This window comes from Balaenoptera acutorostrata, chromosome 3 (assembly GCF_949987535.1).
Source record: "Balaenoptera acutorostrata chromosome 3, mBalAcu1.1, whole genome shotgun sequence".
NCBI classification, from domain to species: Eukaryota; Metazoa; Chordata; class Mammalia; order Artiodactyla; family Balaenopteridae; genus Balaenoptera; species Balaenoptera acutorostrata.
This window is the reverse complement of record NC_080066.1, coordinates 39,615,972-39,686,714: the sequence shown is the minus strand read 5'-3', so window position 1 is coordinate 39,686,714 and position 70,743 is coordinate 39,615,972. Positions and strand designations below refer to the sequence as shown.

At 47.3% G+C, this 70,743-nt stretch overlaps 2 protein-coding genes and 1 long non-coding RNA gene across 5 annotated transcripts; 2 read left to right on the top strand and 1 right to left on the bottom strand.

Annotated features, from left to right (window-relative positions):
• The first annotated feature begins 40,606 nt into the window (after positions 1-40,606).
• On the top strand, positions 40,607-52,485 carry AEN (apoptosis enhancing nuclease). The gene is made up of 4 exons (XM_057543205.1): positions 40,607-40,732; positions 45,905-46,481; positions 48,895-49,095; positions 49,685-52,485. Exons 2-4 carry the CDS (start codon positions 45,969-45,971, stop codon positions 49,919-49,921), a joined length of 951 nt encoding a protein of 316 aa, XP_057399188.1. The 5' UTR covers positions 40,607-40,732; positions 45,905-45,968; the 3' UTR covers positions 49,922-52,485.
• Positions 52,486-52,625: 140 nt separating this feature from the next.
• On the top strand, positions 52,626-69,517 carry ISG20 (interferon stimulated exonuclease gene 20). 3 transcript variants are annotated; one of them, XM_057543206.1, is made up of 4 exons: positions 52,626-55,264; positions 56,586-56,837; positions 67,549-67,749; positions 69,301-69,517. In XM_057543206.1, the coding sequence occupies exons 2-4, from the start codon at positions 56,610-56,612 to the stop codon at positions 69,385-69,387; spliced, it is 516 nt and encodes a 171-aa protein (XP_057399189.1). In that variant the 5' UTR covers positions 52,626-55,264; positions 56,586-56,609; the 3' UTR covers positions 69,388-69,517. The 3 variants fall into 3 exon arrangements, with proteins under 3 accessions (XP_057399189.1, XP_057399190.1, XP_007194419.1); XM_057543207.1 differs by lacking the exon at positions 69,301-69,517 and adding an exon at positions 68,164-69,280; XM_007194357.2 differs by lacking the exon at positions 52,626-55,264 and adding an exon at positions 56,014-56,290.
• Positions 62,651-64,886, bottom strand: LOC130707611 (uncharacterized). The gene is made up of 2 exons (XR_009007531.1): positions 64,650-64,886; positions 62,651-62,942 (listed from the first exon to the last, which is right to left on the bottom strand). It is a non-coding gene; the product is annotated as an uncharacterized LOC130707611 (long non-coding RNA).
• Positions 69,518-70,743: the final 1,226 nt, after the last annotated feature.

The following is a 70,743-nucleotide window of genomic DNA, read 5'->3' as shown; positions in this document are numbered from 1 at the left end:
AACAAACAGTCCTTCCTGGCCCCGCACCGGCGCTGTCCTGTAATGGGGGCAGCTGGGACAGGTGGAGGACATAGGTGGCCTGGCCACCCACAAGGCACGAGCCTCCCCCCCAGCCACCACCCCATGCCTGGGGTCTGGGAGCCCATGAATCGTGAGCTGGGACCTGCTTGGGGGCAGAAGGCTAACAGGGGTGGCTAAGCCAGGACTGACCTTCTGTCAAATTGTAGACCACAGGCCACCGGAGGGGCTGGGAGGAGCCAGGGAGCAATCTGTGGGGGAGGATCAGGCATCCCGTCCCTCCCTTTCCCTCTCTTGTCCTCCCTTTCACCCACTGAGCATCTGGGTGAGTAACTCACACAGTAAAACTGAAAATGGGGTGCGGAAAGCGCTGGTTAGGGAAGCACTGGGCCATGAGGATACACACAGCAGGCAACAGTTAGTCGTTAGTCCCGCTGTCCCTTAGTTAGGCAAGAAGTGATCTCTAACTAGGTCTGGTGCACGGCTGTCGGGGAGAAGGCAGCAGAAGGGGACAGTAGGTGAGAAAGCACAAGGCAAGAGATACCTTCTATTATTTTTATGATTTACATTTTTCACTGTATTTTCACAAACTGAAAACATTATAGGTAAGGTTGAGAACAACATAACCAGCTACCAAGAGGAGGCCGGTTAAACAAAGAACGGTGGAATATCAAGCAGTGATTAAAAGGTCTGGGATGAGTGTTGGCCAGAAAGAATACTCGTGACTGTCGTTAAGCGAGGAAAGCAGTATGTAGATGCTTTCCCCCATTTAAGGGGGAAAAGTTTACATAGATAATAAAAAGTTAGCAAGTTTATACACCTATCTGCTGACAATGGTTATTCCTGGGAGGCATAATGGGGAGAGATTCACTTTCTACTTTATACACATCTTTGTTTTTGATTTATACTGAGCATGTTTTGTTTTAATAATCAGCAAAATCAGTACAGATGTTTATACTTAGGTATTTAAAGTAAAACATAAATAACAGCAAAAAAAAAAAGGTAGGTTGAGAAAAATGCTGGGTTTTCAAGCTGCTTATAATCCCCCCTTTTACCCTCAGAACAATGCCATCTGTGGCCAGAGCATCTCAGAGAGGACAAATTATGTTTCCTTCATTCTACAGCCCAGAGACACTGCCTTCTGCTAAGCTCAATTCAGCTTGGAGGAGGGGATAAATCAGGAGTTTGGGATTAAAACATACACAGTACTATATATAAAATAGATAATCAACAAGGACCTACTGTATATAGTACAGGGAACTATACTCAGTATCTTTTAATTACCTATAATGAAAAAGAATCTGAAAAGGTATATATATATATATATATATATATATATATATATATATATATGAATTACTTTGCTGTACACCTGAAAATAACACAACATTGTAAATCAACTATATTTCAATAAAATTTTTTTAAAAAATTCAGCTTGATGAGCTCTTTACATGAGCATCTTTCTGTACGGTGCCTGGCTAGGCACTGAGGGTGGGGGGCATGGGAAGCCAACAAGAAGAACAAGATGAGCCCCTGTCCTCACTGTGACTAGAGTATAGGGCTGGGGGAGGAAATTCGGTTAGAAAGAAAAGCATGGAGGTCTTTGGAGGGTCTCCACTGCCTGGACTTGGTCTGCAGAGAGAAGGGAAAGGGGGTGACAGGATTAGCATTGATCCTTAAGAAGATCATTCAGGGAGCTGTGGGAGGACAGACAGGGAGGGTAGGGACAGGGACCTGAGTGATGGAAGAGGCTGGGCCATCCTTCCAGGTGATGAGAGCCCAGGCCAAGGGGTGTATCCAGGGAGCCCCCCTTATTGACCAGTGGGCTTCTCTTTAGGATTGCAGGCAGGGAACAAGCTGAATCACCCCCTCCCCAGTGCCCAAAAGAAGAGTGTCCTCTAGACCAGCAGTTCTCAACCATGGCTGCCCGATGAACACAACTGGGGAGCTTTAGAAATGCTGAGTCCTGGGTCCCATCCCCAAGTATTCTGATTTAACTGATCCGGGGATATTTCAGAGCTTTCAGAGGATATTAAAGTGCAGTGGAGTTTGAGAGCCACTGTTCCAGAGCATCATCCAACACAGCAGGAGCCTCACGGGTCTGTCCCCAGACAAGTTCTCCCACCTCCTCCTAGAATAGATGCCAAGCAACAGACCACTCTCTTTATCAGACTCTGGATTTGGAGGTTTTCTGGGGAAGTGACAACTGTGTCCTCAGCGGCGTTGAGAATATTCAGCTACTTTTGCTCAGTATTACCCATGACTTTCTGCCTTCCAGAAATTTGTTCGTCACTTAACCCACTGTTGATCCCTCTTCCTGTTTTCCTCATCGTTATGCATCTACTTCCTTCTGTCCATCACTGCCTTCACCACGGGATTTAGAGGAGGCAGGAGGAAAGCACACGTGTGCAGGGAGCCACTCTGGCCTGGAGGCTCCTTTTGTCTTATGGGAGCAGACGTGCGGGGAAGGATTGTGGCCCTGGGGACATCCAGCCTCCCTGGTCCACAGTGGTTGAATACAGGAAAAGGACACCACTTTAAATATATTCATAAAGAAGCTGGGTTCTGTTCCAAGATGCTGGGGTGTGCATTTGGAACTGGAAACGGACATTTGCAATCTATAACCAATAACCACAGTAGTTGGATGTGAAGTTGGTCACCCCATCCATGGGTGAGGCCACCCAGAGTTGCTCTCTTCTTCCCTCCACCCCATCGACAAAACTAAAGGCTGGAAGCCCAGTCCCAGCTCAGGAGGGCAGAGCAGTTAGAGTATGACATCTGGCGATGCCCAAGCTTACCGGCGTGACCAGAGTAAGATCAGTCACCCTCTACTCCAACAGGAATCTCCTCACATAGCCAGCCAGGGAGGGATTTTTGCAGCCCATCCCCCTGCCAGTCCATAAATAGTGAGTTTGAGAGACAGCCAAAGTCATTCTAAGGACCTAGCCAGCAGCCTTTGCAGGGATCTGGTACAATGCGGACAGAGTGACAGCCAGCAGCTAAGGACCACTGGATGGCCTTCTGACCAAATGGGGCAGGTTGAAGAGATGGGAGGAGGGGAGGGAGGAGTGGGGACACTTTTCCCTGCCACCTTCACAAAACATTACTGTCTGCTGGGGCTGGGCCCCTCGGAGCATCTGATAAGGTTGTTAAGTCAGCTGGAACACCTGGCCCGCCATCTGGCACTTTCATCCTCCAGACAGGGCCACTCGGGCGTCCTTGCTCACCTTCTCGAGGCCAGTGGGCTGCAGGGGTCCCAAACACCTGCCAGGGAGAATGAGACCCCCAAAGCCCCGAGGGCTGTAAGGCAGCGTTCTGGGTTCTCAGGTAACACTTCAGGAATACTTCTTTAACTTCGTTAAGAGATGGGGTTTTTTAGCAATGATGCGCCCTCTCTGAGGCTCCTGGTAGTTTAAACACAGGTTAATTGTGACCTTGCTGAGATAACAGAGCAGCGTGGTTACAGCGTCTGGAACAGGGAGAATTTAAACAAGGCTGCCTTCTCTCCATATCAGACTAAACGGGAGCTGCAGCTCAGGGACCATTAATCATCTCAAATGCTGGGCTTCAGGATCTTATCTGCTGTACAATCGCCTCATTCCCACCTCTCCTGGGCTCTGGAAACCATAGCATTTGGGGAGAAAACACAGTACCTATGTTAGCAAATCTTGTTAGGCTCTAGCTAGTGGCACATGACCCATTAATGTATATACTTAGCTGTTCCAATAGAGTTCTGATATGTGTTAAGAAAAACACAATTGGAGCTGCTGGAAATATTCTGTATGCTGCTTGGGTGATGATTATACAGATGTATACATATGTAAAGTGTCATCCAGCTGTATGCCTAAATGCCCTTTATTCATGTACTCTCTCTATATTATCCCTCTACTTAAAAATTTAAAAGAAAAAAATCTCTTTAAAAAAAAGGAACGCACAACTGAATGATGCTAAACTCTTAGGTTTAATACCCCCACCCCACAGCCAAGGAGCCCAGGCTGTGCGTGCACAACTGGAGCCTCAGTGCTTGGATCTCTGCCTGCTGGTGAGGGGTGGGTGGTGGGGGGCAGGGTGGTCAGCAGCAGGGTAGAAAGAGGTGAAATTTGGAGGGGGCATATCCGTATTTGCGCCTTGACTCCGCTGTTTCATAAGTCACTCTGGACAAGTCACTTGGCCCCTCTGTGCCTCAGTTTCCTCGCCTGTAAAGTGGGGATAACATTGCCTGCATTACCAGTTGTTGTGATGTTCAAAGACCATTAAATGGAAAGCACCTGGCACACGGCAGATGCGCGCTCAATGGTAGCGCTAGTCACAGTGTAACAGCTGGTCCCTCAGGAGCCTGCTTCTCCCGCTTACCTGTTCTTAGGTTGACACACCCAACATCTGAAAGGAACTTTTTTTTTTTTTTTTTTGGGCTGTGTTGGGTCTTCATTGCTGTGCGCGGGCTTTCTCTAGTTGCGGCGAGTGGGGCTACTCTTGTTGCGGTGTGCGGGCTTCTCATTGTGGTGGCTTCTGTTGTTGCAGAGCACGGGCTCTAGGCACGCGGGCTCGGTAGTTGTGGCACGTGGGCTCAGTAGTTGTGACTTGAGGGCTTAGTTGCTCCACGGCATGTGGGATCTTCCCGGACCAGGTCTCAAACCCATGTCCCCCTCACTGACAGGCGGATTCTTAACCACTACACCACCAGGGAAGTCCTGAAAGGAACTTTGATGTCAGTTGGCACCAACTTCTCTGTCTCCACCTCCTCTCATGCACTCCATGACTTTCCGGTCCCTATTCCAACTGTAGAAGTCCTGCTTATAACCCTTGACCCATCCCCTGCTCATACTGCCACCTGCTCCATCAAGAGTGGGTTAATCTTTTCTACTGTCCATCCGAGAGACCACCCAAACTCTACTGCTGTGCTCAGTGTCCCCAGCAGCAGCCCTGGCCACATGAGCTGTGGCTCCAACCCTACCTGTGGCTTCAAGAGACCTTGGGCTGGGATTCCCGTGGTGGATGAGGAGGAGCTCAACAGCATACCCAGCACTTGCCAATGGAGACCAGAGGGTGCCCGGTTCTTAGGACCCAGGGTGTGGGTGGGACAGAATCAGTGCCCACACACTGAGCTACTTGTAGCCACTCAGGAGTGCAGACCTCTCCAAAGTGAGGTGTCGTGGATGTGCATGGACACATCGAGGGCATCACGGTCCATCTGTGCACATCCGTCCCCAGCAAGCACGCCTATGCTGCAGGGGAGTCATTGCCTCCCCAAGACTAACCTCTTCCTCTACAAACCACGTGATTTTCAAAACCACTCCCCCATAATGGACTTACATTTGTTTCCCTTTCATGCCCCCTAGAACCAGACTAATCCCTTTTTTGCACTCTCAGATTCCAGACATTTAAAGACAACCAGGTCTCCAATTCTCGAAAGGAATCTCCAGATTAAACATGCCCTATTCCTTCAACAATAGCTCAGACATGAGCCTTGCTATGAACCCCCTTGCTATGCCCTGCCCAGGTTCCATCATGGAGGCAGTAAGGGGTAAAATTAAGAAATGATGCCTATTTTCACTCCAGCTCCCAAGTGCCCATCACAGACCCTCCTGTGTGCTCTTTACACCCTTTTTACCATCCTGCACCGCCCCCCCTCCCCAACCTCCTCTATGATTGATTCCCGGTTCACACTAATTAGGCCTTGCTCGGACTGTGACAGGAATGAGTGCTTTACCATTTTCTTTAAGGGAACCATGTGATAGGCCGACCGGCTGTGGTTGCCAGGCAACCTTGATGCTCCTACCGAAAGACAAACTCGAGAGCGACAGGGCCAGAGAGCCTAGTTAGCAGCTATTGAACATGAGCCTCTGCTCCACTGAGAGGTGCAAGAAAGGCCTGGCTGGCATTGGCTCCCATTGCTCCAGCTGTCTTTTTATATGGAGTGTGTGTGTGTGTGTGTGTGTGTGTGTGTGTGTGTGTGTGTTGGGGGTGCATATGCAAAGGGAGCTGGGAAAGAATAAAGGAGTGTTAGTCTTTAAGATGGAATCACAATAAAGGATACCATGGCAGGATAATTTATGAAATATCACACTTTATCTGTGTACGCTTTAATTTTCCTTCCTGCCTCCTCAATTCTAGTAACTGAGCAGGACTTGCAATTACTTAATCAGAACAGGACAGAAAGCAGAAACAGCCGATAGGCAAAGGCCTTTCCCCTCTGGTAAAATATTAACCCACAGAACAAGGGATAATGTGATGAGTCTCAGAAGGGGCGGGGGGGGGGTGGAGGGGGCGGGTGGTAGTGTCTGTCCCTGGGAAGGCCCAGCAGGGTCCTGTTTGGTTTCAATTTCAGGTGAGTCTGGGCACCTGAGATCCCAACCGCACCGAAGGTTCCTTAACCCACGTGTAGCTCAGCACCTCCTGATGAGAAGTAACCACATGGGCGGCCGGCAATGCATGGCTTCAGGGAAACCCGTGTGAGCTGGAGAGCCGCAGAGCGGCCACTTCAATGCCTTAGCATCCACAGTGACCCAGAACCTTTGCACAACCCTGATGGTGGGAGAGGAAACAATGACTTAGATTGCATTTCCCTCACACTGAGGCCAGATGTGGACTCAGCAGAGTGGGTTTGATGTAGAGCAATTAAAGCTTTTTAGGTGGGCAACTTGGTGGTATCACACCCAGTAATTTCACTTGTAATAAGAGGTCACATTCATTGTACCTTTAACACATGCCAGGCAATGCTCTAAGGACTCTCCTAGTTACACTCTCACCAGCAATACATGAGACTATGTATGTGTCCCACACACTTGCCATCAGAGAACGTTACTAATCTTTAATAGTTTTGTCAATCTATTTGCCAACCTATTACTGGGAAAATGGCATCTCATTGTTGTTGGGGTTTTTTTTTGTTTGTTTTTATTTTTTTATTATTTTTTTTGAATTTTTGAATCTTATTTTATTTATTTTTTTATATAGCAGGTTCTTATTAGTTATCCATTTTATACATATTAGTGTATACATGTCAATCCCAATCTTTAATATATGTTAACACTGAGTAGTGATCTTTCACTTCTATTTCTGTATTGTTTTCATTTTAACAACGAGGATGCATTCGTGTACTAACTTGTGTGTAAAATTAAAGTAAATAAAAATCATGATTCCTTATGCACTTACAAGCATGACTTTGAAATACATAGTGCAAAAATGGATAGAAAAATAAAGTGAAATCAATAAATCCACATGGTGGAAGGTTTTGACTGTATTTATCAGATACTAGGTAAAAATAAGAGATTTGATAACATAATTAAATTTGATCATATATAAATGTATTATACATGTATGTATGTACATAGGTATACACAAAATTCAATAAAAACACACACAATACACAGCATATAGGGAACAGTCTCAAAAAATTGACTCTGCCTTAGGCTACAAAGGAAAACTGGACAAATTCTAAAAATCAAAAATCATAAAGAGTACACAATCTCTGAACACAATGAAATAATATTCAAGATTAAGAATTCTAAAGGGATAACCAAAATATTAATCTGCCTAGAAAAATTATTTAAATATTCTCCTAAATAATTCTTAGGTTAAGAAAAAGAAAAAAATCAAATTATAATTTATTTAGAAATGAAATACAACCAATTAGTTTGAAGATTTAAATGTAAACAAAAACTAGACAAACTATGGGTAATTAAAAAAATAATCTTGGCATAGGAAAGGTCTTTCTAAATATGACACAAACTTCAGATACCCCAAAAGACTAATATATTCAGCCACTGTAGAATTAAAAAAAAATTCTATGTGGCAAAAGCCACCATAGGCAAAAGCAAATGATAAACCGGGAAAAAATATTTGCAACCTATATCGCAGACAAAGGAATAGTTTCCTTATATGTAAAGGTCTCCTATAAACTGTTCAGAATAAAAACTAACATAAATCAAGTATACCTCAATTAAAAAAAAAAAAGAATAAAGACTAATAGCCCAAGAGAAATATGGCCAAAAGATATGTACCAAGAGTTCACAGAAAAGGGAATTTAAGAAATGACTCTTAGGGACTTCCCTGGTGGGACAGTGGTTAAGAATCTGCCTGCCAATGCAGGGGACACGTGTTTGAGCCCTGGCCCGGGAAGATCCCACGTGCCACGGAGCCACTAAGCCCGTGCCCCACAACTACTGAGCCCGCGTGCCACAACTACTGGAGCCCGTGCACCTAGAACCCGTGCTCTGCAACAAGAGAAGCCACTGCCATGAGAAGCCTGTGCACCGCATTGAAGAGTAGCCCCCCCTCGCCACAAGTAGAGAAAGCCCACGCGCAGCAACGAAGATCCAACGCAGCCAAAAATAAATAAATAAAAATTTTTTAAAAAAGAAATGACTCTTAAACCATGTGATGTGGTATTTCATTCCACTTACAATAAAATTAATTGCAGAATCAGACTACATCAAGGTATTGAGTTAAAGGAGAAGACGTACTGGATAATTACATTTATATAAAATTCAAAAACAGGCAAAACTAATCAAAGATGTTAAAAATTAGGGTAGTGGTTATCTTGAGGGGTATGGAGCCAGGGATTTGAAAGGGCTCGTGAAATTCTACTTGTTGATCTGGGTGCTATTTTGCAGATGAATTCACTTTGTGAAAATTGGTGGAGCTGATTTGTACACATTTCTGCATGTAAGTTAAATGTCAATAAAATTCATTTTAAAATACCACATTGATATAATTTTTCACCTGTGAGGTTGGCAAAGATCAAATCATTTGATCTCTGTGTTAATAAGAGTGTGGAAAAGGGAACTCCCTCATATATTGCTAACGGAAGTGCAAATTGATAGCATCTTGATAGGGAGATGACTTATTATTAGTATCCGTGGAAATTATTAATGCACATGCCCTCTACCTAGCATTTCCACCTCCAGAAATTTACCTTACAAATAATACTTGCACCTACATGAAGATATAATGCATTGCCATGTCATTGAGAGATGAAAAGATCGAAAGCTACCTAAACATCCATCATTAGGGGATTAATTAAATAGTCCTTATAATGGAAAACTTACAATGAAATGCTCTGCCACCATTAGCTCTAATGAGGAGACACCTTATGTACTAAGATGGAATGATCTCTGAGGTGTATATTAGGTAAAAATATAAATTAAGGTGCAGAACTGTATGGAAGGTATACTACCATTTGGGTAAAAAATGGGGGAAGGATATAAACAGTGCTCATATATACATAAATATCCCTGGACGGATAGTCAAGGAACTGATAACATTTGTTGCCTTCAGAGAGCATTTGATGGCTGAGGAACAGGAACAGGATGGAGATTTTTCTTGATATACATAGAAAAAGGCCTGGACAAACACCATTGAACAGACATTCCCTCTGGGTTGGAAGTGGTTCTGAGTGGCAACGATAAAGGGGAACTTTTAAAGTTATACTCTGTAAACTGAATATATTCATGCATTAAAAGTATAATTTTTAAAAGGTTGTTTTAAGAAATAATGTGCCTGCAGTAATATTTGTTGCAGACAAGATAGAGGCTAAAATCAGAGGACAAAAGTTTGAGGAGAAACAGATATTAGCATCATCTCAAAGGATTGCTCTAAAGATATTTATCAATTACAAAGGGAAAAATAACTTGATAGTAGAGAAACCTGGCAGACACCACTTTAATGAAGTGATCAAGGTTAACATCGCCAGTAACAAGATAACACCACCTTGTACCCCCTGATATGACACACTGAGAAGAACACAGTATCTCTTCTGTCTTGATAGTCACAGAAGGAGTCCTCACTTCTTTTTGTAAGCCAACTAGGAGGGTGTGTGTGTGTGTTTGACATAAATTGCAAACCTTCAGTTCACCCCTGCATCTCCTGGAGTCAGAAACTCACAAAGGTCATTGAGCCACCAAGCCTGGAGTAACAAGACATTTTTTACCAAGAGGAAATGTTATTTTAGAATGAAATCCTAGCCAAGGCTGCCAGGGGCTATGGAACACAAACCGATAAAACCAAGGTCCTTGGAGCACTTAACAAGATTTGATTTCTACCTGATGATAGGAAAACAATGATCTTATTGAGATTTCCCCCGGAAACTGGTTTCTCCGCATCCAGCTGAAAGGCTGAGATCATTTTAGTAATAATCGTGAGGATCAGCTGCAGTCAGTCAGCCAGCTCTGGCATCCCCTGTGCATGTTAGTTAACTCATCAATTTCCTTCCCAAGGGCAGGAGAAGATGAGCGGCTCGGAGGCAAGTCTTATAGACCTTCCTATCGCAAGAATGCTAAGAACTCACTGGCATCCTCTCTCAAATGATTTGCCTCCTAGACGAGCTAACTGATCACTTCTACATGCTGCTTTCGGTTGCCGCCTCTGGCATTTTCCACTAACAGGCTCCCCTGATGGATAGCCCAGGAGACTGCCAAAGGAGTGATTTATGCTCACCGTTAAACCCAGGACCTTCTCACCCACCTCCCTGGGCAAAACGCCTTTATCGGCACTACTTAGAACACCCTGGGGAAACATGAAGGGGAAATTGAGTACCATCTCTTCATCTATAACCTAATTCAAAATTAGTGTGTGCTCTAGTTGTAAATCTCAGATTAAGCTGCTCTTAGCTCATTATGTTTTTGCCATTTCATTTCATGTGATAACACTAGTATCAGCATTAAGCAGAATTTATAGTTTTCAAAGTGCTCTCTTGTGTGTAAGTGTATTTGATGCTCACTAAAATGCTATTAGAGAGAGAAAGAAGGGTCACCAGTCCTATCTGAGTAAAGAGAACATGTGACACAGAGGTTAAAGGGCTCCCCAAGGTCAAATATCAATTTCTACCATCAAACAACCTTGTGCAAGGATTGTGTCTACTTGTAAAAATAAATTATTAAATATTTCAAAGATATGTAAAATATAGAAAATATAAAAGCCACGTTATCTATCTCCCAGTTTTAACAGCTGTTAACGTATTTCCTTCAGACCCTTTTAAAGAAGAAATAAAATGATACTGATACAGTTATCACCACCCCACTTCCCCACTTCCTCTCTTTCTTGCTAGAGGTCATTGCTGTCCTAAAGTGTTGGTGAAGATATGGGGAAACAGGAATTCTTAGACAGACTGTTATAACCAGACTATTATTAACCAGACTATTATTAGTATAGTTAATTTTCCAAATTGATGGGTGTGATTGATTGTTATAATTGTTTTAACTTCATTGCCTTCATGACTAGTCAATTTGGGCATCTATCCTAAGTTCATTGGCCATCTGAGGGTCCTTTTCTGTGAATTGCCTGGTTATACCCTTTACTCAATTTTCCATATTTTTGTCTTTTTGAATTGATGTATACAAGTTCTTCAGGGATTCTAGATATTAATTCTTTGTTGATGATATGCTTTCCAAATATCTTTTCCCAGTTTCTAGCTTGATTTTAGCTTAGTTTATGTCATTTGCCTCCACTGAAGTTTTAAAGTTTAATGTTATTGAATTTATCTTTTTATTTGTGCTTTTTGTATCTTGTTTAAGAAATCATTCACTGTTCTAAGGGCATTCTCCTGTACGTTTTCCTTTTTTTTTCTATAAGTTTTTCACATTTTTGTTTTTAATCCTAAATGTAAATTATTTTTGGACATGATATGAGGTTAGAAACTAATTTTATTTTATTTTCCTTATAAATGTTTTCATATAAATGTTTCAATTGTCAAACACCCATAGAACAGTTTCTTGTATTATCCATGGGTCTGTTTCTGGGCTCTCTAGTCAAGTCTGTCAGCATATTTTAACTTCTCTATGGCTATTCCATCCAGTACTAATTACTGGATGGAATAGCTTTATGATAAACTTTGATATTTCATAGGGAAGTCTCCCTCCTTAATCCTCATAATTCTCTTCAGTATTCTTGGCTTTTCGTCTTCATATAAATTTTAAAATCAGTTTGTTAAGTTCACACAAGAAATCCCCTTTTTATTAGAACTGTCATAAATTTATAAACTAACTTAGGAAAATTAGCATTGTAATGTTATTGTCATAATCCACAAATATGCCATGTCTCTCCATTTATTTAGGTCTTCTTTTATGGCTTTCAATAAAATTTTAGAATAGGGACTTCCCTGGCGGTCCAGTGGTTGGGACTCCACGCTTCCACTGCAGGGGGCAAGGGTTTGATCCCTGGTCAGGGAACTAAGATCCCGCATGCCGTGCAGCACAGCCAAACAATTAAAAAATAAAATAAAATAAAATTTTAGAATATCCTCAATACGTAACACATCATTATTAGATTTATTCCTAGGTACCTAAGAATTTTTCTTGTTATTCTGAATAACTTCATTTATTAAATTATCTTTTTGAGTAAGGTGTTACTCAGGAATGCTATTGATTTTTTTAAAATTGAGAAATAGTTCACACACCATAAAATTCACCCCTTTAGGATGTACAATTCAGCGGTTTTTAGTATATTCACAAGGTTTTGCAATTCCAGAATATTTTCGTCACCACAAAAAGAAACACTGTACCATTAGCTGTCACTCCCCATTTCCCACTCCCCCTTAGTCCCTGGCAGCCACTAATCTGTTTTTTTGTCTCTATGGACTTACCTCCTCTGGAAATAAGTTCATATTAATGAAATCATACAGTATGTGGCCTTTTGCATCTGGCTTCTTTCACTTAGCATAGTGTTTTCCGGATCTGTCCATGCTGTAGCATGTATCAGGACTTTAAATAATATTCCACTATTTGGATAGACCACATGTGTTTATTCATTTAGCAGTTGATGGACATTTGGGTTGCTTCCACTTTTTCGCTGTTTGAATAATGCTGCTATGAACATTTTGTTTACAAGTTTTTATGTGAACATGTTTTCAATTATCTTGTGTAAGTACCTAAACGTGGAAATGTTGGGTCATATGGTAACTCTAGTTAACATTTTGAAGAACTGCCAAACTGTTTTCCAAAGTAGCTGCACCATTTTACACTCCCACTAACAATGTATGAGGGTTCCAAAATCTCCACATCCTTGCTCACTCTTGTTCTCAAATGCTTTTAAAATTATAGCCATCCTAGTGGGTATATCTCATTGTGGCTTTGATTTTCATTTCCCTAATGGCTAATGATGTTGAATATCCTTTTGTGTGCTTGTTGGACATTTATATGTCTTCTTTGGAGAGCTGTATATTCAAATCTTCCACCCATTTTTTTATTGAGTTGTGTTGTTATTATTGAGTTATAAAAGTTCTTTAAGGATCCCAGACCCTTACCACATATATGATCTGCAAATATTTTCCTCCATTCTGTGGGTTATCTTTCCATTTCTTGGTAGTGTCCTTTGCAACACAAACGTTTTTAATTTTGATTAAGTTCAATTTATCTATTTTTCCTTTGGTTGCTTGAGCTTTAAGTGTCATATTTTAGAAACCTTTGCCTAAGCCACATGGGTATAAGTTCACAGACTTATACCAATGTTTTGTAGTTTTAGCTCTTACATTTTTGTCTTTGATCCATTTTGAGCAAATTTTTGTATACTGTGTGAGGTTACAAGTTCAAAATCACACTTTTGCATATGGATATCCAGTTGTCCCACTACCATTTATTAAAGAGACTCTTCTTTTCACCATTGAATTATCTTGGCACTGTTGTTGAAAATCAATCGACCATAGACGTATGGATTTATTTCTGGACCTCAACTTTATTCCATTGATCTATGTTTATCCTTATGCCAGTACCATGTAGTCTTAATTAGGGTAGTTTTGCAGTAAGTTTTGAAATTGTGAAGTGTGAGTCCTCCAACTTTGTTCTTCTTTTTCAAGAGTGTTTTGGTTATTCTGGGTCCCTTGAATTCCAATGTGAATTTTAGGAACAGCATGTCAATTTCTGCAAACACAGCAACAAAAAAGAGCAGCTGGAATTTTGATACGGATTGTGTTGCATCTGTAGATCAATTTATGTATATTGTCAATTTAACAATATTAAGTCTTCCAATACATGAATATGGGATATTTTCCCACTGATTTAGATGTTTATATTTCTTGCAGCAATGATTTCTAGTTTTTGAGGTACAAGTCTCACACATCTTTCATTAAATTTATTCCTTGCATTCTATTACTTTTGATGCTATTGCAAGTGGAATTGCTTCCTTAATTTTACTTTTGGATTGTTCATTGCTAGAAATAGAACTGATTTTGTATATTGCTAGCCTGCAAACTTGCTGAGTTTGTTTATTAGTTTTAATTGACTTTTGTGGATTCCTTAATAATTTTTCATATAAAAGACCATGTTATCTGCAAATAGAGAAGTTTACTTCTCCCTTTCTAATCCTTTTATTTCTTTGTCTTGCTGAATAGCCCTGGATGGAACTTCCAGTACAATATAGAATATAAGTGGTGAGACCTTACATCTTCATCTTGTTCCTGATCTAAGGAGGAAAACTCTGTCTTTCACCATTAAGTGTGATGTTAGCTATGAGGTTTTTTGTTTTTTTGTTTTGTTTTAAGACACCTTTTATCAGTTTGAGGAAGTTCCTTTCCACTCCTAGCATGTTGGGAGTTTCTATGATGAAAGGGTGTAGAATTTTGTCAAAAGCTTTTTCTTGTCTATTGAATTGATCTTGTGGGGTTTTTCCCCATTATTCTATGGATATGGGGTGTTACAGTGATTGATTTCTAGATTTTAAATCAGTCTTGCGGGCTTCCCTGGTGGCGCAGTGGTTGAGAATCTACCTGCTAATGCAGGGGACACGGGTTCGAGCCCTGGTCTGGGAAGATCCCACATGCCACGGAGCAGCTGGGCCCGTGAGCCACAACTACTGAGCCTGCGCGTCTGGAGCCTGTGCCCCGCAACGGGAGGGGCCGCAATAGTGAAAGGCCCGCGCACCGCGATGAAGAGCGGTCCCCACACCGCGATGAAGAGTGGCCCCCACTTGCCGCAACTAGAGAAAGCCCTCGCACGAACCGAAGACCCAACACAGCCAAAAATAAATAAATAAATAAATAAAGTAGCTATAAAATTAAAAAAAAAAAAAAAAGGAAAAAAAAAAAAAAGCTACTCTTTAAATCAGTCTTGCATTCCTGGAATAAATCCCTCTTGGTCATGGTGTATAATTCTTTTAATATGCTTCTGGATTTCGTTTTCTAGTATTTTCTTGAGGATTTTTACATCTGTACTCATAAGGACTGTTTAATCTGTAGTTTTCTTTTCTTATGATGTCTCTATCTGGTTTGATATGGGGATAATACTGGCCTCAGAGAATGAGTCTGGAAATGTTCCCTCCTCTTCTATTTTTTGGAAGAGTTTGCGAAGGATTGGTGTTAATTCTTCTTGAAACATTTGGTAGAATTCAACAGTGAAGCCACCTGGTCCTGGGCTTTTCTTTGCGAGAAGTTTTTTGATTTCTGATTTGATCTCTTCACTTGTTAGGGTCTGTTCAGATTTTCTATTTCTTCTTGAGACAATTTTAATAATTTGTGTATCCCAAGGAATTTGCCCATATCATTTATGTTACCTAATTTGTTGGCATACGTTGTTCACAGTATTCTCTTACAATGTTTTTTCTTTCTGTAAGGTTAGCAGTAATGTTTCCTCTTTCACTCCTGATTTTAGTAATTTGAATCTTCTCTCTCGTCTTCTTGGTCAAGCTACCTAGAGAATTGTTAATTTCTATGATCTTTTAAAATAACCACTTTCAGTTTCATTGATTTTTCTGAATTATGTTATTGATTTTTGATACTGGTATTTTATCAAATAATCTTTTTAGTTCATAGCATTTGTCTGTAGACTCTTACATTGTCTACATAGATGATCCTATATTCTGAAATGAGGACAATTTGGTACCTTCATGGTCCAATCCAGTACCATGTTGATTACAAGCAGTCACATTCCTGACTTCGAAGAGAATGGTTCTTATATTTCAATATTAAATGTGATGTTAGCTGTGAGTAGATACCCTTTATTAAGGAGTAGCAATTTCCTTTCATTCCAGGTTGGCTAAAAGGTTTCATCTTAAATCAATATTGAATTTTATCAAATGCTTCTAGATTTATTCAGTTGCTTATAAGATTTTTTCTTTTAATCTATTAAAAATTAATTAATTTACATAGATTCTTCCAAATGTTAAAAATTCTCAGATTTCCCTGGTGGTGCAGTAGTTAAGAATCCGCCTGCCATGGGGCTTCCCTGGTGGCGCAGTGGTTGAGAATCTACCTGCCAATGCAGGGGACACGGGTTCGAGCCCTGGTCTGGGAAGATCCCACATGCCGCGGAGCAACTAGGCCCGTGAGCCACAATTACTGAGCCTGTGCGTCTGGAGCCTGTGCTCCGCAACAAGAGAGGCCGCGATAATGAGAGGCCCGCGCATTGCGATGAAGAGTGGCCCCCACTTGCCGCAACTAGAGAAAGCCCTCGCACAGAAACGAAGACCCAACACAGCCATAAATAAATAAATAAATAAATAAACCCAAAGTTTAAAAAAAAAAGGAATCCGCCTGCCAATGCAGGGGACACAGGTTCCATCCCTGGTCCAGGAGGATCCCACATGCTGTGGAGAACTGAGCCCATGTGCCACAACTACTGAGCCTGTGCTCTAGAGCCCGTAAGCCACAACTACTGGAGCCTGCGTGCCACAACTACTGAAGCCCGTGCACCTAGAGCCCGTGCTCCACGACAAGAGAAGCCACCGCGATGAGCAGCCCGCGCACCGCAACAAAGAGTAGCCCCCGCTCGCCGCAACTAGAGAAAGCCTGCGCACAGCAACGAAGACCCAACATAGCCAAAAATAAATTAATTAATTAATTTTTAAAAAATTCTTACACTCCTTGAATAAACTTTACTTGCTTATTATATGAATTTGGCTTACTAAGAATTTATTTTGGGTTTTCTACACCTATGTATATAAATAAGATGGGCCTATACATTTATTTCCCATATTTCTTGTGGTTTGTTGCTGTTGTTGTTTTTCTTCCCTTCCTTCCTCCTTCCCTCCCTCCTTCCCTTCCTTCCTTCCTTCTTTTTCTGGTAAGCGTGGTTATGTAATACAGAGTTATTCTGTTCCTCAACGCTATGGTAGAATTTGCATATAAAACCATCTGAACCTGATAGTTCGTGTGTTTTACGGCAGAGCCTGGTGGATTTTTGTTAAAGATTCATCAGTTCAATGATATCTTCCTGGCCAATTACTTAATCATTAAAATCATTGTCATGCCCCATTTAATGCTTTCTTCTTTAAATTCTACGTTAAGTATGGACACAAAGGGGGTAAGTGGCGGGGTGGGGGTGGTGGGGGTGGTGGGATGAACTGGGAGATTGGGCTTGACATGTATACACTAATATGTATAAAATAGATAACTAATAAGAACCTGCTGTACAAAAAATAAATAAAATAAAATTCCAAAAATAAATAAATAAATTCTACGTCAATTGTTACACCAGGTTTGTTTTGGTTAGTATTGTCCAAATATACTTTTTCTTAACTCTTGACATTCAAAGTTTCTATATCCGTGTGATTATGTATGTCTCTTAAAATTTGGTTATAGCTGGATTTTTTTAAAGCTATCTGAAAATTTCTGTCTCTTAACTGGAAGATATAGTACACGGACTTATTGTGATTAGAAATATTAAAATTATTTCTACCATCTTATTTATTGTTTTCTCTTCACCTTGGTTTTTTTCTTCTTCTTTTCTTTTTCTTTCTAACTTTCCACTTGATCAATCTAGTTTTCTTCATTCCTTCTTTTCCCTCTACTAGTTTGGAAATTACTTATAATTTCTATAATTTAAAGTATTTTCTTAATACATTAACATCTATACCTGATGTAGTACGATATGAAGTTAATAAATATAAAATGTACTGAAATAAAACAAGAAATTTGAACTCTTAAACTCTATAACCACCCTCCCATTTTTCATGTGGTCTGTATGATACTCATTCTTCAGAATTTCTTGAGAGTTATTCTCATATTTTTATTCCACCCCTTCCAAATTACAAATTATTATTGCTGTATTTTTATAGCCAGCTATAATGTTGGATTTACCAATATACTTTCTAATTTATATTGTAATTATTACTACTTTCATCTTGTTCCTTCTTTTGACACTCATTATTTTCATTATCAAAGCCCATCCTTTTGTGGCTCTTGCAGTGAAAAAGACTTAAACTCTATAGTTTTAGGTTCTTTAAAATAGTCTTTATTTCAACTTTACTCTTGAATAATTGTTTAGTTGGGTACTGAATTCTGGATGACATTTATTTTTCTGCAGCACTTTGAAAATGTCATTTTTGACCTTAATTATAGCTAGTTAAAAATAATAATAATTCATATATTGTTGAGACTTCCCTGGTGGCACAGTGGTTAAGAATCTGCCTGCCAATGCAGGGGACACAGCTTCAAGCCCTGGTCCAGGAATATCCCACATGCCACGGAGCAACCAAGCCCGTGAGCCACAACAACTGAGCCTGCACTCTAGAGCCCGCAAGCCACTACTGAGCCCCCGTGCCACAGCTACTGAAGCCTGAACGCCTAGAGCCCGCGCTCCACAACGAGAGAAACCACCACAGTGAGAAGCCCGCGCACCGCAGCCCACTTGCCGCAACTAGAGAAAGCTCACACACAGTAATGAAGACCCAATGCAACCAAAAATAAATATATAAATAAATTTATTTTAAAAATTCATATATTGTTGTTTATTAATAACGTCTTTCATTCATCTTTAATTGCCCTTATGATTTTATTTTTGTGTTTGATGTTCTGTAGTTTCACAATTAGGTGTCTGGGTATGAATTTATTTTTATTTATTCTTCTCAGAACTTGTGGATTTCTTTAACTTGAAGAGTCATTTTTTTTGGTTTTTTAATCAGTTCTGGAGCATTCTTAGCTATTGTCCCTTCTAATATTGCCTCTCCCTCCCTCTCTATTTTCTCTTCCTGGAATAGCTAATAGAAATACCTTAGGCCTTCTCATTTATTCATTCTTGCCCCTTAATATTTCTTTCCTATTTTTTATCAATTTATTTCTCTGCTAAATTCAAGATAATTTCTTAGCACTATCATTCAGTTCACTAATTTTCTCTCCAGCTCAAAGTAATCTGCTGTTTTACCTACCCACTAAGTTCCATTTCTTCAAATTCTCTGTTTCTCTCTAATCTACTTGTTCATTTTAAAAATGATCCCCCCTCCCCCCCCAAAAAAGATTGCCCACTCTTTCATCATGGTTTCTATTCCTCCTTTTTAAGAACTTTTTAATTTTTTAATAGATATTTATTAAGGCTGTGCCAGGTCTTAGTTGCATCATGCGGGATCTTTAGTTGTGGTATGTGGGCTTCTTAGTTGTGGCATATGCGTGCGGGATCTAGTTCCCTGACCAGAGAGTGAATCTGGGCCGCCTGCATTGGGAGCATGGAGTCTTACCCACTGGACTACCAGGGAAGTCCCAAGACCTTAAAAAAATTTTTTTTAATTAATTAATTTATTTATTTATTTTTGGCTGTGTTGGGTCTTCGTTTCTGTGGGAGGGCTTTCTCTAGTTGTGGCAAGCGGGGGCCACTCTTCATCGTGGTGCGCGGGCCTCTCACTATCGCGGCCTCTCTTGTTTCAGAGCACAGGCTCCAGACGTGCAGGCTCAGTAGTTGTGGCTCACGGGCCTAGTTGCTCCGCGGCATGTGGGATCTTCCCAGACCAGGGCTCGAACCCGTGTCCCCTGCATTAGCAGGCAGACTCTCAACCACTGTGTCACCAGGGAAGCCCTAAAAATTTTAAGTATGTTAATTTTTAGGTTTTACCGATTGTCCCACTATCTTTGAATTTGATGACTGGCTTATTACACTTAGGATAATGTTCTCAAGGTTTATCCATGTTGTAGCGTATGTCAGAATTTTCTTCCTTTTTAAGGCTGAATAATATTCCATTGATGTATATGCCACATTTTGTTTATCCATTCATCTATTGATGGATACTTGGGTTGCTTCCACCTCTTGGCTTTTATGAATAATGCTGCTATAAACATGGGTGTATAAATATATAATCACCTCCTTTTCAACTTAAAAAAAAAATCTCCTGGTCTTGCACAGTTTTCCACACGTGGGGAAAATGATGAATTTTCCATTCCTTACAATGTATTTGTATTGTATTATCCAATAATAACCCTGTGTCACTTTTAGAATTGCCCAGATTAGCTGAACCATCAAATTTATAACATATATTTATTTATATAATTTATACCTTTTATATATTTATAATTCTCCATTACTGGATTTTAATTTCCCAGAGGTAAGTATAGTCTAAATTTTAGAACTGCCTTTCAAAGAACTAGTGTTCATTGTCCATATTATACTTTATCTTTAAAGAACAGTCATCTCTCATCTTTAGATATGATGTCATCCCACCAGGTATTGGGCTAATCCTTGAAATTAAAATTTAAAACTCTTTTGGTAATCTAGAAAGGGTTGAGAAATGCAACTCATTTGGGATGAAAGCTGAGAGATCCTTAGTTCGCTGTGATACCCACCGTGTGTATAGCAGGTGAGATAACTGTGTTTGCTGTACTTGTTGTCTGATTCCACATTTGAGATGTGCGCTTGCTGTCATGGGACAGGTGCCTTCTTAGCCACCCATAGCAAGTGAGTCTCTCAGCAGCTGTAATTTAATTTCATTAGATTACGAGATTGAAAAGCTTCATTCTGAAATGTTAACCCACCTGGAAACTCAGTAACACCTTCAGAATGCCTGACCTTCCCATAATCTTTTTTTTTTTTTTTTTTTGCCTCACTGTGCAGCAATGAAGAACTTCCCAGACCAGGGATGGAACCTGCGCCCCCTGCAGTGTAAGTGCAGAGTCTTAACCCCTGGGCCGCCACGGAAGTCCTCCCATAATCTTTTGACATCTGGTCTAAGTTTTCCAAATTCCAAGAAATAAATGGATGAGGATATTGAGGAATCTAGCAGTACCCAGGGTTATCTTTATTTGGCTAGTGGTGATAGAAGTTAAAGTCAGCTAAGCTGCCAATCTGCCCTCCAGTTAAATTTTAATCTAAAGAAGAATTTTTATCCATAGAGAAGATGTCTATTTCCTGTGAAGAGGGAGTGTCTAAAGTCAAATTCTGGATGGAGCCATCACTTATCAGCTGTGTGGTTTCTAGCAAGTTACTTAAACAGATGTTAAACAAAGCTAGAGAAAAGAATACCCAATCTAACGGGGTTGTTGTGGTAATTAAATATGGCAATATTTAAGTGTTTATTTTTTTATTAGTAGCTGTTATAAATTTATGTAAAATATTGGATGTGAGAGCACTAAAAAATGTGAAGTACTATTAAAAATGTACGGAAAATGTAATTATCATCATCATCATCATTGTTACTTCAGGTTTGGAAGGACGCATGGTCAGGAAGTATATATTAGGAACAGAACCAAGCTTATTGGGAAGGAGGATGAGGCCAACCAGCTCGGCTGATGATGCATCTGAGTCTACTAGCAACCAAATGTCTAGTATCAACTCTTTACTGATAAGGTCAAACCATCTCGTGGTCACTGAATACCCCAGGCAAGGTCTGAAGTAACCTACATAGAGTCTAAGACACAGTCTCCACATTTGTCCCAGTTAAGCCCATCTGGAAGAGTGCTAGAGAAGTAATAGATCCCTAATAAATTTCACCTACTCTTATATTTGTATCATATTACATGTTAATTATAGAAACTGCATAGTCACATTTCAGATAATTTGGAAAACATGATAAAAAGAAACTTTAAAATAATAATTTAATAAATAAATAAAATTAGATAAAAAAGAAAAAAAGCCACCTACAGTCTCTTCACTTTAGCAGAAACTTTATCACACTTTGATGTACTCTGTCATGTATTTTCTGAATGCATGAAGCCATGAGTTTAATCATAACAGTAAAGGCAATTCTACATTCTACTCATTTCCTTCCTTAAAATTATATCATGAGTGTTTTCTTTGCTTATGTTTCAACATTAACATAGGTTTTTAGAGTTGGTAGAACATTCCACCCATTCAATAGACAACGCGCCAGTCTCCCATTGTTGGATATCTATGTCACTGCCATTTTAAAAAAAGTATGTAATGCTATAATGGACAATGTTATGCATTTAGATTTTCCTGTAATTAAGATTATTTTATTAGAGTAGATCCACAGAAAAATTCCTGGCCCAAAGGGAGTGAATACGTTTATGGATCTTGATACAAGTTGCAAAATTACATTCCCATGAATTTAACCAACTTAAAATCTCCACAAGTTATTAGTGCTTATTTCACCATACACTCTCCAGCACTGGGAAGTAGACATTTTAATTTTTTGTTAACATCATATGTGAAAAATGGTATCCCACATTGTCAAAATTTACATTTCTAGAAGCCCCAGCCCTGATCCGGCAGCAGGTCTAAATGAGGACTGTCAGTTGTCAGTTTGCAGCTGCAGCCTCAGAATGATTTTCGGGGTGTTGGCGGCCTCCACCATGGAGGCTCTGCTGGTGTTCGGAGCCTGAACCTAGCTCCACAGGCCTGGAGGGCCCCGCTGCCCAAGGACCACTAACCAGCCGTGTGGCTGACAAGGTCTTGGTGCTCTGGCTGGGTGTCAGGCCTGTGCCTCTGAGGTGGGAGAGCCGAGTTCAGGACACTCGTCCACCAGAGACCCTACGGCTCCACATAATATCAAATGGCAAAAGCTCTCCCAGAGATCTCCATCTCAACGCTAAGACCCAGCTCCACTCAACGACCAGCAAGCTACAGTGCTGGACACCCTATGCCAAACAACTAGCAAGACAGGAACACAACCCTACCCATTAGCAGAGAGGCTGCCTAAAATCATAATGAGGTCACAGACACCCCAAAACACACCACTGGATGCGGTCCTGCCCAGCAGAAAGACAAGATCCAGCCTCATCCATCAGAACACAGGCACCAGTCCCCTCCACCAGGAAACCTACACAACCCACTGAACCAACCTTAGCCACTGGGGGCAGACACCAAAAACAATGGGAGCTACAAACCTGCAGCCTGCGAAAAGGAGACCCCAAACACAGTAAGTTAAGCAAAATGAGAAGACAGAGAAACACACAGAAGATGAGGAAGCAAGGTAAAAACCCACCAGACCAAACAAATGAAGAGGAAATAGGCAGTCTACCTGAAAAAGAAATCAGAGTAATGATAGTAGAGATGATCCAAAATCTTGGAAATAGAATGGAGAAAATACAAGAAACGTTTAACAAGGACCTAGAAGAACTAAAGAGCAAACAAACAACGATGAACAACACAATAAGTGAAATTAAAAATTCTCTAGGGGCTTCCCTGGTGGCGCGGTGGTTGGGAGTCTGCCTGCTAGTGCAGGGGACGCGGGTTCGAGCCCTGGCCTGGGAGGATCCCACGTGCCGCGGAGCGGCTGGGCCCGTGAGCCGCAACTGCTGAGCCTGCGCGTCTGGAGCCTGTGCTCCGCAGCGAGAGAGGCCCGCGCATCGCGATGAGGAGTGGCCCCCGCTTGCCACAGCTGGAGAAAGCCCTCGCGCAGAGACGAAGACCCAACACAGCCAAAATCAATCAATCAATCAATCAATCAAACATACGCATCTGATTCAAGATCCTCATTAAAAAAAAAAAAAAAATTCTCTAGAAGGGATCAATAGCAAAGTAACTGAGGCAGAAGAATGGATAAGTGACCTGGAAGATAAAATAGTGGAAATAACTACCACAGAGCAGAATAAAGAAAAAAGAATGAAAAGAATTGACAACAGTCTCAGAGACCTCTGGGACAACATTAAATGCACTAATATTCGAATTATAGGGGTCCCAGAAGAAGAAGAGAAAAAGAAAGGGACTGAGAAAATATCTGAAGAGATTATAGTTGAAAACTTCCTTAATGTGGGAAAGGAAATAGTCAATCAAGTCCAGGAAGCACAGAGAGTCCCATACAGAATAAACAAGGAGAAACACGCCAAGACACATATTAATCAAACTATCAAAAATTAAATACAAAGAAAAAAATATTAAAAGCAGCAAGGGAAAAACAACAAATAACAACAAGGGAATCCCCATAAGGCTAACAGCTGATCTTTCAGCAGAAACTCTGCAAGCCAGAAGGGAGTAGCAGAACATAGTTACACACGTGTACTTGCCACTTGAGAGCATGTGTGTGTGCACACATACACACACAACACTGAAAGGTAACCATTTTAGGTGCAAATAAATTGAATAAATTTGGGGTCAAAGAAAAAAAATTTACATTTCTGTATTAAATAAAGCAGAAATTTTTTCCAAATATTGGTATATTCATTGTTTTTCTACTTTTGTAAATTGTCTGTTTAATCCTCTTAACCACTGAATAAATAATTTTGATGATTCATATAAGGGAGACAATTGGGTCTTTCCAGCAGAAAGAGCACTGATAACTCAAGGTGAATTAAGCAGTTTGACCTCTGCTTCTTCATCTATAAAACGGGCAGTTTCTAGAATCAAGAGAGATACACCATGTGAAATGCTTGGTGAACTCTCAAGCATTTTAGAAAGGTAATGAATAGAAAATTAATATTATTACTCTCAATTCATTGACAGCCTAGAGTTCTAAGATTCACAAAGAGAATGGCGCTAAGAAAAATATGCTGGGTGAAGGGGCAAAATCAGGCCAAATGACAAGATGTTGGAGGGCACCATGTACTACCAGAAACCTAACAGGTTCCCACCAAGAGACAGATGCAGAATCTCTTCCCAGACCTAATTTTCCTGAATAAGCTAAAAGTAATCTATATTGGGTAAGATTTCGAGTTAATCTAGTACAAAGTTACCTTGGCCTTCAACTAAGATTTCCAGACACTTGGATAGGAGAGCAAGTACATATAAATAGAAACCTCTTTCTCCTTAGGGAGAATTCTACTGCTAAGGGGGAGAAAAGATAATCGCCCTTCCCAACTGTTGCATATATTCAAAATGCACATTTAATGACTGTCCCAGTAAGTGTGGCTGTATAAGTGTGAATACCTGAGACACAACTATTGATATATGGCTCCGTTGTCGATGGTGGTGGGCTTTGCTGGTTTGTTTGTATGTTGATTGTGTTCACGAGAATTTTTTATTTTTAAAGCTACATTTAAACTGCCAGTCAGAAAATGTAAAACATTGTTATGTTTAGATGGTGAGTGATTAATGTTTTTTCTTCTCCCTATTTTTCTGTATTTTTATTAATGAGATATTCTAGTCCTTAGATTTAGAAATGTAAAGAATGTTCTGTATGAGCAAATATCTGGGTGATCAATGAAAAACATGATTTTTAAAATGTTTCCAAATACCTGCATATTTTGAAATGTGAAAATGGAAAGGGGGGGAAACAGCCTTATTAGCAGGAAATATGCTGCTCTGTGTGGTCTGGTTGTGAGTAGCACAGATGTCTGTGTGTCAGTCAAAGGTCTGGACCTGCAGGGCACCAGCCAGCCAGTAGTGAAGCAAAAATTTCAGCTTGAGTGAAGCCATTATCAGTTCCTGTCAAACACAGAGGGGCAGAAAACTCACATGACTGCAGGGCCTGACAGATGACAGTAATGAAGTGAGCAGGTGAGGTGGGGACAAAAATATTTCACTTTCCTCTCTACTACTAAAAGAAAAAAGATAAGGTTGGTTATAGATGGCCTTGGTGACACTGACAAAAAGGAGAGGTGGGCCTAGGTTGGACGGGACCCAGCCTTTCCTATAGGGTCAGTATTTTTTGGCATGCACAATGCCAGCTCCCGTGTTCAAGAGACACAGAAATCCCACATTTCTGCGCAAACATTTTCGATCTTGAAGACAAGTACTTCAAATTTTTTAAATTCTATAAGAGCCCAGTAAAGACTTTTGTGCCCCATCTGGCACCCTCGACCACCGGTTCGCGAACCCTAGATCCATGTTTTTTCTCCGTTGGTTTGGCTGTTTTCTGAAGCAAAAGGGTAAGGTTGGAGTCTCGGTTTACCCGCGTATACAGGCGAGGATTGGGGCAGGTGGTCCTGTGCCGGCGCTGCCTGGGTGCGCTCGCGCAGGGATGCGCGTGCCTGAAGAGTTGGTGAGAAGGGTGAGCGTTTGCATACTTGAATTCAGGGAGAACTAGTCTGCGTGTGGTCAGGCGACCTGGGTCTGATCTGCCAAGGCGCGGCGATTTGGGGGAAGTGGGGCTATAGGAATTGTCCCTGTGGAAATGAAGCTTTCTGCGGGATCGCCCTTTGGGAGTATCCTTGGAGTTCGACGGCCCCTCTCCTGCCCTGCTCAGCTGGGGCAGTGGGACAAGGACCAGGACAGACAGGTGGACCCGGGTCTAGCTCTAGTGCCTGTCCCGTGAGGGTAAAGCTGGCTTGGGCACTTATGCGGGACCGTACTCCAGCATTCAACCCCGGAGGGGCTCGGGATCCCGGTGCCCAACCGCTCCGGAGGAGACAGGAAAGGCGGTGAGCTCCTGGCCCGCCGCCCTCCACGAGCTGTTGCTATGGCCACAGGGGACTTTTGATGTGAAGTGCGGTGACCCCCCTCCACTTCCCTTCTCTGCCTGCCTTCTGGATGACGTCATGGACGTCCGCGGCCCTGACAGGCCACCTGTGGGTTGGTCTCGCTTTAAAGCAGCTGTTCTCCACCGGCCCCCGCAGCCGCAGCGACTTGTGTCATCACCGAGAGGACCATGCCGGGACTCTGGACCTGCCTCTCGCCCTGGCGGAGCGGCCACTGCTCCGGACAGCACTGATTACCCGAGAGAGGCAAGTATTCAAGGGATGCTTCACAAATTATCTTCCTCAAAGCCCAACCGCCTCCCCGCCCCTCCCCCTTGCCCCTGATCTGCAGCTCTTGGGGGAGAAGGGACGAGCCAGCGGCGGGGTGGTGGCTGAGGGGCTTTCTTACAGAAAGAAGTGGAGAGCAGCGGTCTTTCTCCCTGGCCGTGGAGACCCATGCCAGGTAAAGTCCCGACCAGGGTCCCCCGTCCGATTCTCTGTCCCAGGTCGAGGGCTCGGGATTGGAAGAACAGCCGACTGGAACTGAGTCAGGTTCGCGAGGCTGAGTCTGGGGCTGCTTCGGAAGGCCGGAGGAGGGGGCAGTCGGGCTTTGCATCTGCTAAAGGTGCCGAGCCCGCCGCCAAATTCACGAAGAGGAGGGAAGACGGTGAGGGCGCCTGGAAAGCGGAAAGCGGCTCCTAAACCCGGCACCCGAGCGCTCCTGACCGGGTGCTCGACCAGCTCGAGTTGTGGGGACAGCTAGTTCTCGGACCCACTCTCGGGGCGACGCCGAAACCCGGTTTGCCGTTTGCCTGGCTCGGTCCGGCACCCCGTCGGAGATGGGCAGCACCACAGCCTCTGGAGTGGGCGCTCGCCGGCCCCAGCCTCCCCAAGCCCACCGCCGCCGCCTGGTCTCCAGAGCTGCTCGCCCTTCAGATTACGGATGCAGCGGACCTGTTGCGTGCAGAAAAGCGGCGGGGTGAGGTGCTCCAGGCCTCTCCTCCCTGCCTTGCCCGCCACTGCCCGCCACAAGATCTGAGCGCCGGGAGTCCCGGGACTTTGCCTGCAGACTCCCAGAGAGTCCAGTGCTGAAAGAGAAAATGGGAGAACTGCCGGGAGGCAACTGGGTAGCCATCCCACTGCAAAGGGCTCTTCGTACCCGCTGCGATTGCGGCAAATAATCCCACTAACCCGGTGAGGGAAACGGAGAGGAGCGGGGGATTGAGCCCGGGAGGGAGTCGGGTCCGCTGAAAAAGCGCATCTGGTGCAGACATGTCCGAGTCTCGCCTTTGACCCCGGCGGACGGAGCGCCTGCACTTCAGCTCCCTGCCTCGGGGTTAGAACCGAGCTGCTCAAGGTCCCCAGAGCCCCTCCACGGCGAGTCCGAAGCTCCAGCTTCAGCACCAGACGCTGGACAGCGCCCCGCCGAATTGCGCCCAAGGGTGGGTTCCCGCGGGCTACTCCGCTTCCTAGCTCGTCGCCGCTCGCAGTCTCTCAGATCCCACTCGGAGAGGCAAGGAGGTGAGACAGGGTTCACCGAGGAAGAGGTGGGGGTGGGGATACTCATCTTCCCCGTTTCTCCAGGAGCTTAGGAATCGGATTCTAGGAGGGCATTCTATCTCCCCTCCGCTAAGAGCAGTTGGAATAACTTGGTGCTAAGTGCAGGCAGGATGCCGAAGAGAAAAGAGGCGCGCCTGTAAGTGGTGAGCTTAGTTACGCGCAAGCGGGAGAGTGGTTCTACCGGGAACCCCAGGCACTGGTGAACTGTGAAAGGTCGTCACATCCAAGTCATGTTCTCTCTACCGCTTCCCCCGACCCCGACCCCCGCCCTGCCTCTCTCCCCACAATCTCCATACGCCTTAACGCCGGTGAATGAAGGGAAAAGCGTGGGATGTGGGAGAAGATATTGAGGTCGAGGTAAAAAGCACATTTTATCAGGGTTGCCATAGCTCGGTGTAGACGAAATCTGTCCTAATTGAACATCAAGCTCTGCATTTTTAGCTAAAGGCGCCCAATGTGCCCTTTGTATGAGGAGCTGAATGACTGTTCTGCCAGGAAGGAAAAAAGCCGCAGAGGGGAAGACGTTATCACAAAAGGGCTAACAGAGGTGGGGGAGGAGGAGAAGGGGACAGGACCCCGGCACTAGAGTGTGGTTACCAGGCAACCAGCCCCAGCCTCCTGTTGCCTTGGTTACAGTGAGTGGAGGGGCTTTGGCCATTGATTATCCGTGAGCACCTTTATTCTTAAAAATATCTGCTGGGGAGCCCCAGCTTTCCCCCGTGTGGATGTGAGTCAACAACCGCCCCCGCAAAATCCCTGGGGGTTAAGAGGCAATCCTGGAAGGCAAATTTTTCCTTTGAAGTCAAGGTGCCTGGCGAAGCAGCTACCTTTCCACCACCGCAGTCCTTCCCACCCTCTCTCTTGCTCCCTTCAGAGAGGTGAGCATATCCTACTCTGTCCTTTCTCTGGGATTTACAATTAGGGCTTTTATTTTTTCCATGTGGTCCTTCAGACGCAAGGGCTTCCCCCCACCACCACCCCGCACGCTTTGCTTTTCCCCCTTTAAATGAGAAAGACACATTTGCTCCTCATGGATGAACTGGAGGGAGAGAGGCTTTCTCCTGGGTTTGGCAGTGGTTCCTCCCTCCCTCAGCACCTCTCTCATGCTGGAAGGGGTGAATTGTAGATCATCACCTCTTTTCACCTCTTCCCGCAGACCACACAGAAAGCACAGATAGGTAGAAACGGGACTCCCTTAGCAAAAGCCGCTAGCATCACCAGCCTCAGATTCCTCAAAATTCTCTTTTCTTCCTCTTCAGCTCTGCCTTCATAATTAGGGAATGCAGCACTTGAAGCTTCTAATACTCTGATCTTTTTCGTTTCCCTGGATTGACGTTGATTCCACTTTTCACCTGTCAGACTTGTCTGCCTGCATTCATCTGTAGTATCTGGATAGAAAATCATTTTACCCATAATTTTCCAAAGGCAGCTGTAACATTCTCAGAATGATTTAAGGGGAAATCACTAGTAAGTTAATAGAACAACCTGTGTTCTGTGCACTACTTCAACTAGAACACTTCTTAAGAGCCATGAACTTTCTCTTTTCACAACAAAACCTTGTTTTAAACTGAGCTATCACTTGACAACCCAGGAATGGAGGAAATCTCTATTCCAGGCAGTAACTATCATATCTTTATCTTTGTTGCCCTGCATCACAAACACACATATCTTTCCTTTTCACCTTTTTCTTCACTCATTGCTAATGTAAAATTTTTTAAAAATCATTATAATTTCAGACTAAGTTGAAGGCCAAAATTATCCTCCATGGGCTGGCTAGATGTAGTTTTGGGGACATTTGCATTAAAATGCTTCTCCTTCACATGTTACTATAGAAACTTCTTTTTAGTCCAGACTAGACAGCTGGTCTGCTTTTTGTACTTTTCTTCCCAAAGAAGTGCCTTCCTTTATGAATTCTCTGGGGTAGCTATCATTGATCACATCAATAATGTCCCATAGCAACAGTGATTTCTTTTTTCTTTTTTTAAAATTATTATTCCCTTTCTGCTCATTTTCTTTATGGACAAAGGTTTTACTTTCCTTTCAAGAAGAGAACTGAGATCTTATTGGCCAGAAAGGAAGAAGCATTCTTTCATTGGTTGGTGTGTATTGCCTTGTCAACCAATCAGAGGATGCCATTTATCCTTTTCTGACTAGCTAAGTGAGCAGAGTACCCAGAATGATTGAATCTGCCTTAGTACCATCCAGTAGCAAAGGATGGAACTCAGAGTTCTGAGACCCAGGATCTGCTATTTGCTTTGACTAATCCAGATTGCATTTGACTTGCAATGATGAATTTACTACCCAGTTATTTGTAGCTTACTTGAACACAGCTGGATTACACGTTATTCTATGATTCTTTTTTTCATTTTAAAATATATTATGATCATCTTTCCAAGTCAGTGCAGATTATTGGTATCAGCACACCAGCGGTCCAGGGATCTTTCTGATCTCCCTTAGAAGTGTAGAATTGGTCCCCACCCTTAGGGATTTGGTGAAAATCTGGGAGGATGACGATGGGAAGTCAGAAGAGAGAAGAGCTTTGTTACTTAATGATGAACAGATATCTCAGCTTTTGGATTCATTCTGTCCAACTTTGGTGTCCCTGGTAGTTTTATTTTTTGTTTTTCTATTTTAATTCTTCACAGCTACCCTTCTGGCCTGCATTTTCAATGACAAATAGAAAAGCTGGATGGATGGAGACAATGACCCTCTAATTAGGTGTAAGAGAAGACATAACTTCCCAGGAAGGCTGTGGCAGGTAGGTGGTGGAGATCCCTGGAACTGGAGATTACCCCCGTCTGTCATAGCACTGGAGTTGGGCAGGTCTATTTTTTTCTTTCTCCCTCCACCAAATAGCCCTATTTAGGGATGCTGGCATTAGTCTCCGCGTCTCTAAAAGGAAGGGGGCATCAAAGTTCCTTGCCTTGCAAGACAGAAACCGTCTGACAACAGCCTGAGAAATCTTAACGTAAGTACAGACCCCCTTGGTCGATCTTTTCTTGTTCTTGGCTGGAGGGCATGCTGGGAATGGACAGATGCTTGACCATGATGGCGCTATCAAGAGCCACCTCCTTTAGTGACCCAATCTGTGCCAGGGTTTGAGTGGGACCATGACCAGAGTATAAGCCCTTCAATATTAGGGGCTATGTCATGTACACCTTTGATTCCCTGGAGCTTAGTCATGCTTAAAGTAGGGGCCCAGCAAATATTTGAACTGAATTCTACAGGCTAGTGTTAGGACAAGTCCCTCAACTTCCTTTTTATGACAGTGGCAACTCTAGCCCTTCACCCTCCCCCACCCATCTCTTCCAAAAGCTTCATATTCCCTAGCTGTCTTCACAAAAGATAAATGAAGGCTCAGTTAATTGTTTCCATGGTTACATGGAAGTGGCCACACTGAGGATCCCTATCACCCCTTACTGTCTGAAGGAAAAAGAGAGGAGGGGTTTGGGGATCTTTGTCACGGAGGAAGCCATGGAAACAAGCGTTGCTAGGGGGATGGCTCTAAATTCAGAGGGAAGAAACTAGAAGTGGGGAGAGGGAGTTGGTGGGCTCAAGGGCAGGTCATTTTTCAAGGTACATTTCTCTGAGGCTAGAGCAGCCTCTTTCACTTCTTGCATCTTCCCCCAACCCAGACAGAGCCCAGAGTTAAAAAATTTTAGAAAACTGGGGCCACTGTCAGGCTCAAGTCCATCTTTATTGGTCCTGCAAGGGAAAAGCCAATGAAAATGGAGTTATTGTGTTCACACCTCATGATTATACTCATTTCTGAACTTTGCCTCTTTGCCAATCAGTTTTGTATACTATGAGTCAGGCGCTGTGCCGGGCACTGGAAAATAATCATCAGCAAAACAGTCCCTGCTCTCATGGTGAGCTGATAGCAGGACAGCCACTTGGTGGCTCTAGGGCCAGGGTTGCTCACATGGGCTGGATTGGACAGTCCTGCATGGCAGTGTCCAGAGGGCTGTCAGGAGCCTCTCCAAACTCTTTTTGTAATACCTATTAGCTTATCTATTACCACCTGAAGTTTACCTGAGAGCTCACTGAGAAAGGCCTGTTTTTCCTGGGAACACCTAGGGCTCTAGCCCCTCCGGTGAACACCTTGCACCTTGGTTAGGCTTGCCCTCTGATATTAGCGCTCAGGCCCTTGTCTCTGAAACTATACACCAAGGATGATGAACTAGTCCTCTCTCAACAGTGCCAAAGAGAGACGGGGTTGTTTTTTTTTCTTTAATTTTTTGGCTTTACCACGCAGTGTGCAAGATCTTAGTTCCCTGACCAGGGATTGAACCCACACCCCCTGCAATGGAAGTGCGGAGTCTTAACCACCGAACCGCCAGGGAAGTCCCTATTATTATTATCATTATCATTTTACAAAAAATTAAAGGCAACAAGCCCCTCTTTCTTCCTTGATGGGTTAGCTGGGGGGTGGGAGTCCTCAGCTCCCTGCAGCTTGGAGTTGGAGAGTTAGCACCTCGCTGGGGAGTGGAGAGATGGGAGGGGTCTTAACCTCCTGGAGAGGTATACCCCTCTCTTACATCCAGCTGAGAGCTGGAAAGGGCTGGGCCTCCGAGCTCGGTTCTGCCAGTCTTCTCCATGTCCCCCCTCTAACCTTCAGTTTCTCTGGGCCAGCCCTTCCCTACTCCGGGTGCACAGAACAAGCCCAAGGATGGCAGGCTGGGCTACAGAGGAAGAGTTGTAATTAAAAAGAGAAAGAATTAAAAGCAGCACCAAAAGGGAAGGGTAATTACCCTTCAGCTGCTGCAGAAATACAATTAGGGCCGTGCTCTCTTAGCCGCCAGGATATTGTGGCTTTTGCTAATTATGAAGCGGATATGCCCTGGCAGCACAATTAGAGGCCGGCCAGGCGCCGGGGGCCTGGCCTCTCGTCCATCAGTGCCCAGGCCTGGGGAAATTCAGCCCGGAGCCCAGTGCCGGGACTGGCTGGGTGGAGGCGGGGGCGCAGGACCAGGACTCCACCCTCCCCCGGCCCACACCCGGTGTCCCTTTTCCTCTCCTGCCTATTCTGCTAGGCCCAGCCCCCATCCCCACTTCACTCGGAGCCGTGGCTCAGTAAGCACTGGGTGCATTGTCACCCTGGGCCTTGACCGTGGACTAGGGCGGAGAGGGGTCACTGTGACCTGGAGCTCTTCGCTTTTCCCTTCTCCCTGATAGTACAGCGCTTTGTGATTCCCGGAAAAAGGTAGAGAAATGAGCCGCCCGCTGTCTCCCTTTAAAAATAAGATCCCCCTATTATTAAAGGAAATACGTTTATTAGAGAAAATGGAACACTCCAAAAAAAAGAAAATAAGAAAACAATCCCCCACACCCCCATCCCCATCCGAGGCTCCGGAGAATTCTGGGGTGGGGGAGGGGTGGCGGGCTGGTGGGAGGAGGTGACCTTGGGGGTGGGGGCGGGGACACAAGCTGGCCCGGTCGGAGTGTCGGGCTGGCTGACCGCGTGGTGGGTCCGAAGTCACCCAACGCCTGGCCGGAGCGGCGGGTGCGGCCGTGGACCAGCCAGCCCCATCTGGAAGACTAGTGATTTTGTTGTTGTCTCCCTGCGCTCAACAACAAGTCCCAGTCTGCCGCATGGTGCCGGCCGCCGCAGCGGCGGGGGGGGCGGGGCCGGGGGCGGGGCGCTGGGGCTGGGGGCGGGCCGCGCCCTTTGTGGCTCTCCCTCCGTGTGTTCTTTCTGTGCCTTCTCTGTCTCCTAGAAAGCACCTCTGGAAACTACCCTGAGCACCCCCTTGGGCAGCACACCTCAGGCAGACTCTTCCAGAAACAAGGACAGACTATAGTGTGTGTGTGAGTGTGTGTGTGTGTGTGTGTGTGTGTGTGTGTGTGTGTGTGTGGCGGGGAAGCATGAGGGTGGGAGGGATGGACAGGGTCTCAGTCCTCTGGGAGCGGGAGCGGCGAGCTGCTTCCACAACACTGACAAGGGCAGGGAGAGAGAATCCCCCCGCAGGGGCCCAGGCGTCTGGTTGTCTCTGGCAGGAGAGAGCCAGAGCGTGTGCAGGCCCAAAGGGGCATGTGCTCATGACCAGGGTGCCTGTGATGTTGGTGCCCTGGCAGCCACCTGGAGGACACGCCTGACCCTGGCCGGCCCGGACCTCACCTTGCCTACCCCAGGGAGGAGAGAGTGGACTTGTGCATATAGAACTTCTTCTTGGCCCCAGAATCTGCCTCCGTGCTGCTGGGCCCAGAGGTGTCACCAAGGGAAAACTGAGGTGAGAAAGCCCAGTCCCCCAACTGAGCCTGGAAACCAGTCCCACACTATGGCAGAAGCAGTGATCATACAAACCATTTCCCATCCTTTGTCCATGCCTCCGTGTGGGGGACAACTTGCCCTCAGATGGTCACCAAGTTCCAATGGTGAGACTCTCAGTGGGACAAATTTTTCAAGCAGCAAACTCAAATGCCCTCCCCAGTCCTTTCTAAGTATATTCCCACCCTCCTCCTCCACCCTGAAGAAGGAGGCACTCCTGGGGCCCTTGGGCCACAGAAGGGAAGTGTTGGTCAGCAGCCTCGGGAGGCAAAAAAAAGACTGGGAAAGTGTTTGTTTGTTTGTTTGTTTTAGAACACTAACATATCTTACCAATTTAAATTGGGCTGGGAGTTGTACTCCTTTAGGGGAACCCTAAAAATGCAACCATGGTTGAGCTCACCCTGCCTCTGCCACTTGCCAGCTGTGTGACCTTCGGCAAGACACAACCTCTCTGAACCAATCAGCCCTTCACTTCCACCCAGAGGCTGCTGCTGTCAGTGTCTCAGCTCCTCCAAACTGGCTCTCTCCTTCTCCATTTCCTGCCTCTTAAATTCTCTTTACTCCAATCCTGCCTGAAACCAGTGGGCAGCCAGTCCTGTTAGAAATCTCATTCACACTTGAGAAGGCTGCAAATTGGTGTCACTCAGCAGGTGCCTGCCCTTCACTGGAGGAAAGGGGCCTGGATTGGGTGGAAGGGGGCAGAGGTGGAGAACACGGGAGGAGGGGAGTCAAATCTCTCCCAGGCAGTCCTCAGTATCCAGGGCTGCTATAGAGACAGAAAGGAGAGAGATCCTGCCTCAGTGAAACAAGCATCTGGGGAGGGTAGTGGGGTGCACTCCTGATTGGAGAGATGGACAAGAGTGCCCCTGTTGATATGTAGCAAGGTGCAAAATAGAGGGAGCAAGGCACTCCCTGGGGGGTGGGGAGGGAGTCCTGGCTTCAAAGTCAGACACACCCCAGTTCCAATCCTGGCTGCACCACTTACTAGCTGTGTGACTTTGAGGCAGTCACTTAACATCTCTGAGCCTCAGATTCTTTAATTGTAAAATGGAATTGATCACGTCTACCTTGCTAGATTATATGTTAATTAAGAGAAGTGCCAATAATATATAATGGCATATGTAAATACTCAACAGTAGTCTCTTTTGCCTCCTCTTTCATAGTTTTTCTTTTCCAGCATCTGGGGTACCCACAAGTCCCCTTCCCTGAAGTAGCAACAAATGAGAACCACCATCTCTCTATTAGTCTCCCACATCGCATAGAAGTTCTATCCCATTTAAACGTTTATCCTTCCCCTCCCCAGATCAGTATCTTGTCTACTTCAGGAGGCTCAATATATATTTAAAGAATGATTATAGACCAAGTGTCCCCGCCCTCACCCCCCTCCTTTTCTTCCCTCCCCGCACTTCTCCGTTTTAAAAATGCAGAAACCAAGACTTAGGTTGTATGATTTACCTCTAAGTCACTCGGCAAAATAGACAGCTTACTACTTCTTAAGGTAACTTTCTAGGAATCTCAGAACACAAAATGGTTGGTGATCCAAGGGTCAGGCATCTGGAGTCCCCTTACCTCAACTGCATCGCCCGGGTTTAGGCAGCCAGCATCTGCGCGCGCGTTTCCAGGGATGAGCAAGGGGGCAGCGCCCTCTGATGGATCCTGTAGGTAGCTGCGCCTTAGCGCCCAGTCTCAATCTTGGCTGCAAGCTAGAATCACCTGATAAGCTTTAAAAATCTCCACATTCAGGTCACATTGCAGACCTGTTACATCAGAATCTTGGGGTGTCACCCAAGTGTCAATATTTTTTAAAGCTCCGCAGGCAATTCTAATGTTCAGCCAAGATTGAGCAATAATTACAGATTAATTTTATATGTGAAGAAATTGTAGTGTAGAATGGAAAAAGTTAACGGTGGAGAATAAAATTCCCCTGGATCAAATCTTGCCAGTTTTCCACAAAAAGTCAGTCATGTGAGACTTGATATGGTTCTAAAAATCCTGGAAAATCTCAGGAGTTGGGAGAAGGTATAAAATACCGTAATTGTCTTGGTGACAGGCTGTGTCCAGGTAGGTTCAAAGTCACTGTTGGATCAAGAGTGCTAGTAGAGCGGGAATGTGCTTGAATAAAATAAGTTATTTACATTGGCTCCCAGGTTGTGTCCGCTTCATACCCTCTAACACATCGTATTTTAAACTTGAGCATGCATGACGAAGCTGTTAATCTGCTTGTTAAAACACAGATCGCTGGGCCCCACCCACCCCTGAATTTCTGAGTCAGTAGGTCCAACAAATTTCCAAGTGATGCCTAGGCTGCTGGTTTAGGACCACACTTAGAGAATCGCTGCTACAAAAAATGGCCAGATCGACACCCGCCTTCAGGTCTGCACCTGGTCCAGCAACATGGGGATCCCCGTAGCATCCCGAATAGTCCTCAAAACAGGCATGCAAGGAAGGCAGAATGGTGCTTCGAGTGTGGCATAATGATTTGTAAGCACAAAGCACAGGTCAAGTCCGATGTCTCAAGTGCTTCTGGATTGACAAGGTTGGGGGGGATAGGGTGGGGTCCCTGGGGGCAGGGCTTGGATCATGGGCTTCCCCCCCCCAAGCCCCAACTCAAAAGGGTCTGTTATAGAGGAGCCCCAGTCTTTGTGGAAGGAGGAGATAGTTTCATTTCAGGAATGGGAAGGTGAAGTCCCTAAAGGTTGGGGTTGGAGGTACTGCCATTCACAGTCAAGATGCCAGTACTGGGCCATCCATATTGTATACTTGTGGACCTTCAACTTTTTTGCTTGATAACATTTTCTATCGTAAGTTGTGATAGTTACAAATGATGTATCGTAAATATTGACATCTTTTAAAAAAATGTGTCTGTAAATGAATGTAGTGGACACATATATAGCAGAGCAATTTGATACTAACATTAACCATTTTTAAAATACATGAAAAAACTCTTACCATCAATGTTAAATTTTATCTGAGTCCTATGCTCCTGGAAAGCAGCAATGGTGAAGAAATTTCTCCCATCCTTTTGTGTTCCAGAAACTAGTTACTGCAAAGAAACACCCTGCCCCATATGACTGTGATAAGACTCCAGGATTCCCCCATTGTTTACCTATGACAAGTCCTGGCACGGACACTCCAAATTCCCATTCTTTGCCTCATTGATGATTAGCCGAACTGCTGGACCCATGGATCAATTGGAATAAAACGCTCATTAACCAAACTTTGGTTAAGCTTCTTTTCTTCCCCTAGGTCCCTGAACTCACCCTCAGCCAGAGCCAGTTTACAATCCCTCCTTAATGACCCCTCCAGGGAATAGGCTGGCCTCAGGGTAAAACAATCTCCATAGCTAATATCAATCTACTAACCTAATAGGATCTGGGATCTGGTCACTGCCACCCCCATATCCTGTTCTTTCTAGCCCCCTTTACTCCTCCCTATAAAGGAAAACCCTTTTTGCCTACCCTTGAGAACTAGCAGAGCATTTTCTCTATTGCAATAAATATCCCCTCCCAAACACCCACCCCGCTAATCCTTTCAAATAAAGTCTCCCCTTACTAAATCTGGATTTGTTTTTTATTACATGCAACATTCTTTTTTCTTCTTCAACTTACATTTCCATTCAACTTCCACTATGGAGATTTATCCTAGCATAATCTATTTTCATGCTTGGCAATATTTTCTGGAGAACCTGATCATACTTTTATGTCACAAAATTATGTATATCAATTTGAACTTGTTAACTCTAGAAAAATGTCCTGTGACCCATGAAGTTCTACGTGTTATTTTTTTTCCTCCTGGATTGAGACATTGTTGCTATTATTTCTATTACAAGTGAGCAAATGATAAATATACAGCATTTCATTATATGAGCAATCATCTTTACACATAAAAAGTGAGTTTTACTTGGAAATGCCATTGGAAACATGTCTCTTTAGGAGATAGATGGAGCCAGTTATTTTTCATTAAGTTTATAAATCTGGGGATGAATATCACTTTTTGCAAGAATGGGAAAGAGTTGGGCCTTCTGTTTTGTTTTTATGGATGTAAACACTGATAAAAACTTTGTTCACATAAAAAGCAGATCGAAGTGGAAGCAGTTTTCTCTGGCAATGTCAGTTCTTTTCATTCCTGATAATTATCTAGCCTCAAAAAAATTTTTTAATGACCCATTAGCTGGCAACATAATTAAACCCTCCTCGGATCATAGCGAAAGCAAAGAATCAGAAACCCACCAGACTTGTAGAAGGGTTTCTTGCCCAGTCCTCAATAATAACCCATATTTAGAACAGTCTTATTGAAACTGATAGGTGTCATTTCGGGGGGGCTCCAAAAAGCCTGGTCCTTTATGTCTCAGTGCAGAAAGGATTCAGCGAGAGGCAAAGTGATAGATAAGAAGTGATTTATTAGAATGGGGCGCTTGTGAGGCTTACAAGCGGGCGGGCAAGAGGGTGCCATGCCCGAGAACTTAGTGGGAACTTAGATTTATAATCAAAAGAGAAGTGGGGAGGGGGAAAAGACCACTTTCTTTTTCATTCTTGAGTAGACGTCATGCTTCCATCATCAACTCCTCGTCCAGGTTGGACAGGGGAGTTTTTTGTCCCTACATAGTCAAGCCAGGACTTTAAAAATTATTTCAGGTCTCTGTACAATGAGCACCTTTCTATACTGAGCTCACTGGGGAGGATGTGGGTCTAATGCCACCATTGTTTTATTGTTTTGGGGCATGTCTCGTGCTTCTGTCACATGGTTTTGTCGCTAGGCAAGCCTGCTTGGTTTTGTGGTTAAGTAAACCTGCTTTCTTGAGTGATCATTAATCTTACTGTGGTCTCCCAAAACCTCCTAAAGTTCCCTATCTACAATCCCTTAATGGGGTTTCTAAGCTGACTATTTGATTATCCTACTCAATCCCTATCATTATTTTTCTTCTTCCCCAAGACTACTTTTATTTCCCAGGGTAATACCACAGAGCAAGATTTAGAATGTGTGTGTGTGACTTTCCTTTGTAAAGTGGGAGACAGCTGGTTATAAAAAGGGAGAGAGAAGCTGGACTCCAAGGACTCCAGGTCCATTCCCAGGTCTAGTTCCATGGGAGTCGAGGATCCGGTTACTGACTCTCTTAAAATCCTCCTTGCCCCGAGAGTTGCCTCTGACAAAGTCTCCATGTCTGAAAACAGCTGCTCTGCATCCCCTTCCCTTCTGCTCTCTGTCCTCTCAATGTTGCCTCTGAAGGAGTTCTGGAATCTGTCCCAAGCTCTTTATCCTCTCTACCACTCTGGCCACCAGGATCTTATTCCACCTGAATGTCCACAATCACCCCAACACCTACGCCTCTTTCTCCAGGCCGGGTCCATTCCTTTCCTACTGCAGCCAGAGTGAGCTTCCCCAAACGCAAATCCGCTGGTGAACCAGCTCTGGCTTGAATTCCTTCCAGCTCCCCCAAGCCTTCAGGAATCTGAGTGGAAAGCCTTATCCCTCTAGTGGCCTTCTCCTTTGTCCTGCTTCCCTCAAATCTGTAGCCTGGTCAGAAAGAGCCAAGTTTTGGAACATGTACCCCTGGCCTTCTGGGTACATTTGCGATGCCACTGCTGCTTGCACAATGGAGCTAGAAGGAATCTGACTGCGTTGGTCTTTGTTTGGACCCTCGCTGTTTTCCCTTAATTTCTTGAAATGTCTATTTCCTTAATCGTAAAACAGAAATAATAGTACAAATCTCAAAGGGTTCGTCAGATTAAAGGGGTGTATTGCCTGGCACACTGTTAATGCTCACATAATAAATGCAAACTCATTGTTATTGTTTTTATTATTCACGTTGCACTGTTATCTGTTAACCTCTGTTACTGCACCAAACCATGAGCAACTAGAGTCCCCAGTGATTGTTCTTATTCTGTGTATCCCAATGCCGAGCCCATAGTAGGAACTTATTACTTATGAGTAAAGTATCGCAAAAGGATAAATGAAAAAGTAGCGCCGAAGGAGCAAACCTGACTTAAAAATCTTTTTTTTAGTGGCCATCGTGTATATTATTTCACCGAAACCCCTCGACACCAGAGGAGGTAGGGGTTATTCCTATTCTGCAAATGTGGGTGTGTACTCTGTAAGTCAGCCTGCCTTTAGTGGCACGGAGCTCATAGGAGCCCACATCCCGACCCAGGGAGCGGGATGGATTGGACAAAAGTGGGAGCAGAAGTGGGCGATAGGAGGCCACGATCCCCTCCAACCGCTTTAAAATTTCCCGCGGGCTGGGCCAGCCTTGGGCACAAACCACACCCCTCTAGGAGTCCCCGCCCCTTACGCTCCCAAGCGCCAACCCGCAGCGAGCCAGGCTCCCGGCCAATCAGAAGAGGTCTTAGGTGGGCGCTGCGGTTCAGCAAGCCAACAGGCTGGCGGCCGGAGCAGGGCTTGCCCGGGCGTGTTGGAGCTGCAGGTTCCCTGGACGCCACGTGCTGGCGTGAGAAGACTCGGGGGGCTTTCAGGTGATCTCGGGGACCATGCTGGGGATCGCGGGGTCGGGTAGGCGGGCGCGACGTGTCCCCGGCCGCAGGGCCCCGCGCGGTGTGTCCGCCCCCGGCTTGTGGCGGGGGACGCCCGGCCGGGTCGGGCCGGCTCCCGGGCTCTCCGAAGTGCAGGCCTGGCCCCGGGCGCCGCCTGGCCCCCATCCCGCCCTGCTCGCGGATCTCGGGCCTGAGTGGGCGGCGCTGGACGATGGGACTCGGCCTGGTGGGCGTCTGCCCGGCCGCCGCGACCAGTGAGTGACCAATGCCTCAGTCCTTCCCTGGGTGAGGCCGGGCCTCCCACACGTCACTCCTCGGAACGCCGGCGCCGGGGGAGATAGTGCAGGGCTCTCCTCTGACTGTTCTTGTCTCGTGAACTTTTTAGTAGCACAGGGGATCTTATCGAGCCAGCTTTTCTCAAATTCGGGCGATTATTAGTATCATGGCAAGGGGGTGGGGCCGCGCACTCTTTGAAATACAGATTCCAGGCCACGTTTCCCCAAATGGCAGTTACGAAGGTGTGGGGAGTAGGCCTGGAAATCAGCCTTTTAAACAGACGTTTAAACAGACTAGGTTGGGGAAGCCCCTAACCTAGTTCAGTGCTGGACTTCATAAACCCTCGTTTTAAGTTAGGAGACAGTGCCTTGGTCCAGTTGATCAGGCTCTTTAGGGCCAGAGCGGGGTCTAGAACTGCCCACCTTCCTGATCAGCCAGCAGGTTGATGGCCCTGAGGCCACTGGGGATCCTGACTTTGAGGTTCCTTTGGGCCTTTGCCCAAAGGCCTGGTGGCTGCTGATTCAAAGTGCTGGTTCTGGGCTGGAGAGAGATTTGTTTGCCTCACTGAAATACTTTTATTTGAACAAAACTTCTCCTGAGCTTCCCTGAGCTCCAAGTGGGAGCCCAGGATGAGGAAGGTGTGCCCTTGATGATTAATTGTTGGTTCTGACGTGTCAGCTAGGTCAGGGCATGCAGAGAACTGCATTCATCTCTTGCAACACAGGGCCAGGGCCACAGAGACCTTTTTTCTTGGGGATCCTAATTTCTGGCTTCTTTGAAACCTTGCCAACAGTGTTAGGGAGGCCACCGACCCTTGTCCTGGCCTCAGCTCCTGACCTGTAGGGTCCTTAGCCGTCTCAGAGAAGGGAAAGGGCCCTCCTCCCCTACAAAAGTCAGTTATTAGTGGGTCTCTGTCTTCTTAGGCCTCCCCATTACTGGGCTGAGACAAATTGAGGTTCTGTATTTGTCAGCCTTAATATGTGACTTGTCAATATGAAGAAGGTGATTACAGTTAAGAGCCCTTTTAAAAAGGAGAAGACTTCTTGGGGAAGGAATAAGCAAGCAGAGGGAGGGTGAGGCAGGATGGGTCACCGTGCCTCCCCCTGGCCCAGGCATCACCAAATGGCAGTTCATCTCCCCTCCCATTTCTCTTAGTCTCTGCTCCTATTGCGCAGATTCGTATGTTCTCCAGGTCTCTTCCTATATGGCAGCTGTGATCCCCCTCGCGCTAGAACTCTAGGGAGATTGGTTCCCATCCACCTCTGGATTAAGCCCAAACTTTTACCACTCTCCAGGAACAGTTCTTTCTCACTGTCCACACCGCACCCATCTCCCCGCCCCTTACCTCCTTGCTTTCCAATTGCTGCACCAAACTCCTTGCTTTCCCACAATGGATGTGCTTTGCCTCCTGGACTTTGTGTCTGTGTTTTTTTCAGTCTGGATGCCCTTCCCTTCCCGGGCTCCCTGGTGGATCTTTCTGAAACCCTTCAAAGTGTCCCCTCCACTGCCAGGGTTTTTCTAACCTAGCGCTTCTGCTTTTTAAATACCTGGCCTGGTGACTCAGGCATGGGTCCTTTGTCCATTGCTCCCATCCTGAGCACACTCTTGTAAGTTTCTGACTATCTCTCTCCCGACCAAACCAGAGTTCCCTGAGGATGTGGTCACTTCCAGCTCTGTAGTCCCCACAGTCTGGCAGATAGCAGGCCTGGTGTCAGCTTCTGGAGAGGATCCGCTCCATGCCAGGTCCCGGGCTGGCTGTAGGGGAAGGGACAGAGACAAACAAAGCTCTCTCCCTGCCTTCAGAGTGCTCTGAGGTAGGCTGTATGTAACTATTGACTTTGAAGAGTGCAGTAAATTCTCTGATTGTGCTGCCAGAGCAGAGAGGGGTGAACTTCTTTGCTCCCCAGTTAGACTGTAATTGTCCGGGGTCAGGGCTACTGTGCCTGAGAAGGTCACTTTCAGTGACCTCCCTAGGTGCCTTTGGGGCTCCCTCGCTTGACCCGCCGAGACCAGTATAGGGACACCACCTTGGGGTAGGAAAAGCCACCAGAGTGTGATGGGCTTCCCAGAGTGCAGACAGAAGGTGGAGTGGTAAAAAGCGGACAGGGGCAGTTCCTCCAGCCAGCCCTACCTTGTGCCGTACGCCCAAATGGCATCAGGCTGAAGGTGGGGTACTTTTTTCAGGCCTTTGCCCCTAACATGTCCACTGATTCCTCTCCCTTCTACCTGGAGGGCTACTGTTCCATGTTCACGCAGACTTAACCTCTTCAGCCTGTCCTGCTTCCCTGGCACTTCTCACGCAGCCCTTCACACGCCTTCTGCTCCATTTCTGTCTCTGCAGTGAGACTCAACTCTTGGAGTCCAGGATCTTTCTTTGTAACTCTCTGCCCAGCTCTTGCCACAGTTGGGACCCCAGAGGCCTCAGTGTGACATTGGCCTGTGCAACCCGGAGGATTGTTCCAGAAGGGCTTCCTGGAGGATGTAGAAAGGGTAGGGGGGATGTGAGTGGGAAGGGAGGCAGGAGGAAGGCCTGTGGGTTGGGAGTCCAGGCTGAGGCAGCTCTGGCCTGGGAAGAACTGGTTACCAACCATGAGCAGGAGTCTTCACCTCTGGGGGAAAGGGAGCATATAATACACGCCAGGAGGGAATTCCCCGGTGGTCCAGTGGTTAGGACTCGGCGCTTCCACTGCCGTGGCCTGGGTTCAATCCCTGGTTGGGGAACTAAGATCCCGCAAGCCGGGTGGCCATAAATGAATGAATGGATGGATGGATGGATGGATGGATGGATGGCCCAGATTCAGTCCCTGGTTGGGGAACTAAGGTCCCGCAAGCCGCGTGACCAAAAATGAGTGAATGAATGAATAAATAAGTAAAATAAAATAAAAAAGCAAATTATTAAAAAGGCAAAAGGGACTTCTCTGGCAGTCCAGTGGTTAAGACTTCATGCTTCCAATGCAGGGTGTACGGGTTTGATCCCTGGTTGGGGAACTGAGATCCCCCATGCTGCTCAGCCAAAATAAATAAATAAATAAATAAAAGGCAAACAATAAAAAGATAAAGTCCTTTAAATATATATATATATATATATATATATATATATATATATATGCAGGGAGCATATAATATATGCAGATATGCAGTTTAATGGGGATTTGGCCACAATCCAAATATACACTAACCAAGGGAAACTTGGGACATGACACTGCTGACTCCACAGAAAATCCCTTTGTTCCTATTAAGAATAGTTGATTCAGGAGTTAAGGATGAGCAGCTAAATTTTACCCAGATGTACTAGGAAATAGCATTTTCATGAATACAGATGCAACTAAAATTGGTCATCTATAAGGATTTTAAAGGCTACATCAAGGTATATAGTCTTGACTAAAGACAGATTAATGAACCAAATGACTGTAATAATTAGTATTCTTTTTTTTTTAAATAATTAGTATTCTTAATAATAATAGGGTGGGGAAGGGAAGGATTAGGAGTTTGGGATTAGTAGATGCAAACTATTATGTATAGGATGGATGAACAACAAGGTCCTACTGTATAGCACAGGGAACTATATTCAGTATCCTGTGATAAACCATAATGGAAAAGACTGTGAAAAAGAATGTATATATACGTGTAACTGGGTCCCTTTGCTGTACAGCAGAAATTAACAGCATTGTAAATAAACTATACTTCAATAGAATTAAAAAAAAATAAAGAATAATAATTTTAAAAAATATATGCAGATCCTAGCACACATGGATTGTGCCTTTTCCTCTTCACACGGGAAGGATAGTAGGGCCATTTTACATGCAAAGAACCTGAAGCTCAGTGGTTAGGTAACTTATACAGAGCTGAGTTAGCCCCTGCTCTGTCTACTTCAAAGCGCTGGTTTTCTGGTGTGTTCAAAACATACTGGCTGACTTAGTACAGCAAACGAGATGAGGTTTTCCAAGCTACATCCTTCACTGTTGGGAAGATGCCATCCTTATTGCATGGGATTTGCAAACCCATGTGAGCAACAAATATTTCCTATGACAGTGGTGTGTGACAGTATCTCTTTACAACCCAGCGTTCAGGGATGGAGAGCTTGTGGGAGGTACCACAGGAATCTGCAGCACTATAGGTCAGGGCTTTTTCTTTTTCTCTTTTAGAGTTGAGCTGGTTTACCAGCACAGCAGTGCCTGTAGGCTTTAGTGATTAAACTACATGTCCAACTGTATTTAAATGTTTGTAGACAGTGTTGTGATGAGTGAATTAGAAGAAAGTCATTTACTAGATTACATCATTTTAGTTAACACATACCAAAAATACAACTATTGTGGGCTTCCTGTGAAATATTTTCTCCAGGTTTTGCTGTGCGTCTTGCGTTCACATTTCATAAAGTTTTTGTTTTTGTTTTTTTAAAATAAGATATCATATATATGCCGTTTCTGTAACCTTTATTTTCTCATAGCCATACCTCTAAAATGTTTTGATGCTAATGGTATTGGAGGTAAGCTATGGCTTGGAGGTTGAGAGCATGGATTCTGGGTTCACATCAGCCTTTGTCTATGTATTAATTGGGCAAGTTACTTAACCTCTATGCCTCAGTTTTTGTACCTGTAATATGAGGATAATAATGCTTTGTTCAAGTTGTTGGGAAGATTGAGCAATTCCATGTAAAGTACTTAAAACAGTGGCTTTGCAGGTGGTATCAATTGTATGAGTGCAATTATTATTGAAATAGGTCCTTGACTCCATCTGGGATGCTGAGACAAGGTGTAGGGCTCTGGGTCAGCCTGGCAGTAGAGCACTGCAGGGAGGGAGGAAGAGAGGGATGGAGGGGCAGGGCTGGCCTGGGACACTCCTCACTCAGCCCCTCTGCCCTATGTGTTCTCTCCCCAGGCTGCTGCCCCGTAGGCAGATTACCTCCCAGACCTCCCTTGCCCTGAGCGGTGAGCTGATTGGGATGGTGGCCCGGGAAGCTCCAGAGTCTGCCCAGTGCCTGTGCCTTTCCCTGGCCAGCCTGAATGCCAAGGATGTGCTTCGGAGGAAACACAAGAGGAAGAGCCGACAGCACCAGCGGTTCCTGGCCCGGAAGGCCTTGCTGCAGGAGCATGGGTTGCGGAGCACACCCCCGGAGCCAGGATCCTCCCCAGGCACCGAAGCCGCCAGTAGTGTGAGGCAGCGTCCAAGGGCTGAATCTGGAGGTGCCTCATGCAGCAGAAAGCCCACCCCCAGAGAATCTGCTGGGCCCTTGCCCAGCAAGTGCGTGGCTATCGACTGTGAGATGGTGGGCACGGGACCCCGAGGGCGGGTGAGTGAGCTGGCCCGCTGCTCCGTGGTGAGTTACTACGGCGAGGTCCTCTACGACAAGTACATCCAGCCTGAGATGCCCATCGTGGACTACCGCACTCGCTGGAGCGGCGTCACCAGGCAGCACATGCGCAAGGCCATCCCCTTCCAGGTGGCCCAGAAAGAGGTGAGGGCAGGGCTGGGGGCTTGGGGTCAGTGTGATGGGCTGGGAAGAGCAGCCCCGGGTCTGAGTCAACACTTAGCCACTAGAAGCGAGAGACCTTGGGGAGGTTACTTAACTTCTCCAAACATTTGGGTTTCCTCTCCATAGAAAAGGGTGAATAGAAATCCTGCCCTACCTGCGTGGAAGGGGTGCTGGGGTGTCCCACGTGATAGTGTTTGTGGAGAGGCCGCGCCAACTGTAAGATGCGAAACGGCTTCTTTTCTGTTATAAAAGCACTATGTGTCTGAGTAAAATTTGTAAGGCCCACAGTGCTGTCACCTTCAGGTGTTAAATGTTTTGGTATTTTTTTTTTAATGTTAGTTTTTCATTGCTTTGAAAAAAATTAGTGTTGGGACCACACTGACATGACAGGAATTCCCAAATGTCCTCGAGCATAGGAAACACCTAAATCCTTGTTAACGATCTTGGATCCTTGTCCTCAGATCCCTCCGTAGAGATTCTGATCCTGCAGGTCTCTAGGCCTTGGGAGGGCTCTGGTGTGTGCGTTCCTAAAAACCGTCATGCTGTGTAAACTTGCACGATAAAAACCCCAGAGCTGATGGGGAAAAAGGGGTTAGGGACACAATGCTCAAAAAACTTCATTAATGACACCCCAAAAATAAAAAGAAACCTTATAACAGTGGGAGCACAGTTTTGCACAGGTTCAGTGGTTGAGAAATGCTAAGTACGGCACTTTGCCTTGAAAAGACCTGGAGCGCTCGGGGAAGTGGGTGTTGCGGGGGGGCGGGGTGGTGGTGGTGGTGGCTCGCGCTGTGGGAGGGGTTGAGGGAGTTACCCGAAGTCAGGAGGTGGGAAGCCAGGTGCCGGCAGCACGCTGGTGAACTGCGCTGGCTGGTAGGCTTGCAAGGCATGAGCGCTTTCTGGATTCCCCAGTGGCTCTGCTCAGCTAGGTGAGGTTTCTGCATTCACTTTCACCCTTCTGTTTCTCAAGGGCGAAATTTGCATTATTCTCAAGTCACATCCTAATATATCAACCGTGTTTGAACATTTTGCATTTTCAAACCAAGCGTTGTAGCAGAACTACTTAACATTTCTGGTTTATTCTTGGGATAAGGTGCATTTAGGAAATACTGATATTAGTCATCTTGTGTCTTCCTTTTTCACATAAGATACACCCTAAGGATTTCTTTCAAAAGGTTATTTATCAAGCAGGTTGATCAGGAGTAGAAGCAGCAGGAAGGGAGGTAGGCGGTGAGCCCTCCAGCTCCCCCGTGCTTCCCTCAGCCTGCCAAGAGCTGGACCACATTGGATCTGCCTGGACTCTGAGCCAGTGTGGAGTGTGCTGGGTGCCTTCCCACCGCGTGGCGCGCGCGCGCGCGCGTGTGTGTGTGTGTGTGTGTGTGTGTGTGTTATGGGGGGGTGGTGACTGGAGTGGTGTGGCCCGTCCCTACCACTAAAGTCTAAATGCACCTTATCCATACGCCGTGAAGGCTGAGTTTAGCGATAAACCACGTGTCGCCAGCAGAGGCAGCTGTGGGAGGCTGGTGGCGGGTGATAAGGAGATGCCCGTGGCCCTGGACGTGGCCTCCCTAGGGCCTGAGGAGGGCGGGAGGCAGGAAAGAGAGACGCGCATTGTGTAGCTGGTCAGAGCTGAGCCAGAGAGCATGTTTCGAGGGTGAGAAGTGGGAATCCTGTACAGCAGAGGGGCAAAGGGACAGAATCCTGAAGATAAGGACCGTTCATTAATGCTGTACAAGCTGCCGTTGGTGATACGTCTCCAGTGCCTGGCACAGTTCTGGGACTTCACCCTGACCCCCTCCCGGGTGCTGAGCTGTCACAGAGCACCACTAGTCCAGGCAGACATGGTCCCTGTGTGTTACCATGAGCTCACAGTGGGGGCAGCCGGACAGGCCACGCGGAGCTGAATGTGTGCTTAGAAAATGCGGTGAATCCCCCGAAGGAGAGAACAGTAGGGGTCCTGATGGCGTTGGGGGAGGCCTCCTGATGTGTAAGCTGAGACCTGCCTGAGAGGAGTTGTTGGGGGGCGGGTGCCGGGGAGCTGGCGAGGTCTTCCGGGCTGAGAGAGAAGAGCCTGTGCTGGCAGGAAAGAGTGCTTGTATTGGGTCACTTACCCATCCAAGAGCCCCTTAATGCTCACTACCACCCCACCAATGCCGTCGCCAGCTTTCCTGTTTTGCAGGTGTGGGGGAAGCTTAAGTGGCCCCCTGATTATAGCAAGTAGTGAGTAGAGGGTCTGGAATCAAACTCGGGGCAACTTGGTTGACAGTGGAGCCCGTGGTCGCCCCTCTGCGCTGCCTCACTCCAGAGGGGTCCCCGCACCCACTGGTCAGGGTGTCAGGATGTGTCTTGTGCCCGCCTGACAGTGGGGCCTTCCCGACTCCTCCTCTGCTCACAGATCCTCAAGCTCCTGAAGGGCAAGGTGTTGGTGGGGCACGCCCTGCACAATGACTTCCAGGCCCTCAAGTACATCCACCCTCGGGGCCAGACCCGGGACACCACTTATGTCCCCAGCCTCCTCAGCCAGCCCAGCCTCCACGCCCGGACCCGCGTCTCTCTCAAGGACCTGGCCCTGCAGCTGCTGCACAAGAAGATCCAGGTGCATGGTGCAGGGGGGCTGGGGGAGCGAGAGGGCCTGGCCTCCATGCTGGCCTGGCCATGGACGGGCCGGGGGCTGTGCCTCCAGCGGGCCAGTCCCAGTCCTGGGGCTCCCGCGTGTCCACACAGCCCTGGGTGTTTTCTCTCCACCGCCCTCCTTCCCCAGCGCTTTGTGACAGCCAGCCACACCCTCCCGGGCTGCTGTCGTTCAGATCTGTCTCCCACCCAGTTCCTGGCTCTGTCCCCACGCTTGCATGTAGAACCCCATCTCCTGCAGCCTTCGGTCAGGGGCAGCTGATCGCTCTTGCTCCTGCTGTGCTTCACATTCATAATTCCATCTGCTCCTCAAGCCTTTGAAGCAGGGATTTTTAACCAGGTTTTCTATTTGAGGAAACGGGCTTCAAGAAACTAGGCTTGTGGTACAGCTGGGATTCTAGCATTTGTCTGTGTGACTAGGACCCATGCCCTTCCCACTGTACCAGGCTGTACACCCGCATTCTGAGAGTATGCGTCTCTGGGCCAGGACCCAGCCCGGGCCGCTGGGCCCCCACCAGGACTGCGGGCAGTGATGCGTGGGCTCTCGTCCGCAGGTGGGCCAGCACGGGCACTCGTCGGTGGAAGACGCCGTGACGGCCATGGAGCTCTACCGGCTGGTGGAGGTGCAGTGGGAACAGCAGGAGGCCAGCAGCCTCCAACCCCACCCTGAGGACAGAGAGCCCGACAGCAGCACAGACATGGAGCAGTACATGGAGGACCAGTACTGGCCGGAGGACCCGGCCCAGGGCGCCAGCAGAGGAACAGGGGAGGCACCGGGCAGAACGGAGTGAGGCAGGAGAAGCTCCACTGGGGAGCGGGGACCAGGAGTGGCTGGGGCCGGATGCCACCAGTGTCCCTCAGGGCCTAAAGTGTTGGGACCATCTGCCCACAGCACAGCCCCCGATTCTGTGGTTTTGCTGATGGCACTTTATAGGCACCATGAAAATGGCAGGTGGGCTAGCTGCTAGAGCCCAGCAGGAGTAGGGGATGCGCCGGCAGACTTCCCACCCCCAGGCTGTGCTCTCTAAAGGGATGATCTCTCCCTGCTTGGGGGCGGGGGGTGTGGGTGTCCCTATTCAAGAATTCCCTTGTCTCGCCCCAGTGCCCTGGGGTAAAGCTCTCTTCCTGTTGTCACCATCTACCTCTTCCTCCACAGTCATTTTCAGGAGAATAACTACGCCCTGAAGCTACAGAGTTAAGGCCACTCAAGGGTCATTTTGTCCCTTTCTCTCAGAACTGGAACTCTGGCTATAGCCATCGTAGGAGCTGCCAGGCTACAATGGGATAGCAGAGACCACAGCTCGTGGGGAGCTGGGTCCTCACTTGCTCACCACCAGAAGTCACCAGGCACTATTCTGGGAGGAGGGAAGGCAGATAGGCTTTGGGTGGAGACTGGCATATGTATTTTGACCCAAACCAGGCATTCCTCCTGCCCACCCAGCGCTAGGCTCTCTTAAGCAAAAGTCTGAGAAACAAGACAGCGGTTTGAATTCTGGGACCCCTGTGCAGAATTGCCTACAGGGATCTTTATTTATTGAGAGCAAGGCCACGGGTCTGTAGGGGAGCAGAGGGCGGGTCCACTGGGGCCGGGCCGGGCATTGACAGCTGTGCAGCTGTTGCACTCGGGTGGGTGCCCCCAATCACTGTGGTGGTTGGGTTTTCTCCAGATTTCTAAAAATGTTCTGTGTCGGGATTCATCCCCTACCCCTCTTTCCTTGTTTCCTAAGGGGCAGTTTGGGGGTATTGGGGTAACCCAGAGCTCAGGTCACACAGAACCTTTGAGCCCCATCTTTGCTCATCACTCAATAGCTTTGAGACTTAGGCAAGTGTGTCACTTCACTCTTGAGAGTCTGTTCCCTCGTCTGTAAAATGGGGATAATGACACCACCTACCTCACAGGGTTGTTAGGAGGATGAAGTGCTGAGTGCTTGGCCCAGTGCCTGGCGCCTAGTAAGCCGAGGTCAGTGCGAGCGGCTGTGTTTTAAGGATCAGTGTTGGGCTTTCCGGGTAACACCTGAACACACCCTTGCGTTGAGTGGCTTTGACCCAGACAGGACTGTCCTCGTGGCTGTTCCAGCAGGTGGGGCACAGGCCTCTGAGGACAACTCAGAGGTTCCGGGCTCTCACGGTTCCCCGTGATGTGTGGATTTCACGTCAGTCTGAGCAAAGCAGCAGGGCCAGGAAGGGAGAGACACTGAAACCACGCAACTGCAAAAGCAGGGCCGCAGATTGTTCTGGGAGCTGGCTGAGTCACTGACCACACCTGGCCTGGCTCCAGGACTTTGTTCTGGGTTCCTTAAATGTCTGTAGCTGAAGCCACACTCTCAGTTGAGAAGTAGCTTTGGTTCTTTGGTCTGTGGGTTGAGGAAGGATGGAGCTGCTAGCAGTGGGGAGATGTACTGAGTTTAAAATCAGCTTTGTTGTAAAACCTGGAAAAAAACTCAGTTGAAAAGTGGGTAAAGCGGCCTTTTCTTTGAATTCTTCAGCTAGGGTGGGAGGGTGGCTTGGGGGAGGGATTGTGGAGATGCTGGGGCGCTGAGTCTTGCTGGGTGCTTTGACCTCTGAGGCGGGCGGCTTTCAAGATGATGCTTTGGGATGTAGCAAGAAAATACTACAGAATTTATATAGTTTATTATTTTTTTTCCTTTATTTTTTATTTTTTTTAACATCTTTATTGGAGTATAATTGCTTTACAGTGGTGTGTTAGTTTCTGCTTTATAACAAAGTGAATCAGCTATACGTATACATATAGCCCCATATCTCCTCCCTCTCGCGTCTCCCTCCCATCCTCCCTATCCCACCCCTCTAGGTGGTCACAAAGCACCGAGCTGATCTCCCTGTGCTATGCAGCTGCTTCCCACTATAGTTTATTTTTGAAAATTTTATAACTGCCCTAGTATAGAGCACAAGTTTATTAAACTTGTTTCTCTTTGAAGGTATGTACTCACTTTTTTTATTTTTAAAAACTTTTTTTGGTTTTAAATATAAAATACACAATATAGAATTTACCATCTTAGCCATTTTTAAGGGTAGAGTTAAGTAGTGTTAAATATATTCACATTGTTTTGCAACCCGTCTCCAGAACTGTATTATCTTGCAAAACTGAAACTCTATACTCATTAAACAATAGCTCCTCATTCCCTCCTCCTTCCAACGCCTGGCAACTACTGTTCTTTCTGTTTTTATGAATTTGATTAGGTACCTCATGTAAGTGGAATCCTACAGTATTTGCCTTTTTGTGTCTGGCTTATTTCACTTAACATAATGTCCTCAGAGTTTGTCCCTGAAGTTGTAGTATGTGTCAGAATTTCCTTCCATTTTTAGGCTAAATAATAATTCATTTGGATGTATATGACACCTTTTGTTCATCCATCCATCCATACATCAACAGACGTTTGGGTTACTTCTCCCTCTTGGTTATTGTGAGTAATGCTACTATGTCTCTCCAGGACCCTGCTTTCGATTCTTTCGGGTATACACCCAGAAGTGGGATTGCTGGACCATGGTAATTGTGTTTGTTTATTTATTTTTGGCCACGCCGTGGCTTGCAGGATCTTAGTTTCCCCCGACCAGGGCTTGAACCCTGGCCCACAGCAGTGAAAGCTCAAGTCCTAACCACCGGACCGCCAGGGAATTCCCTGTGTTTCATTTTTTTTTGAGGAATCTCTATACTGTTTTATACAGTGGCTGCACCATTTTACATTCCCACCAACAGTGCACAAGGGTTCTAATTTCTCCATATCCTCACCAACACTTGTTACTTGTGGTCTTTTTGATAATAGTCATCCTGACAGGTGTGAGGTGATACCTTGTGGTTTTGATTTGCATTTCCCTGATGATTAGTAATGTTGAGTATCTTTTTCACATATTTATTGGTATATAGTTTATTTTTAACTCATTCTTTTTTATGTCTGTGTTTTAAAAAATGTATCCCAGGGACTTCCCTGGTGGTCCAGTGGTTAAGAATCCTCCTTCCAATGCAGGGGACACGGGTTCAATCCCTGGTTGGGGAACTAAGATCCCACATGCCGCAGGGAAACTAAGCCCGCGCGCCGCAACTACTGAGCCCGCACACCTCATCTAAGATCCCGTGTGCTGCCACTAAGACCCGACACAGCCAAAAAAGAAACAACAGTATTCCATAGCACAGTTTGACATGTTTTAAGTTGAACCACCTTAAATTGCTGATATTTGACTGAGGTGTTTCCACCTGTGGTATATAATTTAGAAATTCACATACACATTTTAGGGGTACGTGACCAGCTGAGGTTGGAGACAGTTGAGCTGGATTCCAAAGGGCAGGTTGCCTGTAGGGAGAGGTATCTGACCCACTGTTATGATTCATCCACTCGGCCTGTGTCCTGTGCTGGGGGTTCAGAGAAGGCCATACAGTGGCAGCCTTCGAACCTGCCAAAGGCACTGCAGGTGGGCCAACTGGCAGGACGCGCGTCTTGTGAGGCTGAGAGGTTTGCCCTGAATGACTCACTTTCCTCCTGACCCAATGAAATTTGTGGATTGGTCTGGCCAATGAGTGACACCAGTTAAACCTGGGAAGCATCCCCACTAGGAAATCCCCAGCCCATCCCCCTGGCTGGGGTCAGGGATTCCTCCCCTAGGCTGTTACTCACCAATGCTTGCGTCCAACCTCAGAGCGCACAATACATTTGAAAAAATTCAGTGTGATCCAGGCAGGGTTCCAGGTGCTGGGGGACCCCCACAGAGAACCAGGCAAGTGGGAGGGGGAACAGTAAGTGAACAAGTACAATATGTGGTATCTCAGATGGCATCAATTCTTATAGAAGAAACCTGGGAAGGGGATGAGGGTGTAGTTTTAAATATAGGCCAAGAAAGGCCTTGGTGGGAGACCTGAGGGAAAGGAAGAAAACTGGATAGATAACCTGGAGGAAGAGCTTTCCAGACTGACACAGCAAATGCCCAGGCTCTGGGGACAGAGAAAAAGCCAGTGTGCGGGAAGGAGGTGAGAAGGGGGTGCTAATTGAAGGTGTGGGAGAGGGACTGACCTTGTAGCACGACTGTACATCTCCTTGACCTGAAGGCGCAGACCTGATTATACCCCTGCTAACCCTAGGGCCTAGCACGTGATGAATGAATTAAGGAATGACTGATCTCTTCTGAAGGAGTCAACGTGTGAATACACGGAAGGCCATGAATTTGGGTCAAAACCTAAAAAAGAGTCTTAGGTTGGATAGTGGTGCAAGATGAGATTGGAAAGGCAGGTGGGACAGATGTAAGAGGATCTTGGGGACTGCGTGGGATTGAGGTTTGATTTTTTTTTTTGGACAGCAGGAAATCACTGTAGGTTCTTGAGCAAAGTGCCATGACAGTGTAAGAGATTCAGTTTTGGAGAACTTAATCTGGTAAGATTTGAAGGATAATTTAGAGCAGGGCATGAAGATGGAGGTAGGGCAGGTGAGGACTGGGGTAGGGTGTGGGTAGAAAAGGAGAAATGCAGAGAAGACTGGAAGATGTAGGTTTGGAGTTGACCACAGAGCAGGTTTAGGACCCGTGGGGAAAAGAATCGCAGGGGCGAGTACGTGTTCTGTCTGAGTCCTGAGGTGGCCAGTGGAAGAGAGGGGGTGAGGCCTGTAGTGGGGATGTTGATGTGGGCCAATCACCAGAGGGTGCCTGGGGTCCTATGGGGACTGTAGAAACAGAAACCTCCAATTGGATCTTTAGGGGGCTACTTTTTCAATGCATGTTCATTTAAAGTAATGGGAATTTTGCTTCATCTCCCCCTAAATGAGGGTGACAATCCTTTATGCATTTGAGAAACAAAAAATTCCCAGACAGCCTGAATTCAAGAAAAAGTAGCTCATTCAGAATGGGAACCCCAAATAACCTTTTCTAACTCAACTTGCCACCAGTTGAACGACAAACAGGAACAATGACTTATCCTTTAAACATACTTCAATATCTGGTTTTCTTTTTGAGGTCTGTTAAATGAAGCTGGATGTCACTTGGTGAAAACACCGAGAACCTGGGGAAAGTCCTTTCGAAGCCACAAATCTTTGTGACAACGGGGGGCTGTCAGATTCGACAGCTCAAAGCTTGTTCCATATGGATCTGGGGTAGGAGGCAAGATGGGAGTGCTCAACTCACCACAGCATATAATGGTAATGGACAATTTCCTCATTAAAGCTGATTCTATTTTTGCCCCGGATGTAACTCATTCATTTATTCAATAAATGTTGAGTGCTCCCTATGTGTTAGGCATTGTTCTAAGGGGTCAAAGTTCTAGCTTGGGAGAGCGTAGCCCCTGGGAAACACGGCCGGGCTGGTGGGGCTCCCTCCAGGCCTGCTTCTCCTTGTCCTCAAACAGTGTCAGTCCAGCTGGAGGCAGAGCACGTCGAGGGCAGACAAATGACCCTTTCTGAGGCATCCCTGAGCCAATAGAGGCCGTAGGGCTTTACTGGGTCGGCAGTGGGGGCTAGCCCCCCTTGCACCCCAACCTTCTCCTGCCCTTCCCAATCAATAGCCTCAGTGTCCCAAGAGCCAGCTCTCCCTGCCCCCATAAAAGACCTCACAGAGGGACTTCCCTGGTGGTCCATTGGTTAAGACTCCACACGCCCAATGCAGGGGGCCCGGGTTCGATCCCTGGTCAGGGAACTAGATCCCGCTTGCCACAACTAAGAGCCTGCATACCGCAACGAAGATCCCGCATGCCACAACAAAGACCTGGTGCGGCCAAATAAATATTAAAAAAAAAAAAAAAGACCTCACAGAGTTTTCAGATTAGTGGCGGCCCCCCGGAAGTTGTGGGACATTCCCTGGGCTCCAGTCCTGGGGATGTTTATTCCCTGGCCAGAGGGTGAGAAATGAAAGACAGATGTTGCAATCCACTCCATCCACATCAGCTGCGTCATCCGAGGAGGGGGAGGGCTTGAGCGATTGGGTGGAGGGCAGGGGCAAAGGTGGGACACCCAGACACGGAGCCGGCCAGCTTCATCAATCCTGGCTCAGGACACCGAGCTCCCCACCTTCCGGCAGCCCAGCCCATGTGCCCGGCCTCCCGCCCCTGATTTCACTTGATAGCAAACCAGAAACTGAAACAGGGTCAGGATTCCCGGCTTGAAGTCAGAGATGAGTCACTGCTAAGAGCAACTGCAGTAGCTGAGAAGGGGCACCAGAGAGGCAGGCAGGTGAGAGTGGGAGACAGGATGGTGGGTTCAAGGCATTTCTCCGGGGTAGCAGCCAGGGGAGGTGCTGGGAGGGGGCATCCTGGTCCTGAGGCTGCCGGGCAGGACCAGAGAGAGGCCCTGGGACCGCCGGCTGAAGAAGCCAGTTGGGGTGGCAAGAGGCCAACTTCCTTCTGTGCCAGGTGGTGTTTGTGACAAAGGGCAGGGCAGAGGGTGTAGGCTGGCTGGGAGGTGGCTGAGGACGCCTGGGGTCTCAGCTGGCCCTCATGTGATGCCCCTCCTGCCGTCCCCTCTCCAGCACATCTGAGGGTCCCGGTGGAACATGGCAAGAGGCATGCATGTGGTGGCCATGGACTGCGAGATGGTGGGGCTGGGGCCCTTCAAGGAGAGCGGCTTGGCTCGCTGCAGCCTCGTGGACTACCACGGCACCGTGCTCTACGACAAGTTCATCCGGCCCGAGGGCGAGATCACCGACTACAGAACCCCCGTCAGCGGGATCACGGCTCAGAACATGGAGGAGGCCACCCCGTTTGCCGTGGCCAGGCTGGAGGTAAGAGAAGGGCCATATGCCAGCCAGGCCAACACACATATACTCCCTCCCACACACACATACACACTTCCCCGGCACCTCCCCTGGTTGCTGGAGCTGTGACTTGTGACCCCAGCCATGTCAGATTCCCTGGCACCCGTGCGTGGGGAGCACCAGGGCATGAGAAACCCGTTGGTGTGTCCATCACATCCCTGAGGAGGCTTCCTGCCATCAGACAACCTTAGACTCGTATCTGGGAGCAGCCTTCGGGGCATCTGGTCCACCTTGCTGGTCTTACAATGGGGAAGCTGAGTCCTGCCTGCTGTTCCCTGCACACTGATTTGGGAGCTAGATTCCTCCTTCTTTCCTCTATACCAGCTGCCTCTGGGGAGCCCTGTGGGGGAAATGGGGGATGGGTCCTGGGTGGAGGCCCTCACTGGCTGGGCGCTTGGCAGGGCGCCCTCCTGGTCCTGAAGGACAGGCCAGCCAGAGCCCACTGAGCTCAGGGAGAGCTTGCTCCCAGACCCACCGCAGGCCATCCACTCATAGTGATGGGTGTGGCACACCGAAGTCTCCCATTCTCTTGCCCTTCAACTTGTTGTGACATCTCCAGTCTACTTTCTGTTTCTCTGAATCACTAGAAGAAAAGGAAACTCAACCACTCTAGAAGTGGCACCAGGGTTAGTCATTTCTGGGAAGGTGAACTCACATTGGGGAAGTTCATGAAGAACACAAAGAACTGAGGTTCACCTCAATCCCACATACTGCGCATGTGCCAGGCTCCAGGTGCCGGAGATAAGCCCACAACAATAGCCCCTGTTTTCTGAGCACTGGTTACTCACTGGATGCTCTCCTGAGCTCCATCCAGGAGCTCATTCATGCCTCACAAAACAGTCTGCCAAAAGTGTCTTCAGGAGCTGTTCGCTCAGAGCTAAGAGGGCCAGGTTTGAATCCTGGCTTTGTTCCTTACCTGCTAAGTTACCTTGAGCAAGTTCCTCACCCTCTCTGTACCCCATTTCCCCATCTGGAAAAGAAAATGGGGGTGATGACAGCAGCAATCTCACAGGATTATTGTGAGGAACAGACATTGTGTGTCCCCATATTACAGATGAGGAAACTGAGGCTCTCTTGAACTAAATAGTGATTTGGTAGGGCTGCTGAAACAAAGTACCACAAAGTGGGTGGCTTAAACAACAGAAATGTCTTCTCTCACAGTTCTAGAGACTAGTTCTAGAAGTCCCAGATCAAGGTGTCAGCAGGGCTGGTTCCTTCTGAAGGCTGCAAGGGAAAACCTGTTCTGTGTCTCTCTCTTAGCTTCTGACAATTTGCTGGCCATCTTTGATGTTCCTTGGCTTGGAGAAATGTCACCCCAATCTTCGCCTTCATATTCACATGACATTCTCCCTGTGTGCGTGTCTCACAAATTGCCCCTTTTTATAAGGACATCGGTTGTATTCGTTAGGGACTCAACCTATTCCATTATGACATCCTAACAATAACGTCTGCAATGACCCTATTTCCAAATAAGTCACATTTTGAGGTGGCTGGGGTTAGGATTTAAACAAATGAATTTGAGGGAGAACGCAATTCAACCCATAACACTAAGCAACTCGCACAAGTTCAGATAACTAGAATGTGGAAGGCTCGAAACCTCTAGAGCTGTGTGTCCAGTAGGGTCCCACCAGTTAGGGGTGACAGGTGAGCACCTGAAAAGTGGCTGGTCTGTCTGAACTGAGATGCGCTGTAAGTGTAAAATATGCACTGGATTTCAAAGACTTGATTGAAAAAAGAACCATATAGTACTTCGATAATTTTAAAATATAGCTTATATGTAGAATGGTAGTATTTTTATATATTAGGTTAAATAAAACATTAAAACTAATTTCACCTATTTCTCTTTACCTTTTAAAATATGGCTGGTGATGATTTAAAATTACCTATGTGGCTCACGTTATGTTTCTTTCTATTGGACAGCACTGTTCTAGAGGTACTAAGAGGGTACTAAGGAGCCCTGAGGAGGGGGCAGAGTACATCAGGGTGGTCCTGGAAAGGCTCCATGAGGCTGGTGCTATTTGCCAAAGGGGACGGAGGATTCTGTGTATGCAATTCAGTGGGCCATAGAGAGCCACTGAGATTCTTGAGTAAGAGCATGGCAGGATCAAAACCGCTGTCAAGAAGACCTGAACGGGGCTGCTGGGGAGATGGATGGGAGTGAGGAAAGAGATGGCAGCAGAGAGAAGAGTAAGAGACCCCAGGGAGCAGTGCCTTAGTCATCAGTAGCATCCAGAGGATCGGAAAGAAGGAAACGTTAGGACAGAGGAGGACAAAGGTGAGTCACCAAGAAGGGGAGGGTAACACGAAGAAAGGTGGGGTGGTTTAGGTGCCGATGGGAGACCTAGGGATACTACATGGAGCTGCCCACACTCGGATCCCCACTGAGCAGTCAGGTGGGCGGCTTGGCCCCATCCCTTCTCCTCCTCCCCAGCCTCCCTCCCCATCCCAGCAGCAGAAAGGGCAGAAGAGAAATGCAATTCCCTGGACGCCCTCCAGCACTGGCCTGGGAGTCAGGACACCTCGGTCCTCATCCAGACTTGGTGCCCAAATGCTTTTGTTTCTCAGTTGGAGATTATGCCGGGCCCTTCCAGTGTGTAACATGGAGTGCCGTCCGGAGTAGGCACTTAACAGCCGTTCGAGGAGGGAGGCGGGGATCTAAAGACCGGGCAGCTCTTTGGAACCACACCTGCCGTTCACATTTCCTGCTCGATCACTTACTGGTTTGTGTGACCTTTGGCAAGTTACTGAAACTTTCTGAGCCTGAGTTTTCTCATCAGTGAAGGGGGAGTACTGATGCCTCCTTCCTGGCCTTGTGTAGGTTGGGTGTAGTGATGTGGTCTGTATCCCTAAGCACAGTGCCTGCTTCATGGCTGATGGTCATCAACGTGCCTGTGGAGAGAACAAGGCAGAAAGTCAAATTTTACATCCCGTCCCCTCTCCAACTTCCCTTGAGAACCTCGGTCTTAGATTCTGGCCCTCGTTTTCTGCCTGCTGCACAATGTATGCTCCCTGCCCATGTCTTCTACCCTGCTGCCAGAGACACTTCCCCAGGCCTGGCTCAGATCATAGCCCCCGCTCCCATCCCCACCCCCTGGTTCAAATACCTCCAAGGCTCCCATTGCCTAAGGTCCGGCAACCCAACGTCCATGGTCCTCTAAATACCACCTACCTACCTTTTCTGCCTTCTCTCTCAGCTCAGCTGTGCTTCAGACCCAACCCTACTCTCTCCCATCCCCCATCCCTTTCCCTAGAAATACTGCCATTCTGGCAGGCCCAGGCCAGAGGAGTCCTGTGTGATGCCCTGCCCGACCCCCTCACCCTCCCCACCCCCAACTCTACCCCCCTGGGGGTCTCACCCTCCTTGCTATAGCCCACACACTTCCTTTCTTTCTTTGGCCGCGCCGCGTGGCATTCGGGATCTTAGTTCCCCAGCCAGGGTTAGAACCCGTGCCCCCTGCAGTGGAAGCACTGAGTCCTAACCACTGGACCGCCAGGGAATTCCCATAGCCCACACACTTGAGAGCTTGCCTAGCCACACACACGGGTCTGTCTAGCTCCACAGCTCCTGCCATGTACTTTATCTGCCCCAGGTTGGATACTGTGCTTTGAACATAGAAGGTGCTCTGAGAATGTTGGTGGGATTGGAGTTGAATTGATTTTCACAATATAGGAGTTCTGGCAGCTGCGTGGAAGAGAATTGCCTCTGCCTTCGTGTTGGCCTTTGCTGTCAAGATACAGTAATACACGTACAGCCCAGGGGGCAGGGAGCAAGCACTGTCTTGATTTATTTTTTAAAAATATTTATTTATTTATTTTATTATTTATTATTTATTTTGGCTGCGCTGGATCTTCGTTGCGGCGTGCGGGATCTTTAGTTGGAGCATGTGGACTTTTAGCACACTGTCTTTAGACTTGGCTGGATGTGGGATCAATCCCAGCTCTGCCACCTGATTGCCCTGTGTCCTCTGGCTTGTTGCTAAATCTCTCGGTGGCCCTCAGTAGGATCCTCTGTAACACAGGGGTGATGAAGCAGCACAGGTGTATCCAGCCTCATGTCCAGGCCCTGTTCTAAGCACTTTTCATACCCCACTACCTTTACACCCCACCACAACCCCGGGAGGTAGTTAACTAGTATCATCACCCCATTTCGCAGATGAGCAAACTTAGGCACAAGGCTGAGCAAATTGTCCAAGAAAGGGGTGGAGCAGAGACTCAACTTCTGGCCCGAGGGCTTGCTTTGTGATGTTCTGATCCTGTGATCACAGTGTGTAAATGCGTGCTGTGAATGCTAAGTGCTTGATGCACGAACAGGTAGTGTCGGCGCAGCGTGGGAGTGAAGCTGTGGTTATGAGGCAACCGCCATCATCTGTTTTCACAAACAAGGACACTGAGGCACCTTGACCTCACTCATCACCCACAGTATTTTAATCCCAAAGACCAGGCTCACAGATCCCAAGCTGTGCTGGGGAGCCCCCAAAGGGCAGAAGCCTATTAGCCATTTATCAGACCCCACAAGTCAGGTGACACCTCTCAGCTGAGCCACCAGCTCACCGGGCATTGGTTTCTTGCAGGCCTTTTTCAAAGGTGGCTCGCCAGCCTGTCTCTTCCTGCAAGTGGGCCCGGCTAGCAGTGAGCCATAGACCAGGCCATAGAAGCCAGGCTGGCTCCAGGGAGCCACGGAGCGCCCCAGTCCACCCAGGGCCCGTGCAGCCACGAGGCACTAGGATTTTGAGGGGGCTCCCCTCACCCCCTTTTCTGTAATGGGATGACATTGCTTTTATAATGCAAGGTAACTGCCTTGTTATCTTCTGACGCCTATAGGTCTCACTGTCATCCAGCACGGTGGTTCTCAGTGCACTGTGATTTTGCCCTCAAGGGCAAATCTGGAGGCAACATCTGGAGGCATTTAGCAATATCTGGAGGCATTTCTTTTTTTCTTTTTTTTTTTTTTTTACAGTAAGATCAGATATTTTTATTTTATTTTTTAAACATCTTTATTGGAGTATAATTGCTTTGCAGTGGTGTGTTAGTTTCTGCTTTATAACAAAGTGAATCAGTTATACATATACATATGTCCCCATATCTCCTCCCTCTTGCATCTCCCTCCCTCCCACCCTCCCTATCCCACCCCTCTAGGTGGTCACAAAGCACCGAGCTGATCTCCCTGTGCTATGCGGCTGCTTCTCACTAGCTATCTATTTTATGTTTGGTAGTGTATATATGTCCATGCCACTCTCTCACTTTGTCCCAGCTTATCCTTCCCCCTCCCTGTATCCTCAAGTCCATTCTCTAGTAGGTCTACATCTTTATTCCCGTCTTGCCCCTAGGTTCTTCTGACCATTTTTTTTTCTTTCTTTTTTTTTTTAGATTCCATGTATATGTGTTAGCATACGGTATTTGTTTTTCTCTTTCTGACTTACTTCACTCTGTATGACAGTCTCTAGGTCCATCCACCTCACTACAAATAACTCAGTTTCGTTCCTTTTTATGGCTGAGTAATATTCCATTGTATATAGGTGCCACATCTTCTTTATCCATTCATCTGTTGATGGACACTTAGGTTGCTTCCATGTCCTGGCTATTGTAAATAGAGCTGCAATGAACATTGTGGTACATGACTCTTTTTGAATTACGGTTTTCTCAGGGTATATGCCCAGTAGTGGGATTGCTGGGTCGTATGGTAGTTCTATTTTTAGTTTTTTAAGGAACCTCCATACTGTTCTCCATAGTGGCTGTATCAATTTACATTCCCACCAACAGTGCAAGAGGATTTGGAGGCATTTCTTTTTTTAAAAATTTATTTATTTATTTATTTATTTATTTATTTATTTATTTATTTATGGCTGTGTTGGCTCTTCGTTTCTGTGCGAGGGCTTTCTCTAGTTGCGGCGAGCGGGGGCCACTCTTCATCGCGGTGCGCGGGCCTCTCACTATCGCGGCCTCTCTTGTTGCGGAGCACAGGCTCTGGACGCGCAGGCTCAGTAGTGGAGGCATTTCTGATTGTCACAAGTGAGGTGCGGAAGGCTGCTACTGACATCCAGTGGCTTGAGGCCAGCGATGGTGCGGAACATCCTACAATGCACAGGACACACACTCACACCAAAGGAGTATCTGGCCCCAAATGTTAGTAGTTCCAAGGCTGAGAACCCTGTTCTACAGAGAGCCCTACAAATCAGACTGTCAGCACAGGAAGGAACCGGCGAGGAGACCAAGGTCCAGAGAGGGGCAGTGACTTGCTAAGGACACACAGCAAGCTGGGCTACAACTCAGTGCTCAGATGCAGGGCTCTCAGCTGAGAAGTCAATGCTCTTTTAATTCATTTTTTAATCTAACGGTAATTGTCCATAGACTGTAACTCAATTTTGTGAGTAAATGCTCTTCTAATGTTAACCTGGTATACTGAGAAGCATCCACCCCATGACGGGGATTGGGGAATGATAATGACACTCTTAGTTTGCAAATAAAGAAACTAAATCTTGTGTGGCATCGTGGTTTAGGTGGGAAACAGAAAGGAAGCCACGGTAGCTTGTGAACAGGGACTGGTTTCAGCTGTACCAAGTGCTGTAGCCCTCACCTGGGTTGAAGTGCCCTGTCGGGGCCCCGCCACCTGGCAGGTCTCTCTGGGGCTCAGCCAGATGGAGGACGACTTCGTCATCCAGGTTTACCCCGGGTAAGCAGACAGAAGCTGGGGGCAGGGGCACCCAGAGAGCTTGGCAGGGGACAGAAGGAAAGAGGGGGACCAGGGCCACTCCTGAAGATGACAGTAGGGGACCTGGGCCTCCACAAGGGCAACATTCTTCAGAGTCCCTTATAATCATGTCTCCTGGCAGCCAGGAATGAATGAACGGACAGATGGAAGAATGGATGCATGATGGGAGCAGCGGGCTCTAAGGGGTTGTACAGGCATCGGTGCCGGGATTTCCAAACTTGGCAGATGGGAAGAATACCCTGGAAATATTTGCTAATGCCCCTCCCCTGGCGATGTTGATTCCGCAGGTCTGGAGTAGCGCCCTGCCCTCTGGATTTGTAACAAGGGTCTCGGGTGATTTTTTTGATCAGGCCTGGGAAATACTTGGACTAGATGGAAAACACAGTGGAAAGAGAATTCGGGCAGACACCAGGGCCTGTCACTCCTCTGCGTGTGACATGGGTACACACCACTGGCATCCCCCTTTCCCTGTTGGTAAGATGGTATGACAATCCCCGCCTCACAGGGGCCATATTCCTGATTCAAGAAATCTTCAGTGAGTGCCGTCATGGGCCCAGCAGTAGAAATTATTAATTTCCACCCTGAAATTAATAATGCTAATATAATCCCTAGGTTCTCAGTAGGTAGCAATAACAACAACTGTGATAATAGGGACAGGGTCAGGCAGATCCGGACACCGCATCTCAGCAATCAACTCACCAGCTGTGTGACCTGTGCAAGCCTCTTACCCTCTCTGATCCACAACCCCCTTCACTATAAAATGACACTAAGAATATTCTTGTTGAGAGGCCCCATGATGAGGTGAGGAAAGTACCTGGCCCAGTGCCAGGCAATGAGAACAGATCGATGAATGTCCCTTTCCCCCAACCACTCCAGTTCTTTCCAGGAATGTGAGCCTCCCTCCCCTGTGTTTGGCACACCTGCCTCACGACACTGATTCAGGGCAGGTCCGAAGCCAGCAGGTCACACAGCCCTGAGGCCCATCCAGCTGGCACCTCCACACCACCGTGGGTTTCCCTCCCAGCCCTGCCACAGAAAGTCCACGGAGCCTCACCTCTCCGGGCCCTCACCTTACAAATGGGGAAACTGAAGCCCAGAGACCGTCTTCGACCTCCCTGAGGCCACATAGCGAGTCCCAGCAGCCTTTCCCTGCCCGGTGCCCAGCATCTTTGTCCTGAAGAGTTGGCATCTCTCTGCTAAACAGACTGTTCTCCTCCTTTCCCTACTTCTTCCTTCCTTCTGCTTGTCTACCTCTTATTTTTTTTGTCTCATGATGAGTCTCATGGTCCTGAATGTACCCCTCTCCCCCCGCCACCACCGGGATCCTGGGGCTCGGGAAGTGATGAATTTCCCAGGAATCTACCTCACAATGACTCGGCCCTCTTCCGCCTGGGACCGGCTGCTGTGGCTGACTCTGGGGTGGCACAGTCCCCTCAGAGCTTTGTGTGAACTGGGCCTGAGTCAGCTCATAGATAGGAAAACAGGCCCCATTGTTCAGAAACATAAAGGATGTCAGCAAGGAAAGGCGTGTGACCCACAGCTGCCTAGCACAGCCACAGCCACTGGCCCTGGGCCTCTACCCCTCCCCTGCGTGCTGCCCGAGCCCTTTCCTCCACACGTAGGATCCCCCCTCGAGCCGCTGCTCTGAGGTCGTGCGCCCTTACTACTCAGGGTGACCCACAGACCAGCGGCATCAGAACCACCTGTTAGAAATGCAGAATCCCACATCCGAATCCAGATTTTGGTGAGATTCACCAGACGATTCCTCAGCCCAAGTGTGACAAGAACTGGTGTCCCTCAGGAGTGGCCCAGCTTTATTCTTTGAGTGCTTTCCCCAGTCCCTAGGTTGGGCGAGGGTCTGTCCGGAGGAGGACCCCAACAAAACCACGGTACCGGTGGGGCAGGCTGGTGACATTACGTGTTGACGGTGGATGGACCGACTCTGCCTCCAGTGCTGTGACCGTGGACAGGTCACCTCACTTCTTGGAGCCTTAGCTTCTTTCTGCAGAGTGGCCACAAGGGGGAGCAAGTCAAACGCCCCTTGGGATGTCTGGGGAAGCCACTGGAAGCAGAAGCAGGACACGGGATGGTGTTAGCCATCCAGAGGGCTCCTTCCTGGGGCACAGAGGAAGAGATGAAGGCTGCCGGAGAGCTGTCCTAGTTGGGCCTGAGATGGCCATGAGCTACCCTTCAGCTGGCGCCTGGTACAGCTCGCCCCAAGGTCCCCGTTCCGTCCTCCCCAGTGGCAGCCAAGGGAAGAAAAGGTGACCCGCCTGTGTGGCCAGTGATTGCGGCTCTCCATAGGGCCACCGTGGGAGAGGAGGTGAGAATGGAGGCCTGGGCATACGTGCAGGGCACAGGACTGGGGCACCCTGAGGGTTGCCCTCTGCAGCTTGGCCGCTGGGCTGGCGGAGGCCTGGAGCAGGCAGCTCTTTCAGCATAATGTGGTGGTGATAAGCAGGCTTTCAGGGCTGGCCCTGCCACGAACTAGCCGTGTGACTTGTCCCAGTTATCTAGTGACGCTTAGCACGTCACCCCAAAACGTAGTGCTCCAAACAGTGTCCATATTTATGTCGCTCAGGCATCTGCAATCTGGGCAGGGCTCGGCAGAAGGGGACAGCTGGTTGGCTGAGGCACCCGGCAGGCCCGGGATTAGAATCACAGGATGGTTCGCTCACCCACCTGTGCCGTGGCTGGTGCTGGGGCTCCTTGGGCACAGCTCCCTACCTCAGGGTGGTCTCCCCAGCATGGTGGCTTCAGGGTAACTCAGGGCTCCTGGGACACTGGCCCCATACAGAGATCAGAAGTCACACAGCCCGGCCCATATTCAAGGTGAAGGGAATTAGACTCCATCTTTTTTTTTTTTTTTTTTTTTTTAGTATATATATATATTTTTTAATTATGGTTGCAAGTCATATGGGGCATTTGACAGAGTAACCCAGGGGTTATTTAATTATATATACAAGTCACCTATGTGTTAGACTCCATCTTTTCTGTGAGGAGTGTCAAGGAATCTGCAAATATTTTAAATTCATCAGAGTCACCTTGAGTAAATTACTCCACTTCTTAGCACTTTAGTTTTTTCAACTGCAAAATTCAGTTAAACACAACCCTCCCTCATAGCTGTATGGTTTTTCTATGGCTGCTATAACAAAACCGTAGACTTGGTGGTTTAAAAGAACGAAAACTTATTGTCTTACACTTCTGTGGTTCAGAAGTCTGATGTGGGTCTCACTGGGCTGAGATCAAGGTGTCAGTAGGGCCGTGTTCATTTCTGGAGCCTTTGGAGGGGGATCTGTTTCCTTGCCCTTTCCTGCTTCTATGGCTGCCCCTGTTCCTAACTCTCAGCCTCTTCCTCCACCTCCACAGCCAGAGGCAGCCTGGCAAGTTCACGTGGCAGATCTCTCTGACCTCCACATATAAGGACCTTGGGATTATGCTGGGCCCACTCGGATCATCCAGAAACTCTCCCTATTTTAAGGCCATTTGATTAGCAACCTCAAGTCCATCTGCAACATTAATTTTCCCTTGCTGTGTAACATGTTCACAGGGCCTGGGGATTAGGGAGTGGGCATCTCTGGGAGGTCAACCCGCCTGCCACAGGAGGGTTGTTAAAAGGATTAAACGACATAATGTATGTGATGCACAACGAGTGCCTGGCTCATGGGACCATGGCCACTGCTATCACACAGAAACCACGGAAGGAGTTGGGATGGGCCTTCCGGCAGCACTGAACTGTTGAGGGTGAAGGGGTCTGGTCCAGTCTCCTCATTTTATCGATGATATATACGTTCCAAGCTCAGAGAGGGATGGTGATTTGTTCATAGTCACACAGCAAGTCCAGGAGGACTTTGCTCATAGTCACACAGCTCAGGCCAGCACCCCCCCCCCCACATGATGTCACCAAGTTGCCCCAGACCCACCCGAAGTACCCTGGGTGACGTTTAGGGTGCGTGTCTTCCTGGCCAGATCCTGCAGCTCCTGAAAGGCAAGCTGGTGGTGGGTCATGACCTGAAGCACGACTTCAAGGCGCTGAAGGAGAACATGGGCAACTACGCCATCTACGACACGGTCGCGGACAAGCTTCTTTGGCGCGAGGCTGGCGTGCTGTACTGCCGGCGCGTCTCCCTCCGCCTGCTGAGCCAGCGCCTCCTTGGGCGGCGCATCCAGGTGAGAACCACCCCCTTCCCAGGCTGGGGCCGGACTGCCGGCTCTGGGGGCCTGGCCCTTCCCGCTAGGACTGTAAAGTCTCCCAATAGCTCCGGAGCAAATATTTGGCCCCAAAGATGCTCAGCCTCCCCTTAGTCCTGAGAGGCTGTGTGCTGTGAAAGGGGCGGGGTTTCTCCAGGAGGGCAGGGCGTTTATCTGGGAGCTGACCCAGGAAGCCCTGCTAGAGTGAGGATGAGCGGCAGGGAAGGGAAGGCACCCACTCGAGGCGTTTTTGTGTGTTTTCAAAATCATGCCAGTTTCCCTGTGGGTAACTGAAGCTTAATCCCCCTGCCCAACTCTGCGAAATGGTGTAGAGCACAGAGCGCAGACGTATCCAGGGAGCCGCACTATTTACACACACCTCCCTTTCGGCAGGAACTGATGCTGCTCCCGGGGCCCTAATTCCTCAGCACTTGCAGCCACAGACAGAGCAGGCCCGCCCAGAGCCCCAGGCAGAAGCCTCTGGAATTGCCCCCCAGATAGGAAAGCGGCAGATATCCGATGAGGGGGATTCCAAAAAGTGAGAGAGGGACCCTGAGCTCAAACCCCCAGGCAAAGCAGTCTCCAGGAGCCGGCAGGCAGGTGTGTGCTGGGGGCTGGGAGCTCACCGGGGTGGAAGGGCCCAGGGAGGCAGGGTGGACACTAGGAGCTGCGGCCACACGTGGGCCCTTCCAGCTCCGCGGATGTTTATGAAGCACCTGCTCTGGGCCAGGCTGGACCAGAGGCTGAGCACCCGGGTGAGCAAGGCCTGGCCCATCCTTGGGAAACTCGTGATTGAACGGAGGGTGGCCCGAGACCTGAGCATCAGCACATCTGTGGGGTGTGTCCACAGAGGGGAGGGCAGGTGTCCTGGAGCAGGGACGGAGGACGGGGGGCAGGCAGGACACCAGGTCTGAGTGGAGTGTGACGGGGCCGTCTTAGTGGAGGAGGCAAGAGAGGGGGCGCCGGGGAGGGGAGAGCCCGAGCCCCAGCCTGAGGAGTTGGGGGTGGCTTGGCTGGGGAGCAGGAATGTGTAGGAGACCGGGGATGGGCCTGAGGTTGGGCCCCTCTGTTGGGCTTGTGGCACCAGGGACCGAGGACAGAGTGTCAGCACGTGGATTCACTGAAGAGCCCTGTTCTCCACGTGCTGAGCAAGGAGCCCCTTAGAGACATCTGTGTCCACATTCCTCGGTGCCCTGGGGCTCCCTGTGAGAAATGCTTCAGCCCCTCTGGGTCTGAGGCCAAGTCTGCAGTGCCCGGCCCACACCCAGCGGATCGTAAGCACCTGGAGGGCACGGCCTGGCCCTCAGGATGCTGGATTCTGTGCCTGGCCATGCCTGGGTCTAGTGCTAATGGGTGAAGCCAGGCCTGCTCCAGCCCCCTGCTGAGTCCAGGGTGTCAGAGGCCTGGGAAGACTCACCCACTGACCCACTTGAGCCCTGTAAGTCAGGGTGCGAGCAGGGAAGGCCCAGGTCACATGGGCGCCTGGATTCAGCCGCACCCCAAGTCCCCACTCTGTACCTGTGTCTGCAGGACAGTGTGTTGGGACACAACTCGGTGGAAGACGCCAGGGCAACAATGGAGCTCTACCGAATCTCCAGGAGACTTCGAGGACTATGAGGGCTGCCCGTCTGGTGGTATTCAGCACCCTCCGCAAGGACTACAGACCTTCGTCTCTTCAAAACAAAAATGCCCTTGCTTTTGGAAAATACATTTTTAGCAATAAAATGGCTCTATATTTTCTCTACTCCCTTGGATTCTCCTCTTGTCTTTTTCTTTCTTCTCTCTGAGCCAGGTGTCTGTGGACACCACCCAGCACTGAGAGGACAACGAACACTTGAGCCAGGACAGGGACAAGTGTCAATTTGCTTAACATCTTGAATCCTGTGGGTCCAGGAAGAAGTTCCTGTGACTTAATTAATACCCCTGCTTCGGGGCTTCCCTGGTGGCGCAGTGGTTGAGAATCTGCCTGCTGATGCAGGGGACACGGGTTCGAGCCCTGGTCTGGGAAAATCCCACATGCCGCAGACCCGTGCACTACAACTACTGAGCCTGCGTTCTAGAGCCCACGAGCCACAACTACTGAGCCCACGTGCCACAACTACTGAAGCCCCCACGCCTAGAGCCCATGCTCCGCAACAAGAGGAGCCACTGCAATGAGAAGCCCGCACACCTCAACAAAGAGAAGCCCCCCTCGCCACAACTAGAGAAAGCCTGTGCACAGCAATGAAGACCCAATGCAGCCAAAAATAAATAAATAAAAAATTAAAAAAAACCCAACAACAACCCTGCCTCCACCTCCCTTTTCCAGTTGCATTTATTCCTGGGAGCGTGGCATTATTTTCTGGGGGTGACACCCACTCAGAGGTCCATTCATCCCATCTTGAAATTGGTTCCAGGGCACTGGTGAGCTTCCAGGCAAAGGTACAGGAGGAGTGATGGGTGCCACCCCTGGTGACCTTCAGCAAGTCATCCATCTTCTCATTTGTAAAATAAGGAAGCAAAGGTGGTGGACTCTGGAGTCTGTGGGAACTAGGTTGAAATTTGGGTTCTGCCATTTAGTAGCTGTGTGACCTAGGGCCAATTACTTAACCTCTCTGTGCCTCAGTTTCTCCATCTGTAAAGCAGGAACTTCTAACAATTCATAGGGTTCTTGTGAGAGGCTGTAACAAAGTGTCCAGGACCATGCCTGTCATAGCTCAAGCAGCCACCAAATTCGATAACTGGTGACTATCCTGCACACAGCCCGGCGTTCTAGGAGAACTGCTGCCCTCTGCTGCAGGGCCTGGCCCTCTAAAGGAAGGGCATGAATAGGGTATGGAGAGAAGGATCCAAACCAGAGCAGTGACTGTGCAGTAGAATCGGCTGCAGAGTTGTTATTTTAATCCCTGACTGGGTCCTGCTTTGGCTCCACTGAACCAGAATCCCTAGGGGTGGAGGTTAGGGTGGGGGAGTGGGGGTGAGGCACGCATCCGT

Coding starts and splice junctions, on each gene's coding strand:
- AEN (XM_057543205.1), top strand. CDS start 45,969: ATGGTGGCCCGGGAAGCTCCAGAGTCTGCCCAGTGCCTGTGCCTTTCC. Junction 46,482..48,894: donor TCCAGGTGGCCCAGAAAGAG/GTGAGGGCAGGG, acceptor CTCTGCTCACAG/ATCCTCAAGCTCCTGAAGGG. Junction 49,096..49,684: donor TGCTGCACAAGAAGATCCAG/GTGCATGGTGCA, acceptor TCTCGTCCGCAG/GTGGGCCAGCACGGGCACTC.
- ISG20 (XM_057543206.1), top strand. CDS start 56,610: ATGGCAAGAGGCATGCATGTGGTGGCCATGGACTGCGAGATGGTGGGG. Junction 56,838..67,548: donor TTGCCGTGGCCAGGCTGGAG/GTAAGAGAAGGG, acceptor CTTCCTGGCCAG/ATCCTGCAGCTCCTGAAAGG. Junction 67,750..69,300: donor TCCTTGGGCGGCGCATCCAG/GTGAGAACCACC, acceptor CTGTGTCTGCAG/GACAGTGTGTTGGGACACAA.